At 37.9% G+C, this 62,500-nt stretch overlaps 1 protein-coding gene and 1 non-coding gene across 2 annotated transcripts; one reads left to right on the plus strand and one right to left on the minus strand.

Moving 5' to 3' along the window:
- The first annotated feature begins 25,303 nt into the window (after window positions 1–25,303).
- On the plus strand, window positions 25,304–37,802 carry LOC115221315 (heterogeneous nuclear ribonucleoprotein A1, A2/B1 homolog). Its single transcript, XM_029791476.2, has 2 exons — window positions 25,304–25,611; window positions 34,359–37,802. The coding sequence occupies exons 1-2, from the start codon at window positions 25,408–25,410 to the stop codon at window positions 35,151–35,153; spliced, it is 999 nt and encodes a 332-aa protein (XP_029647336.1). The 5' UTR covers window positions 25,304–25,407; the 3' UTR covers window positions 35,154–37,802.
- Window positions 37,803–46,019: 8,217 nt separating this feature from the next.
- Trnav-cac lies at window positions 46,020–46,092 on the minus strand. Its single transcript has one exon. It is a non-coding gene; the product is annotated as a tRNA-Val (tRNA).
- Between the last annotated feature and the right edge of the window lie 16,408 nt (window positions 46,093–62,500).

Here is a 62,500-nt window from a genome sequence, read left to right on the forward strand (position 1 = left end):
AGGATTCTAAGGGACAACCTGCTGAGAGCCACTGACCAGATCTGTGGCTGGTGCAAAGTCCCCTCTTGACCCAAAATAACGTGGTGGTGGAACAATGTTGTAGACAGGGCTATTAGAGAAAAGAGACAGGCTTGGAAGGAATGGAAGAATGGTGGTAGCAGGGAATTGTATCAGACTGCCAAAAGAGAAGCTAGGAGACAGGTTTCTTTAGCCAGAGGGGAAGCAGATAAGAAAAAATTTGCCAATGTTCTGCACCGTGAGGACCAAAGACTTGAGGTATTTCGCGTTGCAAGACAGTGTGTGAGAGAGAATCGTGATGTGGTAGGAGAGAAATGTGTTCGCATGGATGATGGTTCACTTGCGCTAAATGAGGATGCAAAGAGAGAGGTTTGGAGACGCCACTATGAAAGGTTGCTGAATAAAGAAAATGAATGGGATAAAGCGAGTCTGCCGAATGTCGACCCAACAGAGGGACCAGCTATCCAAGTTGACAGTTCCTTAGTAGTTAAGGCAATTAGAAGCATGGAGACAGGGAAAGCCCCAGGCCCATCAGGAATTACTGCAGAGACGCTCAAAATATCTAGTAGTGTCAGCTATAGCCTAGTCATCCGTATAGTTAACCAGGTGATACACGAAGGAGTCATTCCCAATGACTGGTGTAGCAGCATAATAGTCAACTGCTACAAAGGTAAAGGTGACACCCTAGATACAAATAATTACAGAGGTATCAAGCTGTTGGATCAGGTAATGAAGGTTACGGAGAGGGTCATAGCCCAACTAATTAGAGAAAGAGTTAGTTTAGATGAGATGCAGTTTGGGTTCGTGCCAGGGAAAAGCACCACTGATGCCATATTCCTGGTAAGACAGTTGCAGGAGAAATATCTAGCCAAAGATAAGCCCCTGTACCTGGCTTTCGTTGACATGGAGAAAGCCTTCAACAGGGCCCCCCCGATCTGGTGGTCAATGAGGAAACTAGGGATAGATGAATGGTTAGTGAGAGCTGTGCAAGCCATGTACAGGGACGCTGCTAGTAAGGTGAGGGTTGGCAATGAGTACAGTGAAGAATTTCGGGTAGAGGTTGGGGTCCACCAAGGTTCAGTCCTCAGCCCCCTCCTATTTATCATAGTCCTCCTGGCAATAACAGAGGAATTCAAGACAGGATGCCCCTGGGAGCTCCTCTATGCTGATGACCTTGCTCTAATTGCTGAGTCACTATCAGAACTGGAGGAGAAATTTCAGGTGTGGAAGCAAGGATTAGAATCGAAGGGCCTTAGAGTCAACCTAGCTAAAACCAAAGTCCTAATAAGTAGGAAGGTAGACAAGTCACAAACGCCTTCTGGTAGATAGCCTTGCTTGATCTGTAGAAAAGGCGTAGGTAGAAACTCTATAAGATGCACCAAGTGTAAGCTATGGACACATAAGAGGTGCAGCCATGTCAAGGGAAGGCTAACTAGGAAGATAGTTTTTGTATGTGGCAGATGCTCAGGAGCAATAAACAACTGAAAATGCGCAGAGAGCAACTTCCGCCACATTCCAGGGAGAAAAACTAGAAGTTGTTGATAGCTTCCGTTACCTAGGTGACCAAGTCAGTAGTGGGGGCGGGTGTGTTGAAAGTGTAACTGCTAGAGTAAGAATAGCCTGGGCAAAGTTCAGAGAGCTCTTACCTCTGCTAGGGAAAAAAGGCCTCTCGCTCAGAGTAAAAGGCAGACTGTATGACGCATGTGTACGAATAGCCATGCTACATGGCAGTGAAACATGGGTCGTGACAGCTGAGGATATGTGTAAGCTTGCAAGAAATGAAGCCAGTATGCTCCGATGGATGTGTAATGTCAGTGTTCATACTCGACAGAGTGTAAGTACCTTGAGAGAGAAGTTGGACCTAAGAAGCATCAGTTGTGGTGTGCAAGAGAGACGTTTGCGCTGGTATGGTCATGTGGCTAGAATGGATGAAGATAGTTGTGTGCAAAAGTGCCACACCCTAGTGGTTGAGGGAACCTGTGGAAGAGGTAGACCCAGGAAAACCAAGGATGAGGTGGTGAAGCACAACCTTCGAACTTTAGGTCTCACTGAGGAAATGACTAGAGACCGAGCTCTTTGGAAGTATGCTGTGTGTGAGAAGACCCGGCAGGACAAGTGAGACCCATAACCCATGGCCTCTACCTGGGATGTAGCTAGTCAACTTATGCATACCTTTCCTTCTTGGGACACAAAACTCTACTTGTGAAGACCTGTTGAGGCAAGTGAGAATCAGAATCAAAATCGAAATCGATCAACATCAATGGAAATTGTAGCTGTGATACCAGTGCCGGTGGCACGTAAGTGAACCATCTGAACATAGCCGTTGCCAGCCCCCCATGCCAGTGGCAATAAAAAGCACCAGCCGATCGTGGCCGTATGCCAGCCCCGTCTGGCACCTGTGCTGGTGGCACGTAAAAAGCATCCACTACACTTTTGGCATGGTTGGCATTAGGAAGGGCATCCAGCCGTAGAAACATTGCCAGATCAGACTGGGCCTGGTGCAGCCTTCTGGCCTCCCAGACCCCAGTTGAACCGTCTAACCCATGCTAGCATGGAAAGCGGATGCTAAATGATGATGATGATATCACCATGATCACCGTGACCGACCAGGCTATCAGATGTTGCTACACATCGCTGGTCACAATGTGCTTTCCATTGTTTTAGCCTTCAAATGACGCCACATCGCTGGCTAAGCAAGCAGGCTATATACATATATATATATACATATTTTTAGATATATATATACATATATATATATATATATATATATAATATATATATATATATATGCATATATATATATATATATATATATACATATATATATATAATATATATATATACATATATATATATACATATATATATATACATATATATATGCATATATATATATGCTTATATATATATATATATACATATATATATGTGCACATATATATATGCATATATATATATATGTATATATATATATATATATATATATTATATATATATATATATATATATATATATATATATGCATATATTTATATACATACATATATATACATATATATATATATATATACATATACACACACACACACACATGCACATCAAAAGGATCAAACGTCCATTCCAAGCCATAAGCTTATGAGATCAGTTTCCTGGATTCTGTGATGTATATATTCTTCCCCCACCCAACTGGATAGGACAGCAGTCCATTGCAGAATTCTTCCTCTTTAATAGCTGAGTGGACTGGAACAATGTGGAATGAAGTGTTTTGCTCAAGAACACAATGTATTACCCAATCTAGGAATTGAAACCATAATCTTATGATCATGAGTGCAACAGCCTAATCACTAAGCTATGCATCGCCATATAACTATATATATGTGCATGTATTGCATATGCATGTTGTGTGTATGTTCGTATATATGTATATATAATATATATGTGTGTGTGTGTGTACTTATGTGTATGTATATATATGTATACACACACGTATGCATGTGTGTGTGTGTGTATAAATGTATTTAATACATACATTTTACGAGTTTATGTAAGAAACTGCTATGCAAATACCATTATCTTCAGTTTTTAAAAGCAAAATACATTGGGTAGACCCAAATTACCCCTGTATATAGTCAATTGGAAAAAAAAAGTAACAGAAACCCATAGAAAAGAGAAATAGAAGTAGATAAAACAGAAAGACAAGAGAGACTATAATTTTATCAATATCCAAGGAAGAAGAGAAGCAATGAAAGATAATATAATGATGATAAATAAATTAATACATAAATACATTAGCTGCAACCATAGACAGTAAGTAAAGAACAAACTAAATTATACTACCAAATTGAAGCAAACTAAGATATACTGATAAAATCTCAAGGAGTGTTGCTTTTAAGCATCACTCTTTTTCTCACTGAGTCATAAAGCTATAAATTTAAAAAAGTACTTACTTATTAGGCCAATGCTCTATTATTATATTGAATTCGAAAGAAACATTTGTGTCTTTTGGATAAAATGTAGAATAATAAAAGGCAATAATACTGCTATGTCAATTAAAAGAATAAGTAATAACCATAGCTTTTAATTAATTCTAACAATAATGATATAAATATCAATGATAATATTGATTATACAACACCACTGCCGCTGTCACCACCAGCACCAGCAGCAACAACAACATCACCACCACCACTACTACTACTACTACTACTACTACTACTACTACTACTACTACTACTACTACTAACAACAACAACAACAACAATATTTTATAAAGATTGATGCAACTCTTCACGAAGGTGAATAAACAATAAGAAGAGTGTGATTGTAATAGATTGTTTATTGGTTTGAACGATACTAACCCAAATTCAAAATGTAAAATGAAGAAACATAAATTCAAAAATACGAACAAGGAAATCTCGCATTCCCACTTTGATAGAATGACATCATTAATCTTCAATTTTGCAACTGACAAAAAGAAAAAGAAGGGTAAAAGAAAAACATTGACCTCAGTGCTCAATTGGTACTTATTTTATCAACTCTGAAAGGATGAAAGGCATAAATGGCCCTTCATCTTGACTGTAGCTTCACTCAGTTGAAGGGAGTCCTTAGTTTGGCAACCTAACTAGTGCTGGTGCTAAAAAAAAAAAAAATTTGAATTCAGAACTTAAAGACAGATGAAATTCTGCTAAACATTTTGCTCAGCATGCTAATGATCCTGTCAGCTTGTACCTTCTATAATAACAACAACAACAACAACAATAATAATAATAATAATAATAATAAATGATCTTAACTGATTGGAAGTGTTATCATGTACATTGTTTTGTCTTGGTATAAAAGTTGGGCTACAGCAAATATTCTGCTCAATACCACAGATTTGCTTGTCAGTTGTTTGACCGTAACCAGTTGAGCATGTCCCTTAGCGGCTGACGATATGTGCATCTCTGATCACGAGCAGAAGTAGTGGGGGAGCATCATAGCCGTGTGTTGAGAGGGATTCTTTGGGGTTTGAATAATTCACCTCTGGAAACATCCTTAAACAACCCTTATTCAGGGACCTTTTGAGCGGGATGGGCTACTCAACCTGAAGAAAATTCTAACTGGGCCCCACCTGCAAGGTCATGTGCTGTTTATCTTGATATGAGATCACCATGTCGCGCACATATGGTTGTGATGCATGTGCCTGGTGTACCCTTATCAAACGGGTAGTCATGATGGGTATATTGGGCTTCGTATATTTTACCCCAGTATCACTTTGATGGCATGAACTGCTCTCTCACTCAATAATAATAATAACAATAATAATAATGATGATGATGATAATAATAATAATAATAATAATAATAATAACAAACTCTTTTATTTGCCACCAGGGTAAAAGCTGAGGAGTACAATGCAAGCATGGACATAAAATGCAGGGATTTATCAAGTATGCATGATATACAATATTAACCAAAGAAAAGTATACATGGAATACATCAGTAAAATAAAAAGAAAAAAAGATGGGAGTGATGTTATTTTCTTGATACTGGAGGATCTCTAGGGCTGATTAAGGGACCTCACCATCCAAGATTCCCTAAACATCAAGAGCAAGTACTTTCTTTAATTTTTGTTCTCCAACTCAAAAGTTTGTACACCAATGACAAACACCAACCCTTTCACTAACATTTTGGCCAAAATCTTAACCTTTGGGTTTAACAGTTATGGGCCCAAATTTCCTATTACATTCCATTTGACATTGTCCTTTTTCAGCAGCATTACTACTCCCAATTTGTGTTTTGTGCAACCACTCATCACCTTTCATATTTCAGCATGTGTTGTCAGCTTTTCACAGAACCTTATGTCTATTACCAAGAGCTGCAACAGGGCATCTGGGTATGAACTAAAGTCCACTACCATTGCTGACCTATTGATTTCTCCAAATAGTCATAGGAAGTGCTACTGAAAAGCTGCACTCATCTGCCCAGAACCTGGAATGATGTGATTAGGAAGCAAAGTTCTTACCATATAGCCACGCCTAGCATTTAGTAAACCCTCAGATGTCTTGGGAGTGTTTTTATTTTAGGACAAAATAAGTCTCAGAATCAGTCTATATAAGCAGTCTGTCAGAAAGTGTTTTCAGGAGGAGTACAACACATCTCTCCCTACTTGAAGTTGATAAAGAAAATATGAGCTTAGCATGTGACAGTCATGTTGTTGTTCCAGTGTTTGTTTTTGTGATTTCTTGTGAATTTGTGGTTGTGAATGTGCTTGTAAGAATTGGTTTTGTTGTTGTTTTGATGTTGCTGATATTTTTGGTGTATGATTTTGTGATGGTGCTGTTGTTCCAGAAATCCTTGAACCATGAAATTTGAGCAACCTTTCTGGACTTTACACCATCACAAAATCACACACACAAACAAATGCCCACATGCACGCATACACACACACACACACATACCATGCACACACACACACAAGTTCATTTTCAAGGCTTCGGTTGACCTGGTGTAGACAACACTTACCCAAGGTGCTGCGAGACTAAACCTGATACCACATCGTTGGGAAACATATCATCATCATCATCATCATCATCTTCAGCAGCAGCAGCATTATCATCTTCATCACCATTTAATATCCATGTCCCATGCTGGCATGAGATGGATGGTCAGATAGCATCCAAAGATTTCAAAGACTGCATTGTATTCCAATACCTGCTTCGGCATGGTTTCTATGGCTGGAAGTCCTTCCTAACATTTTACAGCATGTATTGGGTGCTTTTTTTTTTTTTAGCAACAGCACTAGTTAGGTTGCCAAACTAAGGACTCCCTTCAACTGAGTGAAGCTACAGTCAAGAGGAAGGGCCATTTACGCTACAAGAAGGATTAAAGTGTGAGAGAAAGGACTTAACAGTACAAACTTCTTGCTGTTGAGGAGCTACATGGCTATTCCCATGGCGTGGTCAGGATGGAGCAGAAAAAAGATAAAACTTGTGATGATGAGGTGGACCTTCAAGATATGAGGTTAGGATAAGTGATGATGAGGTGGACCTTCAAGATATGAGGTTAGGATAAGTGAGAAGGGACAGAAGAACAGGAAGTGTTGGTGGGTGAAGGTTACAAGAATGTGTGGGAGATGGTTAGAGATGGAGAATGAGTAAGAGGGTGAAATATAAGGAAGAACAAGTGCTGAGAGACGGTAAGTAGGAAAGAGTAGGTGACAACTGTAGAAATTGGTTAAGGTTGAGAAGTGGAAGTAGTGAATAGGGAATAATGGGTGAGGGTGACCAAGAATACATATGAGTTGGAGAAAGGTTGGTTGGAGAGAGGAGAAGAGATGACTGACAGTGCAGACAGTGGGAGTGAAGAACAACAGAATAGTAATAATGATATAGTAAACAAGGGAAGGATGAGTGAGAATGAGAGGAAGGTGTCAAGTGGTTAGGTAGGTTGTAAGAGAGCAAGGGGGAAAGATAGCATAATAAATAGGGAAGAGGGAGAGGTGTATTTAATTTAATTTTAATTTAATTTTAATTTAATTTTTAATTTAATTTAATTTTTTGGCTCAAAAAGCAAAAGCAAGGCCATGTAGGGGGACATGGAGTTATGTACAGGGAGGGTGTTCATACAAAGAGTTCAGGCCATTTCTGGTCAAGAGAGACTTTGAACCAAGCGGTCGTCGGCATCTTATTCCATGGATCCACAACCCGGACGGAGAAAGCCCCTCTCCTTCAATTGAGATGAAATCGTCGTTGATAGAGCTTTTTGGAGTGACCCTGCAGCCCACGCTCTGGAGCAGGAGTGAAGAACAGCTCTTTCAAGAGGTTACACTTTCTGCTTATGATGTTGTGAGCAAGAATGAGATCACCACAGCGGCGGCGTTTTTCTAGAGAATAAAGGTCGAGTGTCTTCAGCCTTTCTTCATAAGACAAATGCTTGAGACCAAGAACCATGTGGGTAGCCAGCTTCTGGACTCTTTCGAGATGATGTATGTCTTTGAGGAGATAAGGACAAGAGGCTTGAATCCCGTACTCCAATATGGGTCTCACCAGCATGACATAGAGCGGTAGGAATATGGCTGCTGTGAGCATTCCGAATGACCGTCGAATCTAAAACAGAACTCCGCGTGCTTTGTTGGCAGCATGGACGCATTGGGCCGAAGGTGAAAAGGAAGAATCCACCAAGAAACCCAGGTCCTTTACTTGGTCGGTCTTCTCCAGCAGCAGACGAACCTGAGTTGCAGGAGAGGAGCCAACAGGCAGATGACAACACTTTGACACGTTCAGACACAGGTCCCATTCGTTTGACCATCTCCAAACTTGGTGGAGGCATCGACGAAGATCATCTATATCACTGCGAGGAGCAACCAGTTTGACATCGTCGGCAAATAGAAGGATGTGTTGCATGAGGTCGTCGGGCAAGTCATTGATGAAGACTAAAAACAATAACAGCCCAAGCACTGAACCTTGAGGCATGCCACTGCTCACACTGGAGACGTCGGACAGCATACCATTAACTTGGACTTGGAAGGAGCGATCTGAGAGGAAGGCACCAATCCATTGTACAATATCTGGATGGAAACTATATGCTTGAAGCTTGACAAGTAATAGGCGGTGGTTAACCGAGTCAAAAGCTTTGGCAAAGTCCAATAAAATGATGTCAACAGCATCACCATCATCCAGTGTATGGTGATGGGGAGAGATAATTCGCTGGTTGAGGAAGGTGATCAATGTTAAGTATTGGTGGAGAAGACAGTACTAAAAATGATTGCAAGATATGAAGGGAAATATTTCTGGCTGATTAAAAAGATAGGTGGTGGTATCAGGAAAAGCTAGTGAAGTATGCAGTCCTGCTCACATTTAATTACAGCAGCAGGTTATTTCAGCTAGAGATGATGGGTGTTGGAGATGAAAACCAGATTTAGGCCCTGAGAGATCCAGGGCACTTCAAGTTTGGTGGGTTACTCATATATTGGTTTCAAATTTTGGTAGAAGGTCAGCAATTTTGGGGGAAGGGATAAGTTTCACCCCACATCTTTACTACTATATCCTACTACAATGCCTACAAAATGTCTTTTGTTCTACACTTGACATCTAAAAACATTTTTAATGATTTCCTCAAACTGTATCATCTTTAGAACTCTGTCCTCTTAATCCAAAAGGCACAGAGTACTTAATCTTTCAAACATCATTGTGACTCTCAGAAAATCCATCAGTCTCAATTTACTGAACAACTGGTGACCATCTAGCTCAAATACATCCTAAGAGCTTCAAGACTTGGAAAGGTATCAACAAGCCCTTCATGATGGATTAAAAGTGCCTATTGACATGGAGTGAGACATGACCTTAACTTACAAAAGGCTGAAAACTATACAATTTCTTTAATGAACACATAGCTAATATCACAGGGAAAGCAGTGATGAGTTTTCACAGCTTCAGATTTTATCTCAAGTAGACTGCTATACTCAAGAAGACCCACCCACCACAATAGAATTGAGATCCTAAAACCAAAGTGCCACATAAAATGCATTTGTGTCACATAAAAAGCACTGGTGTCACATAAAAAGCACTGGTGATGGCCCCACATAAAAAGCACCCAATACACACTGCAAAGTGGTTGGCATTAAGAAGGGTATTCAGCTGTGGAAACCAAGCAAAAGCTGACAATGGAACCTAGTGTAGCCCCTGGCCTTGTCAGTTCCTGTCAAGCTATCCAACCCATGCAAGTATGGAAACTGGACATTAAATTATGATGATGAGATGATGGTGGTGGTAGTGGTGGTGGTGGTGATGATGATGATGTAAACTACATAAGTTGACTGTGACTTTGAACTTTTGCACTGATTGGTAGGCTACCAATCAGTGCAAAAGTTCAAAGTCATAGTCAACTTATGTAGTTTATAAGCCTCATGCAAAGCACTGCACAGGGTTCCCTACAGACATAACCATCTCACAAACAGAAATAATGGTGGCGCCCCAGCATAGCTGCAAGCCATGCTGGGGCACCACTCCTGGGCTGAAACTAGAATCAGATTATAACTAAAAAATTTAAATTCTAAAATGACCAAAAACATAGAATATAAAATCTGTTCAGTTTTGCTCACAGATTTTTTAATTATATTTTTTTTAACTAAACAGTTTGAAACTTCGTATACTGGTGTATTTTCTCATGCTGAACACCGTTCACTTTCTACATTTTTGAAGAACTTCTGGGTCATCTCTCCTAAATGTCGCCACTCTGTTCTATTCATATGTCAAGTGAAGGGCAAAAAGAAACTGTTGCTCCTTCGTCATAGCTGACACAAAAGAGAAGCTTTCAGCTGCATGAAAGACAATGCCACCTTTATCCTTTCTTCCTTTCTAGTCAGCACTATGCATTCCTTACTCTTTCCCTCTCTACTGGCAGACAGCCACTTTTATACTATCAACTACCAACCAGTGAGCGAACTTGTTACTGCCACTACAATTACTGCTGTATCTCTAACTACATGTCAGACAAACTGATAAATATATGTAAATAATATTTCTTCTTTCTTGGTGTTGATTCTTTGATGTTTACTGGTTACTCTGATGCAAGAACCAAAAAAAAGTGTGTAATATGCAACACAAGCAGTAAACAAAAATAAGACAGAACAGAATGGTGACATTTAGTAGAGATGACCCAGAAGTTGTTCCTCTTCAATTACTATCACAAACAGCAGTAGTTTTCTTCAACTGAATACATATCGTTGATTGGTTAAAATCACCCAAATATGACAACTTTAACATGAAATAACTTCTAAAATATAAAATTTTGTCAAAGATGTTGAAAGTAAAACGTGTTCAGCATGAGAAATTACACCAGTATATGAAGTTTCAAACTGTTTAGCTACATAAAAATAATTTTTTAAAATCTGTGAATGAAATTGAACAGATCCAAATTTTCAAATCTTATTCAACTTCATTTAAGATTTCCCCTCTCTAGGATAGTTGCCAAAATGTTACAACTATTGGCCTATGAATGACATAAACAAACCATAGGATGCATGTTTCTGCATTGTTGCACATGGTCAGTTATAAAAAGTAAGCTGTCATTCAGAGCCACTAAAAATAGGTTGTTCTTATAGAAGAGCAAATAGGTTGTTCTTATAGAAGAGCAAATAGTATATTTGCTGATGAGCACAAAGCTTTGTCTAGCTGGAATTTATTTATTGGAGGTGCACTAAGCAGTATTGAATGAAATATATCATTTGTTATTCTGAGAGGGATAGGAGAATTTCATACGTATATATATATATATATATATATATATATATATATATATATGTATTTATTATGAATGTCGCACATGGTTACAGCAGATAATTTTATTGTGGTCAAAATGACAGAAAGTAAACATTTTTTATAGGAACTGGCAGGAATGAGTTACTACTTTCAGTATTCATTCAGCTAAACATCTGCTTTTTATGAAATCAGTAGGATATACAGTTTTGATTCAGGTTTGCTTAATCTGTGTAGGAAAAAAATACGTGTAAGCTGTGTCAGTTTGAATCAATCTGTCATATCAATGTCAAAAATGAACTGTATAGCTCAAAACAAGCTGTGCTCAAGTTCTCACATTAGCTTTGAACGTGAGTTGCATAATATGAAACAAGATATGGTCAGTTTGTTGTATCTTGGTCAGTTGTGAATTATACAGCTTAAAACCAGCTGTGTTTAAATTGTTGCATTAGAATCTAATGTGAGCTATGTAATTCATGAATGTTATTGTATCATGGGATAACTACAGAAATAAAGCTGGAGAAATTTGTCATATTGAGTGTGATAAATAAGCTGAAAACTGGAAATAATCTGTGTGCCTTCTCTACTCAATACGTGACTGGAGAGAAGCAAATCTGTAGTAGTAGTGCACAGCAAAGTTGTATAGTCCTGTAAAGTTGTAGGTTTCTGCTATAGTCAGATAAGGAAAACATTGGTGAAAGTTACTGAAGCAAGAGCAATGAAGGTGGGGCTCTATGTGATATAACCTGAAATACAATATTATCCAATTGTTCTATCAAGATGGAAGCCATGATTTTCTGTTGGGGTAAGGAGCATGTGGAAACAAAGTTTGCTGTTTTTTTCATAGTATTGTAGGCTTAGAACAGTCCATTGTCTGATCTAGTTCATTTCTTGTATAACTTTGACTACTATAGTATTAATATTAAGGGATATTCGATTCACTGGTGCTTCAAAGCTTGTGTTTTTGGACTATCAACAAATTATTTTAATTGAGAAGAATGCAGTTTTGGCTGCAGTAATCATGTGGATCTGAAGTTAACTTTTTAACCAAACAGCCATGCCTACACACACATAAATATGCAACAAAAATATTTTATGTTGGTGTTGATAGATAGAGGAATAAAAATTTATATGAAGTTCCAAATACAAAATATTTATTATCATTAACAAAACAATGTGTCATTGCGACAAACAACAGAAAAAAGATGTTTACACCAAGTGACGCAGTTCAGCAATTTGTGCAGGATATGTATCAGTACTGACAGTTTACAGTAACAGTGGTTGAATAGTGTAACTGAAGTTAAGTGACATAAGTTCATGCAGCCATAGGTCTTGGCTAGGCTGCAACCTCTGATGTTGTTGTCATATTCTGTAGCTGAGGTTGAGTGGTATAAGTTTGTGCAGCCATTGGTTTTGGTAGGGCTACAACCGCAGGCTAGTTGGCAGATAAACAAATCTATATATAGTCAAGGTCTGTCAAAGAAAAGGTACTAAAGACAAAATTGTTAATGACATACTGTTTCTGCCAGAGGTTTGAGTGATCAGTTGTTTGCTGATGTCATAAATCTTTGGCAGAATCTTATCTGTGTTGTTTAGTTATCATACATCTGAATAAAAATGATAGTTTGATTTCTTGGTAATGAGTTGGTGCTTGGGGTTCTCATGGTAAATATCACAGTATTCTGTGTTCTAACACAACATCCACTATCAAGCGGGGGTAAATATTACCTTTTCATGCATAAACACATATATGTATACATATATATGTGTGTGTGTGTGTGTGTGTGTGTGTTTGTGTGTAAATGTATATATGTGTGTATGTATGTGTATATATATATATATATATATATATATATATAAATATTTGTAAAAGACACCTGTACCAGTGACACCTAAAAGACTCCAAGTACACTCTATAAAGAGGCTGGCATTAAGAAGAGCATCCTGCTGTAGAAAACTAGCCAAAACAGATGACCATTTAAGTCATAGCAGCATGGTAAACGGACCTTAAAAGAGGATGATACAGACACACACACACAACTTTTAATTATTCTTTCTGCTATAGGCACAAGGCCTGAAATATTGGGAGAGGGGGCAAGTCAATGACATCAACCCCAGTGCCCAACTGGTACTTAATTTATAGAGCCCAAAAGAATGAAAGGCAGAGTCAACCTCAGCAGAATTTGAACTCAGAATGTAAAGACAGACAAAATACTGCTAAGCATTTTGCCTGGCATGCTAACATTTCTGCCAGCTTTCTACCTTAAACAAATGAAATATCATAGGTACAATGGGGTGCTTATATATGAACAAATCTTGAAATGAAGAAATTGAATAAAGAAGAATAAAGAAGGGTTTGTCTGAAGAAAATTGGTGCCACATGAAAGTAGTCATTCAAGTGCCAGGTAAAAGTGCCCATGCCAGTGGCACATAAAAGCACCTATCCCAGTGTCACTTAGAAGTGCCCATGCAGGTTATGTGGGTGTCAAATAAAAGTGCCTGTGCTAGTGTCATGTAAAAGTGCCTGAACAGGTGCCATGTAAAAGCATCCAGTACACCATAAAGTTTGGCATTAGGAAGGTCATCCAGATGTAGAAACCATGCCAAAGCAGACAAATTTCATTGCCTTTCATTTGTGTGTATGTGTATCTATGTGCATGCACAAGTGTGTATTAGTGTGCATGTGTGTGTGTGTGTCACTATTGAAGTCGTTCATGCAACTTGTTTGTGTGTATTGACTTAGTGGTATAGAATTTTTGGAAACTGTATATATGGTGCAAGTTTTGAGTACTTGTCAGTAACTTTTTCACATCGTTTTCTAATAGTAATTACCCAACTTTCTAGGCTTTTCTCACAGCTATCCTGCATTCAAAAATTATACAGGTATTTAAAAAAATTCTCATTCAATAAATAATGTTTTTACATTATGTATACATTGATAAAATAAACTGTCGGTTTTCCAAATAGTGAATTAAAACTTAAAAGACAAAGTGAGAGACTTTGCAAATGGAAATGGAATACTCTGCAGTGAATGCAATGAATATTTAAATTTGCTAGAAACTGGAGTTAAAAAAATTCAATAAACTTGAGAATTCAAAATTATAGGAAATTTCTTAGAATATTTCCAGATGGTCAACCCTTTAATAATTGCTTTCTTTTAGTAATTGTTTCATACCTAATTGATAAGCAGTATTCTCCATTATAATATTATATATATGTATGTATGTATTTATGTATGTAAGCATGCATGCCTGTACATATACAATTATGTGTTTGCTATTGATGAATGAAGAAATAAAATATCATATCATGCCTTTATGTGGAGTTTGGATATGGCTTGAAAAGGGCTACCTCTATTTTTAAGTATTTCAATTACTCATGTAACAAACAATTTGGTCAATGAACAGAGCTCTGAAACAGTTGCATTCATATATAGAGACCCTGCTGTATGTGTATATTCTTATAATGGCAAGAAAAAAAAACATCTAAGGGCAGTTTTTCAGCTAGTATCATATATTTTATTTTTTAGTTGTTTCAGTCCTTAGGCTGTACCCATGCTGGAGCACCATCTTGAAGAGTTTACTGACCCCAGTACTTATTATTTTTTGTAAAGCCTGGTACTTATTCTAACGGTTTCTTTTGCCAAAGCACTATGTTACTAGGATGAAAACACACCAACACCAGTTATCAAGCAGTGGTGGAGGACAAACACTGACACAGACACACACCCAAACAGATGTATGCATATGTATATATATATATTTATGTATACATATGACAGGCTTTTTTCAGTTTCTGTCTACCAAATCCACTTAAAAGGCTTTGGTCAGCCCAATGCTATTGTAGAAGACACTTCACCAAGGTGCCATGCAGTGTGACTGAACCAGAAACCATATGGTTGTGAAACAAACTTCTCACCACACAGCCACATTTGCATCTATGCATATGTAACATTTATCTGGTGGTCAATGAGGAAACTAGGGATAGATGAATGGTTATTGAGAGCTGTGCGAGCCATGTACAGAGACGCTGCAAGTAAGGTGAGGGTTAGCAACGAGTACAGTGAAGAATTCCGGGTAGAGGTTGGGGTCCACCAAGGTTCAGTCCTCAGTCCCCTCCTATTTATCATAGTCCTCCAGGCAATAACGGAGGAATTCAAGACAGGATGCCCCTGGGAGCTCCTCTATGCTAATGACCTTGCTCTAATTGCTGAGTCACTATCAGAACTGGAGGAGAAGTTTCAGGTGTGGAAGCAAGGATTAGAATTGAAGGGCCTTAAAATCAACCTAGCCAAAACCAAAGTCCTAATAAGTAGGAAGGTAGACCAATCACAAACGCCTTCAGGTAGATGGCCCTGCTCAATCTGTAGAAAAGGTGTAGGTAGAAACTCTATAAGGTGCACCAAGTGTAAGCTATGGACACATAAGAGGTGCAGCAATGTCAAAGGAAGGCTAACTAGGAAAATAGTTTTTGTCTGTGGCAGATGCTCAGGAGCAATAAACACTGAAAATGTGCAGAGACCAACTTCTACCATGTTCCAGGGAGAAAAACTAGAAGTAGGTGATAGCTTCCGCTACCTAGGTGACCAAGTCAGTAGTGGGGGTGGGGTACTGCTAGAGTAAGAATAGCCTGGGCAAAGTTCAGAGAGCTCTTACCTCTGCTGGTGACAAAAGGCCTCTCGCTCAGAGTAAAAGGCAGACTGTATGATGCATGTGTACGAATAGCCATGCTACATGGTAGTGAAACATGGGCTGTGACTGCTGAGGACATGCGTAAGCTCACAAGAAATGAAGCCAGTATGCTCCGATGGATGTGTAATGTCAGTGTTCATAATCGACAGAGTGTAAGTACCTTGGGAGAAAAGTTGGACCTAAGAAGCATCAGTTGTGGTGTGCAAGAGAGACGTTTGCGCTGGTATGGTCATGTCACGAGAATGGCTGAAGATAGTTGTGTGCAAAAGTGCCATACCCTAGCGGTTGAGAGAACCTGCGGAAGCGGTAGACCCAGGAAAACCTGGGACGAGTTGGTGAAGCATGACCTTCGAACTTTAGGTCTCACCAAGGAAATGACTAGAGACCGAGACCTATGGAAGTATGCTGTGCGTGAGAAGACCCGGCAAGACTAGTGAGACCATAACCCATGGCCTCTACCTGGTATGTAGCCAGTCGACTTATACATACCTTTCCTTCTTGGGACACAAAACTCCACTTGTGAAGACCCATTGAGGCAAGTGAAATCAAAATCAAAATCAAGATCAAACCAAATCAAATCAGATATCAGAAAGCAGAACCAAAATCAAAGTTGATCAACATCAATGGAAATTGCAGCTGTGATACCAGTGCCGGTGACAAGTAAGCGAACCATCCGATCGTGGCCGTTGCCAGCGCCGCCCCGATTGGCCTCCATGCCAGTGGCATGTAAAAAGCACCATCTGTCCGTGGCCGTTTGCCAGCTCCGTCTGGCACCTGTGCGGGTGGCATGTAAAAAGCACCCACTACACTCACGGAGTGGTTGGCGTTACGAAGGGCATCCAGCCGTAGAAACACTGCCAGATCAGACTGGGCCTGATGCAGCCTTCTGGCTTCACAGACCCCAGTTGAACCATCCAACCCATGCTAGCATGGAAAGCGGACGCTAAATGATGATGATGATGATGATATATATATATATATATATATATACTAGCAGTATCGCCCTGCGTTGCTTGGGTTTATTTCGACCCGCTGGAATTGGAATTTTGAAAAGTAAAAAATTTTGCATTATGTAGCTTGTTATTCTCTTGAAGTGAACATTTTTCTCGTTGAAATACACCGAAAAGTGGTGACACAGCAGTGAAAAAATCGTAAAAAATAGGAATTTTCATAGAAAAAAAGCACCTTTTTGATGTAAATAATTTTTGGTGTTAACATGGTCAGATTTGAATTTTATTTTCTACGGAAGGAAGAGCAACCCTTCTTCTATCATACTCTCAATTTTGGTCAACTTGTGCCGCAGGGTCTCGGAGGAGATAGTGTTAGTTGAAGGTTACCAAACCTGGCGCACACAGACAACTTCAGCTTTATATAGAGAGAGATAACACACATACATTAATACACATACACACACACACACACATGTATGTATGGATGTATGTATGTATATATGTACATCTGTCCACTTCTTGCCATATTTTTATCCTTCACTTCCTACACACACACCACACACACACACACACACACACACACACACACACACACACCTTCTTAGCTTACAATTTGTTTCTTTCAACAATTGACAACTGAAGTATGCTCGCAAATTAATACTACGAAAACTTAGCGACAGAAAGTAAATTAAAAACCAATTTTAATTTATAAAATATAGAATGGAATGTACTTCGAAAAATCATAGGTAAATTCCAATTGAAGAAATTGTGTGAGGAGTAAATTGTTATGTATTTATTTGTTTCTGTTTCCTGTGTATTTTTTTGAGTAGTGGTTGAAGGTACACTTGCAAAGAGAAAGTAGGAGAAAGTGTGGTAATAGAAGGAGTGAAGCAGTTGAAATTAGAGAGGCAAATCGTAAAATATTTAGTTTTCTCGAATTTTTGCTTAATTGGGGGGTCAAATTGAAAAAACTTTATATGCCATGACCCAATCGAATCTACTTCGAAAAATCATATGGAAATTCCAATTGAAGAAATTCTATATTGTACAATTGTATTAAAAACAAACTATGTGGGAGGCAGAGAAAATCTGCCTTTTATCATAAGAGATATATATATATAGGTGAGCTGGCAGAAACATTAGCATGCCGGGAGAAATGCGCAGCCGTATTTCGTCTGCCGTTACGTTCTGAGTTCAAATTCTGCCGAGGTCAACTTTGCTTTTCATCCTTTTGGGGTCGATAAATTAAGTACCAGTTACGCACTGGGGTCAATGTAATTGACTTAATCCGTTTGTCTGTCCTTGTTTGTCCCCTCTGTGTTTAGCCCCTTGTGGGTAGTAAAGAAATATATATATATATATATGTGGCATGCAGTAAGCACCATTCATGCACAGGACATTGCCAGTGCTGCCTGACTGGCTCCTCGTGCCAGTGGAATGTAAAAAGCACCATCCGAATGTGGTCGATGCCAGTCCCCTACCCTGACTGGCTCCTGTGCCAGTAGCACAAAAAAGCACCATCCGAACATGGCCAATGCCAGTGCTGCCTGACTGGCTCCCATGCTGGTGGTACGTAAAAAGCAGCCACTACATTTTGGAGTGGTTGGCGTTAGGAAGGGCATCCAGCTGTAGAAATATTGCCAGATCAGATCGGAGCCTGGTGCAACCTCCTGGCTTGCCAGTCCCCAGTCAAACTGTCCAAAATGACGAAATATCAATGTTTATTGCTCCTGAATGGGACTAGATGTGAGTTATCTCACTTGTCTATGACTTCCAGGTGATTTGACAACAGGCAAATTGATGAGAATATATTCTCTTATGTGGAGGCGTGTGGCTTACTGGTTAGGGTGACAATCGTAAGATTGTGGTTTCGATTCCTGGACTGGGTGACGCGTTGTGTTCTTGAGCAAAACACTTCATTTCATGTTACTCCAGTCCACTCAGCTGGCAAAAATGAGTAACGCTGCAATGGACTGGTGTCCCGTCCAGCTGGGGAACATATATGCCATTGAAACCAGGAAACTGGGCCCATGAGGCTGGCTAGGCTTTAAAAGGGTGCATTTATTTTTTCATTATATTCTCTTACACATATAAGTACAGCCTACCCACAAACTAGCAAAACCTTGTGTAAGTATGTTTGATGTTTATTTCCCTCAAGTTGCTTCTCATCATATTTGAACAATATATCATTGCTATTATGTTAAACTGTTGTCTGTTCAAATTTGGCCAAATGCATTTTTTAATATTTATTTTTGCTTGCAATAGCTGGTTCTTTTGGTCAAACTATCGTACCTCCAGTGCTTCAGATAAGATATCAAAGTGTAGTACAATGGTTTTGCTATAGAATGGCAAAACTATTTTTTTTGTTTTCCGAAAAAGCAACGTTTTGGACTTACGACACTTTTGCATAATAGCAACAATATAATATTTTACACACACACACACACATAATTACTAAATTTGTTAATATATGCTCCTAAAAGTATTAATAATAATTAAAATTACAAATTCTCTTATTAAGTTTGTGTAATAAAGAAGTTAGTATAATAGATTCTAAAGATAGAGTCCATTTTTGTAAACCCTTTACTCCCAACCTCTCTCCTTTACCACCACCATTTCTATTTAAACATACATGACTTGTTTTCTTCGGTATCTAATTATGTCCTCCACCTTGCCTGTTTGTATGAATATATTTTGGTGACACTCCTGCGATCGTATACTTGTATGCATGCAATGTTATGAGCGCTGATTACATCTAAGTGTGTTCCTCTGTGTGTGTGTGGACTATGTATTTTTCATTTATTGAATGCCATGCTTTTAAGAGTAAGTTTTTATACATTTTTTGCCGCTCTATCTTTCTTTCTTTTTTTCTCTCGCATCCTAATAGGCTTTTGTACCATCCCTACTTCCTCTCTCCCTCACTCTTGTCTTTCCACATTTAATTCAATAAACTTTCTCCCTTCCTTCCCCTGTTCTCTCATCCTCCTTCCCTTCTTATTTCTTTACTGCTCACTAGGGGCTACACAGAGGGGACAAATAAGGACAGACAAACGGATTAAGTTGATTACATCAACCCCAGTGCGTAACTGGTACTTATTTAATTGCCCCGAAAGGATTAAAAGGCAAAGTCAACCATGGCGGAATTTGAACTCAGAACGTAACGGCAGATGAAATACCGCTAAGTATTTCGCCCGGCGTGTTCTGCCAGCTCGCCACCTTACCCCACCTGTCGGATAGGTTGTACCTGTAAATAAAACATATAAAAGGTTTAGCTCTATCACAGAATATCACACTAATTTGACCTGAGAATTAACTTAAGTGGAGATGTATGGCTTAGTCGTTAAGGTGTTGGATTCATGATCATAAAATTGTGGTTTCGATTCCTGGACTGGGCAGAGTGTTGTGTTGTTGAGCAAAACACTTCATTTCATGTTGCTGCAGTCCACTCAGCTGGCAAGCGATGGACTGGCATCCCGTCTAGGGATGGGGTGGGAAGTATATATGCCATAGAAACCAGAAAACTGGCCCTATGAGAGTCTGTGTGGCTTGTAAGAAGCTTAGACGTATCTCTGGAATACTCAACCCTTAATCGTTTGACAGAATATGTAATGGTTGGAAATTGTTTTCGGTTCCTATGTAGTCCATGAATATATTGAGTTGTCCAGAAAGTTTGTGTCAATTTATAGTAGCTTACCTTTTGACTTAATTTCGAACATGGTTGAGTCCATAAAATAGGATTTGACTACACCTCCATTTAGAGCACAGTTTAAGCTATCTTTTCGTGGAAGATTTATGTTCCTATAACCTGTGTTAATTCTCTATCCTTTTAAAATGGAAGATAGAAAGTTCATTTTCGGCACTTGATGCTTTGGGAACAAGACAAAAATTGCTGCAACTCGACTGGGATGTGTTACCCAAACCTCCATATTCACCAGATATTGCTCCTTCGGATTTCCACTTATTCAGGTCTCTGCAGGATAGTCTTAATGGTAAAAATTTCAATTCTTTGGATGACGTAAAAAGATACCTTGATGAATTCTTTGCCATGAAACCACCTCAATTCTGGGAAGAGGGTATTTTCAAGTTAAAGGAAAGATGAAGACGCATTATGCAACAAAATGGTAAATATTTGGTTGATTAAAAATGTAATGGCAAGTATTTATTGACCTTTTGCATTCCTTTAAAAATTGGCATGAACTTTCCGGACAACCCAATACATAAACCCCCTCTGGGTCATTCCATCCATGACTTGGCGGGACATCGCAGATGTAACAGCCAGGTGGTGGGAGGCTGCACTGGCTGAGAAAACTTGAGCAATGTGAAATCATGTACTTTGTTTAAAGGATGTGTTGCCTGGTCTAGGTATCGAACACACAAATTGTATGATTCTAAGCCCAATATTCTCATCACTGCTGTATATAAATATATAGGTTTGGTAATGTATGTCTTTACACATATCTGTGATGCTTTATTTGGGTTAATGTTGACATCATAATCAGGAAACGAGATTGAAAAAAATAATGCAACGGGTGTTAAAAAAAGTGTAGGAAATGAATATGAAAACAAAAATGCCTGGAAGCAACAGGGGTGGGGAGTGGTCTTCGGAAAATTCACAAGGTCCGATGTTTTTCCCCGCATAACTTTTAGGAAAATAGGTTTCTTTAATGAAATTTTATATAAACACCTTTCAAATAGTATAGATTATGATTATAAAGAAATTTGTGGGGAAAAGTTTTTCCGAGGGGGTGAAGAGAGGACTTTGGAAAATTCCCAAGATCTGATGTTTTTCCCTCATAACTTTGAGGAAAATATAATCCTCTTGAAATCACAAATTAGGCTTTTCCTCAGGAACTTGGATGCTAAACATCCCTTTAAAGAGTTCGGGTCCTCACTTCTACTATATATATATATATATATATAATGTTTTATTTTAAAAACCAAAGGAAATAACCCTTTTGCTCTTGGAAGGGATCCTTATATATAGCCAAGGGAAATTACTCATTCATTTTCCAAAATTATTTGGTAAAAATGAAATTGAATATGCTTATTTCTTAGTATTTAAATGGTTAGTGTTATTTTTGCAATTTATCCAGTACAACCCTTAAACAAGTAAATAGTAATTTTCTAAACAATAGATCCACTTATTTCGGTTAGTGACATATTCACGAATATACCAACACTAGTGCCCCCGAGGGTAATATTCTCTGAGAACACACAAAAGCTCTTTTCAGAGTTATTTACTTTGAGTTGTTATTATCTCATATCTGATTAGCCTGTTATGACATAATATGCTTCATGATTTTAGTATACATACCTTATTAGTATTTCCTCTTATGTTCTATATACTCTGGGAACGCATTAAAGCCCTTTTTGAGGCTACTTTATTTGAATTCTTGCTATCAGGTAACTAATTTCATGTTATTACACAACTAACTTCACAATTTGTGCATTCATAACTTATTGGGAATTCCAGAAAACAAGATCCTGTGTAAGACAGTTCAGTATTCTCTGTAAATGCCCAAAAATCGTTTTTTGTTGTTATTGGATTAGTGAAACAATTATGAGAACGGAACCAAGGGATAAGCCCCACTTTCCCAAGAATTACTGGGTACGTCAGCTAGTATATATATATGCACACACACATATATATGAAATCACTCACTCGCTACACAAAGTATATTACATGAAAGATGTGTCTCTCTCTCCCTCTCTCCACACAAAATTGAAATGTATTAGTTTACCCGATTAAAATTTTGGCATGAAAAATTGCTAAAAGAAAGTGAAAACATTGGATACCATTTGAAAACTAGTAATTTTTAAGGGGTATGTAAAAGATATTTTGTTTTGTTATAATACTTTGTTTCACACACACACACAAACACTAACATGGTTTTTATAAGGATTTTGTATCTCTCTCCCCTGTCCAGACTTTGTTACCACTAATTTTTATAAAGGTGCACTTGTAAAAATTTAATGAAATTTTAAAGAAAGAAACAACCCCCATTTTCCAGACAAAAGTGTTTTGTGGAATATTAGGTCACTGTAATTCATTCATCGGAAAAAGAAAAATATTTTCCAATAATTTTAGCCCCCCCCCCCACTTTTCCCAAAGAAAAATAAGTGGTTTGCAGCACATTAGACATCCATAATGCATGCCCTTTAAAAGGTATTTATATACAATTTCATTAATTGTATATCCATTTTCCTGAAAGTTATGAGGGAAAAACTTAGATCTTGAGAATCTTGTGAATTTTCTGAAGTCCTCTCCCCACTCCGTTGCTTTCGTTTTCAACGTGGGTGTGAAGTAGAAAGATATCCGTTTTCCTCAAAGTTACGAAGGAAAAACGTCGGATCTTGTGAATTTTCCGAAATCTTCTCCCCACAAATTTATTCATAATTATAATCTATACCGTTTGAAAGGTATTTATATAAAATTTTATCGAAAAAGGAACATTTTCCTAAAAGTTATGCTGGGAAAAACATCGGATCTTGTGAATTTTCCGAAGGCCTCTCCCCATCCCCCTTTGCTTTCCGGGCATTTTTGTTTTCATATTCATTTCCTACACCTTTTTTTTTCTTTTACACCCGTTGCATTATTTTTTTTCGATTTCGTTTCCGGGTAATAATGTCAACATTAACCTTTGTTTTAATTGTTCTTCCATAGACATGTTTTATAGCCGTATGCATTCACAAATACATGCATGCGTGGATACTTCAGTGTTTATCTGCCCATGATTTCGTATCAGAATAAGCGTTTCACTGTTCCTATCTCTTCCTCTCATCAAATTTGAAATCGGTTAGCGTTCCCTTTATTTTTCCCGTCTCTCTGGTCGTTGCCATTTCCTCCTCCTATATCTCCCATTCTCTCCGGCTGTTGCCACTTCCTCCGACTATACCTGCCATTCCTTCTCTCTCTCTATATCCCCCAGTTTGTATATATATTTTGTACACCTTTTGACATTTCTTTGCGATGAATACTTTTGTCCCGAAATTAATAGACTTTTCTTCGTCCTCGCGACATAAAATGTATTTCACTCTGTGAATTATTTCTTTTAAAAAGACTGAGTCAAAAGTGAAAAATAAAACATGTATAAAAGAAAGGGAGTACACGGCAGAACACGAGTGAACGATATTGAGTGTGGAAGAGGAGAAAGTAATAAAGGGAATTTTTTTGTTTTTTAAATTTCATGCAAAATACTATCTCCAATTACAAAGAAATCGATAGCTCGAAACATTTGGTAAATACCGAAGAGCTAAAAAAAGCGCGGACGTTTATTTTCAAACACGAAATCTTAAAAATTCGTAATTCTTTACATTGGCAGCATTGCCTCATATAATAATGGCGAGTGGAATTTTTTTTACACAGATCCATGTGTTCTTGCAAAATTTTTACTATTATTCTAGTCTCGCTTTGAGTGGATAGTTTATTTGAAAAATAGGTAATTTACGGGGATTTTGTAGACTGATTCGTTCTAAGTACATTAAAAACTCTTGGGAAAAAATACATTTCACCTTCGAAAAGAGACGTGTGAAATAGAAATTTACATTGGTTAAGGAGGAGGAGGAAAGTGCGACCAATGTCTCCCATAAGAATTCCATTCAAATTTAGGATATACAGGAGTATTAAATTGATTCCTGTTCTTGACTGAAATTTTATTTTATCAACTCAGGTGGAAAGTTGACCTGGGTAGAATCTGAATTTAGGAAGTAAAGATCCAAGGCCGTAACCGAATACCGTAAGATTTTGTCCAACGATTTAACAATTCTGTCAATCCAGGTCCTCTGTGGTAATCATTTCTATCAAATTCTCATTTATTTCGACCATAACAGATTATAATACATTAAGCTGTATAAACAGAGAAAACAGAAATTAAAACATTTATAGTTGTGGGTAGGTGGAAAATGCCAGAAATTGGCATTGGTTCTTACAGCTGAAACATCGGCAGATTAATAATTTAATAAATAAATCAAATAGAAAACATTTCATGCCGTGAAGAAGAAATAGTCTACCGTTTCGAGCAGAACTCTTGCACGGAGAAAGACGAAATGTTAATTGGTGTTAAAGGAGAGTGGAGACGAGAACTACGTAAGATCTAAAATCGGAATAGCGAGCAAATAAGGAAAGAAATTTAATAAAACCTAGACAGGAGAATGAGCGAAGAATGGATGAGTAGAACTCAGAGTTGGAGTGAGGAAAAGGAAGAGGTTATGAGTATGAGTAGCGTTTGTGCAAGAAGGGTATAACATAAAATCTAGAGAAGGAATACAAATAAGGTGGAGGTAAAAAAAGAAATCTTGAGTAAGAATAAGGGTGTGTGAGGAGTAGATAAAGTTAAATTGAGGCGTAGAAGTAGTGTGAGTGTGAGGAGAAGGCGAATTGAAATGTATAGTAGGAATAGAGAGGAAGTGAAGGGGAGGTGAAGAAAGGGAGTGAAGTATAGAAAAGTGGGAGGCTGTATGCAGTGATATTTTTGTTGTTTGTCGTGAGAGAAAATATCGCGTCGTCGCCATCATGTCACGGGGAAGGTTCCGGGAGAATGATACGGAGAAGTTCTGTAAGCTATTTATTGGCGGCCTTCATTATGTTACGGATGAAGAAAGCCTCAAGAAATATTTCAGCCAGTGGGGTGAAGTAATCGACTGTATCGTCATGAGAGACCCTAATTCTAAGAAATCTCGCGGCTTCGGATTTATCACCTATAAGACGGCCGAACAGGTAAGAATGAAAACCGGATGGTTAAGTTGTACTTTTAAATGTTGAAATTTAATGCTTGTAATTAAACGCATAAACTATCAGAATACTCTACAATAGATTTATTTATGATTGTTTGTATTTTACATAATATTCCCTATAAGATGTAAGAATCGTCCATTTCTCTGTATGTGTGTGTATATATATAATATATATATATATGTGTGTGTCTTCATGCCTATAGTTTTTCACAGTTCAAATGCAAGATAACTCATCTTCCGGTCTCATCCCTCCATCAATTATTTTCTGCCTGAGACATGTCTAGCTAAAACCATAATTATTGTAATATTTCTTCTGTCAGTGGTCCACCATCGACGATGGAGGTAAATATATGTAATGTGTGTAATTGCTTTTTACAGATGTTCGTTAATCTCAGCTATTTTACCATGTCTTTATCTAGGCTGGAATTCACTCCATTTAAAATACGCACACACAGACATAAATCTCAGCTATCCGTGTACGTATGTGTGTGGGTGGTTAATGTCATGTTTGTTGATGAATTCTGATTTGAGAACTTTATCCTATACTCCATCCAGTCTTAAACATGCACATGTTAGTAATATAATTTTTTGGCTCACCGATTTAAATATACATTCCTCACTTTGGCAATTCATAAGTGTGGAAATGAGATTGTGTAGACGTGCAATGTCTTTCTCAAGGGCATTAGTAACTGACAGTAAATCGGGTAAATTGTTAAACAACGACGAAACTGGTCAGTTCGATCCCCGTTTTAAATTGTTGCAAAGATCCTCGTGGTCCTAATTTCACTGCTAGATTTAAATGCATTGTACACACGTGTGTATGTGTGTGTGGTATGTAAACCGCATCCCTCTTCTTCCCTTCCCAATTCATGTCGACTTCAAACCAGCCATGATTGAACATCAAAAGCCATGTGGTGTGTTCAGTTGAAAATAATTTAAGCATAGGTTAAAAAATATACATACTTGTGTGTGTGTGTGTATATATATATATAGCACACGTATACCACTACTTTTTATCTATGAACTCACTGAACCCATTCACAATTAGTAAGCTTCATACTACGTCTCTTAGTGTCTCTTCCGCCCAGACACCACCAGCCATAAATCACCTGAGCCATGTGCCATTCTTTATATAAAATTTGTATTGTGATGTCTTTTGTATTCAGTTTTAAGTTAAAATAATGAACCTCGAAACGAGCTTCTGATACAATAGACATTCAAAAAGAACATTTAAACGATGCTTTGAGTTAAAATTAGATAGATTTACGTTATAACAAAGAATTATCTAGACTAGACATGATGAGAATACATATTTTTAGTTAACGCTTTCTCCATGTTCTTAAATTTTAGAGATATCTAAGAACAGGATAACGCAAAATTTATATTCACTAGGATAGTCTTGTTATATTGTAAATTTTATTCAATACAGCATTTGTGTTCATTGAGTATTTAAGTTTAGACATTAATTCACCGTAAACTACTATGAGTTTCCCCGTTTCAATATATTTTTAATTCGGTTTTAGTCATGTGTGTATGATGAATTCTTTGTAAATTTCTATGTCAGCTTACATACACCAAATAAATATCAATGTTTTGTGACTATTCATAGCAATTGAAATCATGATTTTACGTTATCGTTTTAAGTGTGGAAAGGGTAATCCGACGCTCAAATGTCCATATTGTTGATCTATGTAGCATGGAGATTTAGGAATCATCATCTAAAGATTTTGTACTGGCATATAGTTGTGATACCCGTTTTTAACACTTTTGGAAGTTAGAGCGGATTAGGTTTATTCGGGATCGATTTAATATTTCATTGTTCCAGGGATAAAGTAAATTACGAGTCAAGTAATAGATGTTTGGAAATCTGTATCTTTGTATACTATAGTAGAATCTCCACTTGTTTAGAAAGGGCACTGGTGATAGAGCGGGAAACAAAATGCCATACATTTCGTTGTATTTCTCTATTTTCTTATTTCGAATCCCGCCAAAATCAGGACTGTACCTCCTATGCTCTGATTGTCAAATACTGATGTCGGTATAACCGACAATAGCTGTCTTCCATAAATGCTCGATTTTGTACTGTCTTGTTAGAAATCGATATGAATGAAAATATAATCCTGCAACATTTGTACAAAATTTAATATGCCTTCTAAAATATTTTCATCGATGTCTCCCCATGTCTCACTTCCTCCACCCTCTTGAGTGTGCACAAAAACTACTCAAACTGAAAATAGTTACGTAGTCTGTTTATTGGGAAGCTGAAATTTCAAATGTTCGATTCTCACCTTCGGACGTGTATGTATGTACACACACACACACATATACACGTACACGAGGAAGTGATGGGGAGATAGTTGTCTGTCTGTATGTTATATACACACACGCGCACAACATTCATATTCACTTTTTTTACAGCTTGAGAAAAGCATTTTCATTCAATAAAATATGCGAATAATTAACTTGGATATATTTAGAACCAAAGAATTTTTAGTCTTGACAGGGTTATTTAGGCGCAAATTTCTCTGCGGACATCTCACAACAGAAGCAACCTTAGGTAACGGAAGGAAACCAATTTCTTTGGACAAACCGCTAAAAATTCAAGACTTATAAAAGAGTTTATTGGTTATAGTCTACCAGCTATTCTAACTATTCTCTCACATTAATCATCTCCATATTGGCAATGTGAAACCACCACGTGACCTGACATATTAATTGTCTCTCTTGAATCACCTGCTTCTTTCTCCTTCCTCCTACCATTTTCTACACCTTTATTGTTCTTACTTTCTCCCCCTCCAATCAAATTATTATCTCCCACCTTGAATCTTGCTACTCCAATCATATTCTTTACTGTCACCACATCCACTCACTGTACTCAATTTCGTCTTCCTCTTAACAAAAGCCATCATCACTAGAAGAACCAGCTTCCATATGGTGATGAATTGGTCTTAATGATCTGATTTCATCTAATTTAAAATCACTTCCAAGTTTCAGCTTTGATTTTATTCAGTGCAGCCCCATTCGTAATAATTCCAGTGATATTGATCAAGATGTAGCAAATTTTCTGTAAATTCAGCTTGCGATGCGGTTTCAATCCTTCTGTATGCCTAACGACACTTCAGATGCCCACCACCTCTCTTCTATAGTATTTTGACTTCAGTTTTTATTCTTGCAGAAGAGAAAAGTTCTCAAATCCCATGGCTGTTTTTAAAAGTAACAACTGCTGTAATTGTTTATGATTTAATGCGACCGATAACAAGCATGAACATCAAAACATCTTATTTCTCCATGTGGCTCGTTTTGGTTCTTTATTGAAATGGTTTATAATTTTTTTTTTATTGTAGTATAGAGAAGCTACGTTAATTTTCCTTTGTTTAACAATTTTCTCATATCTAATAAACCCCTTTTTTTAGTATTGCTTCTCATCGAAACTCTTCTTGCCCGCATTTTCCCTATAGACACGTTAATTACATCAAGGTCACAAGCTAACGTGAGCGCCTCTTTGGTCGGTTGCTCGATTTACTGGTAGTAGTTTCGCATCTCATCTCATGGGTTTTTGTTTCACATTCGGCTATTTCTCTTTGTTATATTCCCGCTCCACCAGTTTCCTTCGCTTTATGCGCAGCCACATAGCTCCCGCAGTCGCTCGACCTGTTAGAAATAGCTGCAGATCCCCTCAATGCTAAAGATGAAGTCTATACCTTTTTTATATACACTTTTTCAGTTCCACGTTTAATAATTTTGGAGGGAAAGTCCCCAGAATGAAAGAACACCTGAGTGTTAAACATAGTATAAGGGAAGAATTTACCAGTTCTGACCTTTGGAACGAGATATCTAATTTTCGTATGGTATTGTACAAATATATTGAAATCCTGAAGCAAATACTGGCGAGTGTCGGATTGTCTGCAATACTTCTTAGTGTCGTCGTATTTTAATGTGCCCTTGTAAAAGTTAAGGCATGAAAAGTGTTAACTCAATAAAATGTATTTTCTGTATATGTACGCTGTCTCAAAAAGTATTATGTTTAAATTTTTTTTACAAAAGTGGGCACTGTTAAATGTAATGGAAATTACGGATCGAATATATATTGAAATGATTACAATTTTACAGGAAATTTGATTTGCAAAATAAATAAATAAAATAAATTTAGCTCTACGTCTGTTGAGGCATATACGAGAATAAACTATTGCCTGTCCTACATTGCTATCATAATTTTGGGGCTAATGCAGTTTATACAGATGGAACTTAAAATTTCGGTTTTTTTTACCTTGTCCTTGTTTTACTTTCGTTTCACTCGAAACTTGAATGAAGTACGGGACTACTATATCCTTCCTTTGATAGGGGTATATATATGGATGTGGTAGGGAGAATTTATTACCATCGTCGTTTTGTTGGATCCTCCCAAAGTTTATAAGAAATATGGTCTAGCCGTATGTGGTATGATGTTAGAATTACAGTTCTGTTAGCTACTTTTGTGATTGGCCCAAATAACAAGCCACCTGATCTGCTCCATTTTTTTATTATCAATGTTAGAATGGGTAGTAAGGCGGTGAGCTGCTGGCAGAATTGTTAGTACGCCGGGCAAAATACTTGGCTCTCGGGGTCGATGAATTCGCCTTAATCTCTCCACCGAAATTGCTGGCCTTGTGCCAAAATTTGAAGCCAATATTAGAATGGTTAGTGTACGACAGAGTGCCAGCTAAAATACATAGCGGTATTTATGTCTCGCATATGGTTCTAGGCTCAATTCCTAGACGTCGACGGTGTCGTTCATCCTTTAGTCAACACAATACTAGTCATGTATTGGATTGATTTGATCAACTGTACTCTACCCACAAATTTGGAACTATCTGCTAGAAATAATTATTTAACGGCAATTAATAGGTCAGTGATAGACGAAAAATATCTTACGGTATTTTGTTCTCGGTATCCTGAGTTCAGGTCTTGTTTAAATTAAGTTGTCATTCAGTACAATTTATGCACTACGACTATCTTTCTATCGTAAATTTGTTAACAGTAAAGTTATCATTCACGTTGGACTATTCCTGATTATGAAATTAAAAACGAGAGACTTCAACCATCTCGACCCGTCTTACATATGGTAAGATTCCAAATGTTGGTTGAGTTCCTGCAGTTCTTGGTTGTTTTCAGGAAGGTATATGAGGAAACACTACGAGAGGCTAATAAAATCTTCGTTGATTATGCGATGTTGCTGCTAAGCTTGGACTTTTAAAGAAAAGCGTTTCTTGCTGTTGTCACTGTTTTGGTGACAAGATTTTAACCGGGGGCTTTGTATCAACTTTATTCTATCACTTGTGTTATTTATGGTAACTTGAGAGAAGTGATGGTCGTGTCGGGTATATGGTCAATTTAAGCACTTCCCTTTTAAAGTATCAAAAATTTACTTTGGAGGATCGAAGTTTGTCAGTCTAACCCGTTATTGCTTGATTATCATCTCCCACGCTCCACTGCAGTTGGATATCGCCTTATCGGAAAGGAGTTGTGGCACCTTTTTGTAGGTGCAGTGTAGTAGAATAGGTGAAATAGTGAAGCAAAAGATCGAATCTGGAGCATAGGCTTCTTTCGCTGGAAACTTTTTCATAGCTGCCATCTCTGTAACAGTGGCATAAAAAGCATAAATGAGGGTTACTTGAGTATGTGGTGGCAATGTATGGTATTGGTGCAGGGATCAAAATATCCCGTTCGTAATTATAACAGATCTTATCGTTTATCTCCCTTCGCAACAGTTTCTGTGGCCAATGAGTGTTGACCTGCTAGAAATATTAACTGATTTCTCTCATCTTGACATTTTAAGATGGAGACAACATGTTGGTTCTGGATAGTGATTCAAAATTATAACTTTATAAGACACTTGTAAGTCTGTTTGATCAGAAGCTAAAGTTACATCTGAGAAATGTTAAATGTATATTTTGATATACCTATCTACAAGGTTTGGTTGGTTTTCCTATCTCACCAATCAGAATCACCAATGGTTGTGATGAGACAGTCCACTAACCAGAGGCCGGAGACAAATAATATTAGGGTTTTTGCTTTAAATATATTACAGGTTCCATTTGTTTTACTTACTCGCTTTTATTTAACAAGGTCCACTTTTATCGGATTCTTTCAACTTCACACTCACTTCTCATATGGTGAGTACCAATCAGCACTCAAGTTGTAAGTCTAAAATCATTCCTGAAGCAACACAACTAATACCATACTTTTTTTTTTGTACATACTGGACTACATTCAATGTTCATGCAAGTCCTGTCAGAGTGGTTTATACATGTACTGTCATGTTAGTGAGGAGACAATGTACAGATAGGTCATGTCAGTGTGGTAGTAGTCATGACAATTGTATTCTAGATGTTGTATTTCAGACAACATAGTCTACTACCTTTAAGAAGTAGGGTGTAGTTTGTGAAATATTTTGATATGGTCAGTAAAATGAACAACTATGTACTGTGTTCCCTGTTAGCTTAAGCTTTAGTTATCAACGAATTATTTTAAGCCTCTCTCTTTTCTTTAAACAAATATAATAATAGTAAAGTAGACAGTTGATGCTGTGTGGTTTAAATGTTTGCTTTGCAATCATAAGGTTTTGGGATTTAATACAGCTTGTCCAAGTGTCTTCTGTAACTCTAGCCCAGTCAAAGCCTTGTGAATGGATTTTGTTGGCAGAAACTGAGAGAACCCTGTCATATGTTTGTCTCCATTCTAGACATGGGCTAATTCTAAATAAATGTTACTGTTATACATGCAGTGTCCATTTGTTTGCAATTTTCAGTGAAAACACCCAGCCACTGTGCTATCCGTGTTTGAAGGACTAGAGAAAATATTAACTTGTTAGAAAACCTGAGTTAGTAATAGAAAGAGCATCTAGTAATAGGAAATCTACCTTATTGAACTTTGCCTGACCCATTACAAACATGGAAAAGTTTATCAAAGCAATGGTTCAGTCAACCATGATGTTCAACTCTTTTTGATTCCAATCCTTAAGGCCGTTCTGTTTTTATGATAATGTTTTTCTCTCGTTTCAATCACATAATGAGAATGTTATTCAAAACACCCAAAATCACGTTTGTCTTTAAAAAGAATACATTGAACAATACAATCCTAGATATCCAAAATTGCAGGATGATCATAATTGACTTGGGGGTGGGGGTTTAACAAACAATTGTTATAGAGCTATCTGAAACAATTGATTTTTTTTATGAACAAGAGTATTTCAGTTAAAGATCTAATGTATTCTTTTTTAAGGTACTAAGATGGATGTGATCTGAATGAAGTCGAGTGACCATGTAGAGGTTCTCTCATTGACTCTAAAACTGGTTGCGAGGTAGACTAGGAGATGGTCAGGTTTCAAGGTTAGTGTATTGAATCCTGATCTAAGTCTTAAAACTCTGCTTAATCCAGTTTGCTTTACTGTTATAAAACCAAGCTGCTTCTCTACTTAAAATTGAGTAGTTAATTGTAACAAGGAAATCATCCGTATACAATATATACAAGCATAGGAAAATGTCTACAAAATGTAAATAGCAGTGCTATATGGCTGTGACTATAGAGGACATGGAAAAGCTTGAGAAAGAAATAAAGCCAATATGTTCTACTGGATTGGTAATGTCAGTGTGCATGTACAGCAGTGTAAATGGTTTAGAGAAAAAACGGCTATAAGAAAATGCAAGAGAGAAGGCTGTACTGGTATTGTCATGTGATGCGTATGGATGAAGACTGCTGCATAAGGAAATACCAATCTCTAATCGTAGAGAGGACCTGTGGAAGGGGTAGACCCAGGAAGACCAAAGTGGTGAGAAATGATTGCTAGATGCTGAGCCTCACAGAGGAGATAAAGGGACTATAACATCGGGCAATTTGCTCTATGTCAAGCTGAGTAAAATAATGGTCACACATATAGGCATGTCCTCTATGACCATGCCCACCCCCAAATCTGTCAAAGCACCCCTACAACCCATCTTCCCAACATCACTGTTCATCTCACTATCTATGGTCACCCATTGTAGGCCCCTCCACTCCTCCTCATGTGCCTCTACACTCCATACTGTAACATGTCTATCATACCAATCCATTTTCTCTCACCATCACTCACTGGTTATGGCTTCCCTGTCTTGAAACATCTCCCCCCTCACACTAATGGAACATCCCTCTCTATCTTCTTTATTACATATGCTCCCCCAACTGTTCACTGTAGATATGCCTCCAGGACATCTCCAACACCATCTATTTTTCTTTCTCTGACTGTCTCTGTTTAGCTCTTTTTCCACTTCCTAAGACCACTATCTCTGTCCTGCTATTATACACTAACTGCTTATTTCCCTCTCAGTTCAGAGGTCTTTGTCTTAGCAACCCTGCTGGTGCCATGTAAAAAAAGCACCCAGTACACTGTGAAGTGGTTGGTGTTAGGAAGGGCATCTAGTTGTAGAAACCATACCAAAACAATTGGAGCCTGGTGTAGCTCTTTGGCTTGTCAGCTCCTGTTAAATCATCCAACCATTGATGATGCAATAACAGTAATTATTACCATAGGGGTGGAGCATAACTAATTATTAGGGCATTGGATAACATACTTTGTAATATTTAGTTGTAGCCATTTTTGTTAGACCTTGCATAGGTTAACATTTTCCATTTTGTGTTTGAAATTACTATTTTTATTGTATAATCTTAGGCAAAAATTGAATTTACATGTAATTGACTGTTGTTTTTCTTTTGTAGGTTGATGAAGCCCAGAAACATCGACCACACTGCATTGACAGTAAAGAGGTGGAGACAAAACGTGCCATGCCACGCAATGAGGTTGAGTCACAACCGACAGTTAAGAAGCTATTTGTGGGTGGCATCAAGGAAGAAATGACAGAAGAGGACCTACGAGAGCTGTTTGGTCCCTTTGGTGAGGTGAAGACGGTCGATATGGTCATTGATAAGAACACGCAAAAGAAAAAGGGTTTCTGCTTTGTGACGTTTGAAGATTACGACACAGTAGACAAACTGGTATTGACCAAGTTCTTTGAGTCAAAGGGTAAAAAAATTGAAGTGAAGAAAGCTCTGTCCCGTGAGGAAATGAACAAGGTCCGTAGTGGAGGCGGATCTGGTATGGGTATGGGACCTGGAGGAGCAATGGGTTATGGAATGGGAGGTGGGGACTTACCAATGCGTGGTGGCGGTGGTGGTGGCATTCGTGGAGGTCGTGGCGGCATGCCACTTGGTCGTGGACGCATGAACAACTGGGGACCCCAGGGAGGTTTCTGTGACGACGGTTATGGTGGCAGTGACGGTTATGGTGGCGGTGGCGGGTGGAATCAGGGCGGAGGTGGGCAGTTTAGTGGTAACGGTTATGGTGGAGGTTGGGGCAGTGGTGGAGGGGGTGGTGGAAACTTTGGCTCAAACTATGGCAGTGACTACGGAGGTGGGCCAATGAAACGGGGCGGCTACTCCCAGCGAGGTGCAGGTCCCTACGGCAACTTCAGCGGTGGCGGAGGAAACAGTGGTGGTGGTGGCTATAGACGTTGAGTGAGTATCTCTGCATCAGGCTTATCTCTCAAACCCTACTACTACTACTACAAGATGCTACACAGTATAAGGCCAGCATGGCAATCTTCTACAGTAAATCTACTTCTACTATTACTACTATTACGATAAAAATGATTTCAGTACTACTACTACAAGATGCTACAGTAATAAGGCCAGCATGGCAAGTACCACAGTAAAATATCACAATTATTACCATAAATATATGCATATGTGTATGTATGTATATATGTGCGTGTGTGTATGTATGTATATATATACACACATACATACACACACAATACAGTAATGCTGCTATTATTTCCCAACTGAATGAAAGAAGACATTCTAGATACAGATATAAGGTAGTCAGCCCATTATCATTGACTTTCCTACACCCCAAATAAGTGGCATTATATACAACTTCGCTGCTAGCATACTTACTATAATCTTAAATTTTATGCCATCTCTCCATCTATACTTCTACATCTCACACACACATATATATATGTATGTATATATGCTGTAATACTACTATATTTTGTGTCTTAATTTTTATCTACTCTATGAAGAAACTACGGAACAATTTACGTAAGGACTCTAAGGCAGCTGGATGTTATAAAAAACTACAAACCTTTTCACTAATACAACTGAACATCTTTTGAGAATTCCTTTAAGACTTTCATTGACTTCAAAAGAAAAGGAGGAATATATTGTTGTATGTATATGTACATACATACATTCATTTAAAAAAAAAAAATCTATATCTTATAACAGTAAGAAACGAAAATGGAAAATAGAAATCAGGAAAGAAGAGAGGTAGAGAGAAGAAGAAAAGACAAGTTCTTTAGCATCTTTTAAGAAATAAGGATTTAAAATGAGAAACGAGATACATTGCAACAACACCTCTCTACATCAGTCTATGTATATTGTATATCTATATTATATATATATATTTATATATATATATAGAACTCTATAAAATTTAAGTGGGAAGAGAAACTTTTGTATGTAGGTGGAGAGATAAAGTTACACACTTAAAAAAAAAACCTGTCAGACATATTTCCAACATAAACTGTATTTAATTCTAAATCTACTTCATTTAACTCCTTTATTTAGGTAAGGACACATCTGTTATTAATATCATTAATATTATAATTATTATCATCATCATTGTTTGACACAATGTCAAATGGAGGACATGCTGGAGTTGTTTCTCCTCAGTTTGCACTCGTCAGTAAGCGTTATGTCCTTAAACAAAGACAGTCAACTTAACTCGTTTAAGGCATCATGCCAAATTAAGAAATCATAAAAATTATTATTTCTTAAAGTAATTATGCCCTCATAAAAAAATTCTATTATTTATTATGACTACTACTATTACAATTATTATTACTATCCTAATAGTACATTTTGTTTCTTTCCATAATTCATGAAATATCTACTAGTAAGTTCTGAATTTCCATTGTATATTTTTACTTTCTTTTATCCTCTCTAGTTTTCCATCATCAGTGAATAAAAAGTATTTGTTTGAAACCTTAAGTAGTTCTAAGTTACTCAGTATTGTTTGTTGATGTTTTACCCCCAACTTCATCTCTATGCCACACCCTTTTCCTCTTTCTACAGAATACCCAGATAAATAGCAAGTGGTTGAATGATAGAGCATTTCTTTGCTTGTGTGTACAAGACACAGGATTTGAATCTATTGTAGCTATGGAAGATATTTATCTGCATGCATGTGTGTATCTAGACTGGGCAAATGTAATTATGTTTTTGTATGGGATAGTTCTGGTGGATAGATGTAGAGGTGTTTGTGTGTGACCTGGATGGATGTACTGGGATGTGTGTGAGTGGATTTGTTCAGGGCAGGTATGTGTGTGATATATGTATACTTGTGAGTGTAATTTAAAATATTTAAAAAAAAGTAGCTGGATGTCAGTAAAGGCTTTACTAAGCTGACTTTGTAGACAAGAAGTCTAACATGATATCTCAATTGTTTGTCATGGTGGATATGTATCATTGCTGCCTTCTGATTGCCCAAGTGTGTGAAAGTGGTGTAAGCTGCTTTCTTAGTACTCTCTTAAGGGCTTTACTATTAAAATAGCCGTCAACCAATAGATGCGAGTAAAATGGCTCCGGCTAATGAGTGTTTCAAGTTCATGACATTAAGTAGATGAATGCTAATATTGCTTTTGGACAAGGCAACAATCTGCTGCAGATGACCTATCAATTTTATTACTGAAACGTTTTATGCAAGGATGCAATGAAGGGCTGCTGTGAGTTTGATCTTCAAACCTGAACTGCTCAAGGAATTATTACATTATTTATAAAGGATGGAGGATTAATTTTTATTATTAATTTTAAACTATAACTTTCAGTTGTTAGTTGGCCTATGGTCAATGGGTTTTTTTGTTGGCTGAGGCTTTAATGAATATTGTGTCTGTTTTCTGTACCACAAGTCTTTATATTTAAGGTTACCTGAGGTAAACCTTTGTTAGTGTGATAGCACAGACTTCCCTTCTTTTCCATGCTACTTCCAGCTAAGCTACATACATACATACATACATACATACATACATACACACACATATGCACAACCTGTCTGTACTGTATAGTTATACTTGTTGTTTATATAAATATTTTATATATAAATGTGTGTGTTTTTATTTCACTACCATTTTCATTTTTCTAGTGCCATTGCAGAGATTGCCAGTATAGAATCAGGCAAGTGTGTTCACTCCTTCTTGGAGCTGCTTTTATAAACTTTCTCTTACATGCACCATCTTCCATATCACAGTTTTCTACTTCAGATTTTCTTTCTTTCTCCCCACAATTTTGCATCACTCAATCTCTCTGAGTTTCTCTATCAATATAAATGATAAAAAATAGCCTTTTCAAATTGCTTTCCATTTCCTCTTTCTCTCTTGACGTAAGCTATCGTCTTCCAGTTGTGATTGAAGTTAAGATACTATAACACCAAAGCTCAATCCAAATCATATGCTTTAGAAAGTCAACTGCATAGTTATCCCCCTTAGTTGTAACATAACTTCACTATCTGATGGCAAAATCAGAATGTAAGGAAGAAAATGATTTTCTGTTGTAAAGTATAAATTCCACATCCTATTAACTATGATATCATTAGTATCTTGCTCATTTTGAAGCCAACCAGCCATTTATAGCGTACTAAAACAAGTCTAGACAGTTTAGTTGCAATGAATAATTAGTAGTTTGCTATTCCAAAAGTAAGTTCTAACATCAGGGCCAAATTGATGTATGATGAGATATTTACAAATGTAAATCTTTTTTAATCATGTTTACCTGAGAATCCCTATCTTTCCTAGAAATATGATTATATTTCAGTCAGGAGTCTTAGTAACTTGGTAGTGTGATGCCTGTACGAGAAATGTATATGGTGTGAGAATGAAATTTATGTTATTTAACTTTTAAATGCTGCATAACTTTTGGTTCAAAATTATTGAAAATAATTTTAACTTACTCTTAACCTTCTGGCATTCAGATAATTTTGTCATGCAATGCTTATTTATTCACATTTTGTATTAATCATGTATTATCTAAAAGATTTTGATGATGTGGTTATTTATTTTTAGAATAACATTGTAGGATGAGGCTAGATCTGGTCAGTTTGAACATAAAAACAGGTAGAATATTGGGGCCAGATATGGTCAGTTTAAATGCTAAAGGGTTGAAAGGTTTGCTTCTGAATTAAATGGTTTCAAGTTCAGTCCCATTGTGATATCTTGGACCAGTGTCTTCTATAATCCCAGGATGATCAGTGTTCTGTGAGTGGATTTGGTAGATAACTGTTGGAAGCCTGATGTTAACATTCCATGTGTTCATTTAAGCAAAATGGGTCCTGCACTTTTGAAAACCTGTGAAATGGTAATGGTACCTTGCTAAACAGGTAAGGGTTGACAGAGAAAAGCCATCTGGCTGTAATATATGGTTAAAATTTTATCTCCATACTGGTATTGGACACTGGATATTAAATGAGCAAAGTTCAGATGCAGAAAATCATGGCCAACCAAGACATAAAGTGGTCTTGTAGTATATTGAGGTATCTGTTGAGAATAGTGAGGTTTGAACTATTATTTATCTGAGTAAGCCATTGTTAGATTGGATAAGTTTCTGTATTCATAAAAGCTTGTTACATGGGACCTATTATGTATTGCGCTTATAGTACTTTAATTGGATTAAACCATCCCTGTATAATAGTAGTTTACTTACATGGCTCAAGTTGAGGCCATACTTCATTGGTTTTTAACGTATGGATATTGATTTTTAACATGGGTTTGTGTTGAAAGGAAGACCGGCATGAATTATCTCCCTTGCATCATTAAGCGAACATTTTGTTTTCCATCATGCAGGCGTTCATTGGATATGTGCAGTTAGTTTTTTTTAATTCAACCTCACGTCCTTGATCGAGCAGATCCCCTTTGAAAGACATTCATCCCCACATTTAATGTACTTTAAACAACACTGAAATATTTTGTATATTTCTATTTGATTGTGATATACACCAGAATCTTTTAGGCAAGTCACTAGTGTAAGATAGGATGCTGGTGTGTAATTTAGAATTTGGTTGCTATTTTGAATGACCACATTGACATTTCATTGGCTAGTCATCTTTTTAGTTGTGTATGCAGTGAGTTGGAAAATAAACCTTAGAAATTAGCTGTTGGGTAGGTGTAGATTAATTAGTAATTGTAAACTACTAATTCATGTGAAATATGAAGACTTACACATGTTCTATATGCATAAATTCTACAAATCAAATCAAAATCTTTCCTAGTTTCAGTTGTTGCATTTGGCTTACTTCACTAGTATTTTTCTGTCATTTGTTTTCCTTTCCCTGACATTCAGATGCAATGTCTATGTAAGAGATTAACAAATGGAAGTTTGTCAATGAATCAAACACTGTTGGATGTGCTAATTGTAAACCGTAATTCTGTCACTGATTCCATTATGCTCAGTGGCCTTATTAACCATTCATGAGATTCTACTTCCATATTAATGGTACTGGTTGGTAGAGCAGTTGGCCAAATATGTATAGCTCTAGTTCATAGAGCTTAGTAAAATCCCTATTCTTTCAGCAGATTAAATGAATTATAAAATATTTGGGATGGAGTTTGATCTTTTCACTGTTCCCTTCTCAAATATAAAATATCTTTGGAAACTAAATCTCATTTTTCTGTTCTCATTTTTTAAAAATGCATTTCTTTCAGTGAGATATGTAGCATTCTTTCATCATCATCATCATCATCATTAGTTGATTAATAATTGATGTTTTTTCTCATTTGTTTTGATAATGATTCATTTTAAGCTTTCAGACCAGTCAGTTTTTAATAAAATAAAAATAAAATTCAATTAAAATAAATGCAATCTTAAATCCTTTTATTTACTGAATAAACCTCACTTCACTAAAAACATGACTTGCTTTTCTTCACTTTGGATATTTTATTATTTGGCAGAATCAGCAAGGGATTTTTAATGCCTTGTGATTTTTAGTTATATATCTTTACACTGCTTGTTTGGTTGAGGTTAACTGTCATTCATCTTTCTGGGAGAGGGACAGATGGTGAATAACTGAGTCAATGTAATCTGTTTTACCCTTCCTCTACTGAAAGATTATAAGCGTGTCTCTTTTATTTTTCTTTCTACTTCTCACTTCACTTTTTTATTATTATTTCAACTTTTGACTTGCATTATCCTAGTATGGAGACTCACCAATAATATTGGGTGGAGTAGGTACTATTAAGAATTTAATGGATCTGTTTAGAAAATTAGTTTTTCCAAAAGTTGTGAGGGGATCACTTTATTGGCTGAGTTTGGGCTTTTTATGAAATGCCTGGTAGTGTTTGATCTGTTTCTTTGTTTTGAGTGTTAAGGCAGATACAACAAATTTGTATCTAAGCAACATGTTTTGTCTTGTAACGGTGAGGTGAAAGTAACAAAATTTTTTTTCTTGTGAAAAATCAGCAGCAATTAGACACTTTAAAAGGAAGGATGACATCTGTGGGTTGGGGTCTGGATGTTGAGACCATATACCCTATCTTGATTATTGGATGGAGTGCTGTTCAAACACATTAACTCTGATTTGATAGAAGCACACTTATTTGGGCTGGTGGTGTGTGAATGTTGGAAAACCTTTATGGTATTTTTACTCTTTAATCTCATGTCAGCCCTGATAGAACTGATCTCTTCATTGGCACTTCCTCTCTTTTTTTATTTTTAAATCTTTTCCTCCTTGGCTGGTAAAAATACCACTCTAGTAATGGGGTAAATGAAATTGACCAATTCCTTCCCTCAAAATTACTATGCTTGTACTTTAATGAGAAACCTTTATTCAGGTGGTGAGCTGGGGTTGATGGTTGACATGTAGACAAAATTCTTATTAGTATTCTAGTTTTTATGTTTAGTCCAAATTTTGCTGCAGGAAAGCTGGCCTATTTATCTTTGGAGGTTGACGTAATAAAATAGTCAGGTGCTGGAGTTGATACAATTGACTTTACCCTTCCTTTTAAAATAGCTAATCTTGTTCCAAAATATGAATTAAGGTGGTGAGCTGTCTGACTCTTGCACGTTAGACCAACTGCTTAGCAGTATTTAAAAAAATATTTTTTTTACCCGGACATTCAAGTTCAATTATGCTTTTCATCCTTTCAAGTACTAGTCAAGCACTGAAAGTGCTGTAATCTACCAATTCCATGCCTTGTGCCGAAAATGTGAAACTTATTTTTGCAGGCATCACGAATCCAATTGGTTATCAAATGTATTACCTAGTTTAAATGTCTGTGATTTAAGGGATTTCTAGCAGTCCAAATGACTAGATGAGTTTTCCACCTGCTTATCTGCCATTTTGATTGTGGTCACTTGGTGGTTGGTAGTGTTCTGTAGTTTAGCAGTTAATGTATAGTAAATATTTCATTTTGTACCTGTCTTTTTAGGTGTTAATTATGAGGTACATTCAATTGCTGCTTGTAGTGTCAAACAACCTCTAACAAGTTAATCTGTGAAGGGAGTCGGATTAAACTCAGACATGTGCAACAATTGGTCGAGTGAGAAGATTCTAAGTGGTACTGGACGGAATTTGGTAGAGAGTATGCAGCTATCCCCAAAGTAGATGCTGTGATTGTGAGGGAAGAAATCACTTAAGTTCATTAGTGTTGTGAGTTTATATTGCTATTGAATAGCAGTATAATTTAGTCGTTTTTTTTTTTTTTTTCTTTTCCTCAACGAATGTTATATCTGAAACTTAAGAGCAATTTAGATTTTTTTTTTTTTGTAATTTCATTAGCCACTCGTCGCCGGTGGTTAATGATGCGAGAGTGATTTCCCTTGCAATATCTTTCTTTCCGAAGTGGTATTCCGAACCTACTGAAAAGGAACACCAGTGCAACGAAGTTATTTCAGCTTTTGGCATGAAGAAATTAAAAACGTATATTGATAGCTATTACCTCGATTTCATGAATTATGCAGGTTTTCGAGATCGTGATCCTTTCCATTGACATATTTTAAAAAATCAAATGCACTGAGAATTACTGTACTATTTAGGTTGCTCAGTCTGCTAAAAGCAACAGCTAAATCACACCTCGTTTTGAAAGAAGAAGCATACATTGGATAATGTTGTTCAAGGTACACATTCCTGGAAAAGAGACGGACGACGTTGGCTGAACTGCCTGATCATAATTCAGCATGGGTTAATGTATTAAATCCTTTTGAAACAATCCTCTCACTGACCCAGTCTATTAAGTTGTAAATAGGTGTAATGTACAGCTACACTCAGTGTATCTAGTAGCAACTGAAGAAAGTCATTGGTGTTTGCTGTATTGTTAATGTTCGTTCTAATTCAGCCATTGAACATCAACTAAATCAATTTCCTAGGTTCAGGTCAGTCAGTGACAGCCATTCGGTATGCTCCTTCCACTCTCAAACGAAGATTAATATTATTCCTACTAGAAATAGCAGTGAAATTATTCGTATATAACATTGTATTGTTTTCAAGAGGGATAGGATACATTGGATAACGAACACTTGGATTAACTATTACTGAAATTAAACGTCTTACTGCTAAAAGGCATGTTATCGTAGGTTCATTCATATGGAGCTAAACAGCAAAGATTGAGCCTCTCTACTTTGAAATCTTTTAACCCACAAGAAAAGATTCTCTGCTGTGTGATATTGTTAAACTAATATTACATGCTTTGGGAATTTCGTATTTCTATTGTTTTATACTGTTTGAAACTAAGATGGTTCGAGGTAACAGTTCGGCAATTTGGTTGGATATATACAAAAAGGATCATCTGCGATTGGGGATTCATTTGTTTAAATAATGTACTATGCAACCTTTTCGTCTCTATATAACGAATTTCCAGTTGATCTAAATATGAGATGTTTTCCCGTTACAAGACAAAGGAGCATTAATAAAAGCAAACAACCGATTCGTTTATAACATAAAGTAGGCTGTGTTGTAAGCAGGGCCTCTCGCTTCACACGCGAGAGACCCTGGGTTCCGGGTTCAGTGCCACGGAAACTGAAAAGCCCGTCGTATGTGTATATATATATATATATATATATATATATATATGTGTGTGTGTGTGTCTGTCATTCGAAATATTTCTGAAACTGTGAAACCCTTGGAATTTGGAGATCTGCGATAGTGTCATCAATTCGTTTCAAAAAGGAATTGATACTTGCGAAGAGATTCTTATCACACGAAAATCGAATTAAATCAATTCAAAGTTATTCGTTGAGATAATGCAATCCAGCTCGTTGGAACTTTCGAACAGGACGCAGAAGATGTATAAAAGCATTAGAATATATCGGATCAAGCGATCCGAAGCTTCATGCATGCATTGAACTCATTCAACAGTTTTGATTCTGGATGATATAGAGGCATGTCCATAGGTTTACCTCCGATCTTACCTAGCTATTTACCCAAGACATTATAACGCGCTGACAATATATTCTGCAAACGTCAATTAGTTGTATGATGTGGACATTATAAAGGAAATATTACGTGTGGTGGCTGGACACTCAGCTTGGAGAGCGGTGAACGGAATAATATGCTTATGAAATTAACGGGAAAGTGGCTGAGCACTCCATAGACGCGCGTACCTTTAACGTAGTTCTCAAGGAAGTTCAGCGTGACAATGTGACGAAGCTGGCCCATTGAACTATTAAGTTCTATCACGTGTAAACTGTTGAAATAATACAGGGAGCGTCAGACTGTATGATATGGAAGTATGGTGTGCAGTAAACTGACAGATAGTCGAAAAATTCGAGAAGTTGTGGTACGTGTAGAAAATATGGTAGGCGGAATATGGAGGAAATATTAGGACGGTAGTGTGGAAAAAATGTGGTTGAATCATTTTTGTATGGCGAGATAAATGAGAAAACAAAATATATGGGAAAACTCGTGAGGAGATATGAGATTCAGGGCGGGGAAATATTCATTGTGTATTGTTGAAAAAATATGTTGTTTAACCTCCTCACATCATCCTGTCTTTAAATCCATAACCATCCTGTGGTTTTATAGGCGTCTAAGATTGCACTGTCTAACGTCATTTTCCTTGTTTAAGAATGCGTTGTAGCACGATGGATATTTACATATGCATTAATATGCAGGCATGCACCGGCACGTGTTTGTGTGTGTGCGTGTTGCTGTTGTTATTATTTCCGTTTTTGAGCCCCAGCAAACCTATGGTTAAAGCACTCTAAACGTTACCATCCTATAGATTACATTTTCAGCCATTTTAAAAATCATAAATGGAAGCGGAAAATTATCGTAGGCAATCGGCATTAACTTTTTTTGAAATTATGAACAAACTTATTTTCAAAATCGTTATCTCCGTGCTTTTAAATTTGGGTCCCCAAAAGCAATTTATGAAATGCTAAAAACACAAAATAGAAAAAGAAATGGGGGCTTGTTGGATTAAAATTAGTAATTTGAAAAGTTTTATTTATTTATTTTTGTAAAATAATCTCCGTAGTTGAAATTTTTTTTTGGGGGGGGGGCAAAGAAACGAAGAGTATGGGGTTTTCCGCCTGAGTAACGTTAAAATTTCCATTTTCAGTTTGTGTTCTCAAGTCCATTTTATATATCCATTTCATCTTTTAAGACGGTCGGGTGTGATTTTGAGGGCATTTTGCTGCTATTTCAAGCATACTGAATGACCAAGTAGAGCCTTACATTATAATTGTGTTCAATGATATTAGATTGGTGGCCGTGAGAGCAACAGTGATGTTAGAAAGAAATGTGGTTCAAGTCTGCGTTCGAATCTTTCTTATTTCTGTTACATCAAAATGCTTGCATGACAAAAAATAATCAAACTGAATTCAATAAGTTGATGACTGTCCTCTCGTCAATAAAAGAAGACGTAAATGTTATGCATATCTCAAAAGCGTTAGTGACTTAAGAAAGTTGACCGAATCGTTTCACCGATAAAAGAAACCGGTGTAACAACCTTAAACTACTCCATTTTAAGTTACTTCCCGGTAATCTGAAATTCTTCTTCTTGTAGTAGTAGTAGTAGTAGTATAAAATATTCTAAAATCATATTGGGTGGGGTGAAATTTCTTTCCAGGTACCACCCAAAAGTAATTTGAAATCGTTATGAAGTTACCAGGAGAAACAAACTGGTGAAATTCGAACTAAAGAACCTTTACGTTCTTCTTAGACATGTTAACAGCCCAAACTCACTGAAATCACGACCGACTGTCTTAATAAAAGACTTTGAATTATGGGGTTTCGAGTTCCTGTGCATAAATGGTTTGCAGTCAGAATGACATTAATTACATTTAGGAGCAGAACACTTACAAATATACTGAAATAAAAAAAAAGTAAACCACTGGTTCCGCTGGGGATCGAACCCAGGGCCTCTCGCGTGTGAAGCGAGCGTGATAACCACTACACTACGGAACCTGATTGGATACCGTGGCGAAATTTATAGTATATATACTATATCTCATCAGTGTTGTGCGTATTAGCAAAAAATATAATTATTTTTATTGTAGAATTACATTTTACTTCTTTTAATATTTTTGCCCCAGCTGCGTAATTAGATATATATGTGTGTATGTACAAAAATCTATGTGTAGCCGTGTTCTTTTTGTTTTTCCGTCCAGGCGCACGCAGCGCGTGATGTCAGGTGGCCACGTGATCGAGCAACATCCGTCAGGGGTTGGCTGGTGCAGCGTGACGTCGTTCCCCGCACTCGCTTACACATATAAACATACCAACACTTACTTACACATACACACATTCACTCCTAACTGTCTCTCATACACACACGTAAATTTATGTACACACACACACATATATATACGTACATACATACATATATGCACACATGCTAATTTGCGCGCACGCACATGCATATGCAAACTGATGTGGAAGTACACGCATACAGCCAGTGTAGAAGTAGCAGCAGTAACTGCACTCTGATTGGCTAATTCAGCCCCCGTTCCTTCTTGACCGTTATCATCTGCAAGTCACGTGTCATTCTTCACAACATTATTTTGTTGATGTTTTGTATTGCATTCCTTTTTGTATTTTCATTCATTCCATATAAAACAACGGCGCATTCGATGCTCTCCTCTCTCTCTCTCTTTGTCTCTTTCCCTCTCCTCTCTATTGCTTTCATCTTTCATCACCATCAAACAAAAGAGAACGACAGAAAAATAAATGTATGGTTTTATATTCAGAAAATATTTCGCACACATATATACATATATGTATATATACACATACATACATATATATATCGTCTATTTGAATGTTTTGCGTTCTTGTCCCATTTTATATATTTTTACACACACACACACACACCATATATATATATATATATATACACATATATATGTATATGTGTGTGTGTGTGTGTATAAAGGTATACATATATGCATATATACATACATATATGTACATACATACATATATATGTATGTATGTATGTATACATGCATATATGGGTACAGGACATAAAAAAACGTGGGCAGAATGAGAAACGAGTACATAAAAAACAAAAACATAGAAAACGAACTTTTTTCGAACAACGAAAAAACAAACAAATAGAGAAATGAGACATGCAAGAAAAAGAATATTCCCTTCATCAGTTGTCCCCTGTTCTATCTACTCCGCGTTTATACATACACACACAGAGAAAATTTATTGTATGATTCCTTTTGAATTAAGGTATTTTAACATCCAGGACACCAGAAAAGGGTTGAGTTTAGCACATACGTGTATATACCACATACAAACATATCCGTATATACATGTGCATATACGAACATATCCACACACACACACACATGTACATGCACACATATATAGTCACATACATATAAATATACACATACATACTTACAAATGCACACACGCATGTTAGTTCATGTTCCAATGCAAGTTCCAGATTCAAAATAGGGCAGGTTCCAGGAATGGTTCTTGCATAAAATAAGAACACATGTGTTAAAGGTTCACTACAGCTGTTTTAGACGCATTTTTATTGATGGTTATTTCGCTCACATCATGAAAAAAACATTCTCTTCAATGATACCTCACAGAGAGATCAATACACATCTTGGGGTATTTTTTCTCCTGATCAAAATTTTAATCACGTGCAGAAAACGGTTTTTTCAAAGTGTAATCAAACGTTTCATCAATAGGAAATGCGTCTGAAACAGCTGTAGTGAACCTTTAACCCATTCATGCTCTGGACGGAAAAACGAAAAGAACACAGCTACACATACATTTTTGTACATACACACGTATATATTTTTGTATACACGCGCGCGTAAGAAACCATTGGTAACTCTATGTCCAAGATATAAAATTTTTGTTTGTGCTGCAAGATTCCTGATGCGAAATCGTGTGTTGGAACAGATACTGTTGTATTTCGGGACGGTCATTCTTTTTTTGCCAAATAAACACACACACTATATATTTTCTTCACTCGTTTATTACTGTTTTTATTTTAGGAATAAGTGGAGCAAGAATACACACGAAAACGAAATATGTCGCTGAAGAGGTCACAGATGTGTGACGAAAAATTTTCGGACAATGGACAGGAGTTAAAATAAGAACAGTAATAAACGAGTAAAGTGCGTGTGTTTATTTGAAAAAAAAAAAAGATCGCCCCGAAATACAATAATATATATATATATATATATATATATATATATGTATATATGTGTGTGTGTGTGTGTAAGGTTAAGTCTATCTATTTTTAGGTGTCTGTATACACACACTCACATATATACAGATACACCATACTACACATAAACATACACACACGAGAGAGAGAGAGAGCGGGCCAATGGTTAAGAAGTTCGCTTTGCAGCTACGAACTCCACTTCATTGCATCTTTCCATAGATTAGAGTTAACCTATACCTTACAAATTAATTCGGGTAGACGGAAACTGTATAGAAAGAATACAGTCCGGTATTTGAAAAGATAGAGTAATCACTCTGATTCTGCCTGAGAATTATACTAAAGATGCACCTGCCTGTGCATTGTCCACCCATTTATAGGAGATCGAAGAATTGTATCCTCTTGGTCGAACGACGGAGATCCATCATTACAACGCGCGATGCAAACACACACACAGCTTTCCGTCACATCTTGGATGTATCGTAGAAATTTTAAACCTGGAAGTTATCCAAAACTTTATTTTATCGACCACAACCAGCTGAAAGGCGGTGTTGGTTATGTGTGTGTGTGTAAGAGTGAAAGGGGTAACGAAATCTCAGTTCCCAATAAATGGATATGTGTATACATGCAAGTACATTTCTGTAGAGGCAGAAGTTCAGTTTTTAGATGTGAAGTTGATGAAATTGCTTAAGATTAAAAAGCCACTATAGTCAAGGGAAGTAACTCTCGCATCATTCTGCCGCTATGGCCGTGTTGTATCTATTAAGTGAACCAGTACGGTTATGTATGATGCTGGGGTGGTGAGTGATTGTTGTGCTTTAGTCAGGTCAGCCTTAAACAGCAGATCTATAATCAAAGGATCCAAGTCGTGATTATCATTCTTAAATCATTGTATAATGTGTTCTTCCTATTTCCAAACACTAAATTGATAAAAGTGAATTTCGCTGCTTTTTCTAGCAGGTTGAATAACTGCATAGGGACTTTCTTTGTTGACTAACTTTAGTTTAGATATAGTTGAACAGTCGTTTTTAACATTGGGATAAGGCTTCCGTAAGACGAAGGTGGGGAAGTTGAATCCACACCAGTGTATGTCCTTGAAAAGCGAAACACGAAAATCAATAATGGTTGCGGTTTCCATCTTAAAATTGTCGTTGGATGCAACTAAATGATGTCAGGCATTTAAGAGTTGCAAGGCCAGAAATGTGTGAGAGGATATAGTTGATGAACAAATTTACCTTAGTTATCTTATTAATACCGCCTGATGCTTATCGTATAAAAGGAAAGAAAATCTAGCCGAAGTCGGCAGGATTTGAACTCGGAACGTACATGATGAAAATTAAGCATTTTGTATGGTCGAGGCCCAGAAGTGGGATTGTGTATGTGCGACAAGGTAGAAACAATGTAGAGGAGATATGTTAACGTCGGTGTGCGCGCGCGCTTGTGTTAGCAGCAGGTAGCAGTCAGGTGCTGCCACCTATCAGAGCAGTACAACATTACTCATGCTTTTTCTTGTCTGCAATCTGGGGAGAGAAAGGTAGAGAGAGAAAACTGAAGACAGTGAGAGACAAAAACAAAGAGGCGATAGAAGCAGAGAAAGAGAAAGGAGACAGAGGAAAAGAAAAACAGGCAGATAAACAAACGGATAAAGAAACTGAATGATAGATTTAGAGAACGGGAGTATATATATCTGTAAAGAGAGAGAAGTTAGATCGATCAGTGAGTTTGATTGGTTGCAAATCTGGTTACATCTTTCTAGGTCAGCTTAGTGAAAAACAACATGGGTTGCTATACAATGATGTGGTGTAGTGGTTGTGTGGCGTGCTGTATTGTTTGTAGTGTGGTTAGAATTGTGGTTGTATGCATCGTTGTGATGTGAAGTAGTGTGGTGTGGTGTATAAGTACTATGACGTAGTGACTATTTGGTGAGATGAGGGGCGACGTGACTGTCTGGCGTTGTGTTTAGCCCGTGGTTTGCCTTGCTTGAGCAAACCTTAGATCAAAGTGGTTCCAGCGGTGGCTATCGTATTTTGTTTAAAGTATAACGTATCCAGAACATAAATATGTCTCCTTCCCTTTTTAAAGACGGCAGAAGTCTGTTTTGATGGAGATTTGGCTGTGAGGTGTCGTGTGACGTGTCGTGGCTATATGACCGGGAATATTGAGGTGCTATGTAATTTTGTTTATAAAGTTAGTGAAAGGACGAGGAGGCAGTGTCTGTAACCATGCACTGTTTATAACAAGTCAATGTCTATAGCCAGTTGTGTTTGTTTATGATCATGCAGTGTCTAAAACTTGGAAGTGTTTATAACCAGACTATTTATAATCAGGCAGACTATAACTAGACAGTCTCTATAATCAGGCTGTGCTTGCTCATAACCAGGTGATGTTTATAACCTGGACAAGTGTATATAATCAGGAAATGTTTATAAACGGGAACTGTAATTATGACCAAGCAATATCTATAACCAGAAAACGTCTGTAACCAGCTCTTGACTATAACATAGACGACTAATGTCTATAGCATTGCAGTGTATATAACCGTGCAGTGCACATAGCCAGACAGTGTCTATAACCAGTGCCTTTACCTTTGACAGTGTTTATAACAAGATAGTGTTTATAAGCAGGTAGAGTCTATAATCTTATCCAATGTCTCTATTGAGAGAGTGCTTTTAATCAGTATCAGTATGGTCTAAGTTATTGGCATTCTTTGAACATCTGGTCGCATGCCTGATGGCTAAGCGTGAACAGAGAAGCAATTACAGAGGGCAAAATTTCTATGGGAAAATCATCGGGAGTAGGGTTTCTAGTAGAGTCTGAGAGGTAAGACAGTATAGGTGCTGATAGACAGAGAGGCGTGTGGAACTGAGCAGGGGGATAGTTCAGTTAAGGAAAACCATTATAATAGCGAGAGGTAATTCTTAAAGTTAGTTGAGTGGCCTTTTGCATGTGGACTCAGATATTTGTGTATAAAGAAAACATTTTCATTTGCTGTGTCATGGCACACCTCGTCCTAGTTTTTATAGTACCTTTGATAGTTCTTTTAATCGTGTGTTTATTGTAAATGAATATTTGTACTGTTGAATGAGTCAAGGGTGTCATACCTTCAGTGAAGGGTACTGTCAAGATCTCTGTTCATGCTGTGAAATTTTTGTTGATATTTTGTCCTGGGTTCTCTTTGATCAAGTAAACCTACGGTCAAAATGTATTCTAGCCGTGACCGCCCTGTATATTTCTGTTTATTTTTCAGGTGTAGTGTATTTAAAAACACATTGTCCATTGTGTTCTTTTTAAAAGAGTAGAGTTGTGATTCGCGGGAGATTTGGTTGCTATTGTCGGGCGACCACGTCGTAGAAGGCATCCTCATTGATGCCTTCTACGTGGAAGATAGAGAAAGAGTGAAGTGTAGTATCATTTCTATAAAAGCACGTGTTGTTAGAAGAGACAAGTCTGGTCGGGTGCCTGGCGGCTAAACGTAGACACAAACGATTATAGAGGGCAAATTTTCTATGGGAAAATCATCGGGAGTAGGTTTTCTAGTAGAGTCTGAGAGGTAGGACAGTATAAGTGCTGATAGACAGAGAGGCGTGTGGAACTGAGCAGGGAGATAGTTCAGTTAAGGAAAACCATTATAATAGCGATAGGAGAGGTCAAGAGGAATAACAAGCCTGGGAATTCTTAAGTTGAAGGGCCTTTTGTATGTGGACTCAGAAATTTGTGTATAAAGCAAACGTTTTCAGTTGTTGTGTCATGGCATACTTAGTCTTCAGCTGTCACACACATTTTTGAGGCGTGTCGAAAAATTCCAGGACATTTAGAAAACTTGAGTGTATTTTTTTAAATATACCACAGAGCAGAAATGTACAGAAATATTGATGATGTAGACATTATTACTGATCCCTGAAGTACGAGCGCCAAAGACACTGTGTCTTAAGGCATAACAGAGTTGGGCAGAATCTGGGTCGGGGGAGGCTTCGTCAATACCCGCTGCAATGCTACTAAGGTATGACAGAAAGCTTATGATCCAGGAAATAAGAGATGGTTGAGGGTAACTTAAGAGAAAGTGTGTGTGACAGAGAGACAAGGAAAAGGAGTGTGTGTGAGAGAGAGAGAGAGAGGTTTGGCAAAGCTACAATCTCGTCATGACGCATAGTGAAAGTGAAGAGGCTGATCTTGTCACAGATTGTCTTCTGAAATGATCGGTGCAGTATTCGCAGTTAGCGACTAAGAGTATGTGGCGATGATCTGGAGACAAAGAGAAAGTTTTGGGGTAATTTTATTGAGTATGTGCCATGTTGAATTGCAAGTGGGGTGATGGATTCTCACTGTGCTACTGATTGGTGGCGGTTCTTTTCGCGAGGAATCTCAGGGTCCCCTTGATAATTTGGTAAGTGGGAAAGCTTGTCGCATATGACATGTACAAATATATCTTTTGAATTTTTGATTATAGTCTAGTAGGTGCTGTGATAGTCGGTAAAATTTTACTCTATTAGTGGGTGACATCTAGAAATATAGGCGGTATTCTTTGCCTATACTGTAATGAGCAAACAATTTGGTGGTTTTTTATTGTGAGCTTTGGTGGTGGCAGAAGTGTGATGGGCACTGGATATTAAGTTCTATGTTAAAAATTTATTGGCATATATTAATGCATGTTTATGCTCCGAGCAAGATACGACAGGTAACCATGCATTTATTTATCTGTCTGTCTGTCTGTCTGTCTGACTGTCTGCCTATCTATCTATCTATCTATCTATCTATCTATCTATCTATCTATCTATCTATCTATCTATCTATCTATCTATCTATCTATCTATCTATCTATCTGTCTGTCTGTCTGTCTATCTATCTATCTATCTATCTATCTATCTATCTATCTATTTATCTATCTATCTATCTATCTATCTATCTATCTATCTATCTATCTATTTATCTATCTATCTATCTATCTCTCTATCTATCTATCTATCTATCTATCTATCTATCTATCTATCTATCTATCTATCTATCTATCTATCTATCTATCTATCCATACATACATATGTATATACATATATGCATGTGACCTCGTGTGTACCGTTGACGATTTTTTTCCCTCTGTCTTCCCTTCTCTGGATCTTTCCTTCTCCTATGTTTCCGACGAAGAGCTCCGCTCGAAACGTTAAACCCTCCTTCTTTCCTTCTTTCCTGAGCGTCCAATAATACTATATTTGTTCCACGTCCTCGCGTTGTTGTGTTTTTTTGTGCTTTCTTGTTTGGATTAACTATATATATATATATATATATATATATCTACACACATACATACATACATACATACATGTATATATATATATATATATATATATATATATATATATATATATATATATATATATATATATATATATATATATATATATATATATATATACATATAAGTAATTGAGATTCAAGTGAATTCTAATGAATCTCGGTACAATTGTTTCGTACGAGGACATCTTTAATAAGCTACAAAAAATGCAATAAATACAGATGGCTCCTACTCGTCAGCCGAAAAAACATCAAAGAATTCCCAAACATCAAAAGGGGTAGATTCAAATGAGGGTGTAAGATTAACTGCATTGAAGAAAGTTCGATTCCTGGAGATCCGATGAAAGGTCTTAAACTTACAGAATTTGTGCATGTCTATATATAGCTCATATTGAATTGTTAATCAAGTTATGTGAAGAAATATCGGATCTCCAGGAATCGAACTTATCTGTGATTCTTGTAAATTTCAATAACAATCTGTTCCTCTACACGATATGACAGTCACTTTGCTTCTTACTCGGATTTTCCTCTACACGATATGACAGTCACTTTGCTTCTTACTCGGATTTTCAGAAATTTCGCATGACTGTATCCGAAATTTCTTCACATAACTTGATTAACAATTCAATATGAGCTATATATAGACATGCACAAATTCTGTAAGTTTAAGACCTTTCATCGGATCTCCAGGAATCGAACTTTCTTCAATGCAGTTAATCTTACACCCTCATTTGTATCTACCCCTTTTGATGTTTGGGAATTCTCTGATGTTTTTTCGGCTGACGAGTACGAGCCATCTGTATTTACTGCATTTTTTGTAGCTTATTAAAGATGTCCTCGTACGAAACAATTGTACCGAGATTTTAATCCATTCTTGTTGCTTTTCCCCTATATATACATATATAATATATAAAGGCGCGGTCAGGTGTGAGTGTGTGGTAAGAAATCTGCTTTCCAACCGCATGCTTCCTAACCATTGCGTGACACCTTGGGCAAGTGACTTCCACTATAGCTTCGGGCTGACCAAACCCCTGTGAGTAGATCTCGCAGAAGAAAATTGAAAGAAACCCGTCGTTTATATATATATGAATCTTAATTATATATATATATATATATATATATATATATATATATATATATATATATATATATATATATATATATATATATATATATATAATTAAGATTCAGTTGAATTAGGTACTTAAGTTGAGGCATCAAGTCAGTCCGGTATCGCTGCATTGGATCTTTTGATTGTGATAAGGATAAAGAGGAATGTAGCCATATTACCACTACTCTTTCTTGACCTTCATTGTTATTTTCTTCTGCTCCTCTAAATTATAGTAGACTTTAAGTATTTTCTCCCTGAGTTCATTCTGCTACAATAATAGCAGTAAGCAATGTCATTCTTTTATTCTCTAGTTCTGAGGAAAAGTCTGCTAAAAAATTATAATGAAATATCCTATATGCCGAAAACTTATATATGGTCTTATGCTTCCGAGGAGAGCGGGTTATTTCAAATTGATGATGTAATGCTTGCATTGATCGATTGAATGGAGCCGCTTGAAATGGCCATAATGTACTAATACCTGAACATCCTTGTTACTTATTTGCTTTATATAAATATATATTAGAAGGTTTGGAGATGATGTACAGGTATTTTATATTAGAAGAAATGAGGTACTCAGAAATTCGGATGGTTTTATATTTACAGATATTTATTTGTATATTACATGTTTTTATACATCATATATTAGCGCTTTCGTCCATTCTGGTGGATTTTTCAAATTGAACTAAGTTCCTGTGGAAAAAGTTTTTGACCATTTTATAGTATTATTGAGTGTGTAGTGGTGGGGAGGGATATAAGATAGTACAAGAGGGTGATGAATGGGGAGAAAGTGAGAGAGAGAGCATGTGTGTGTGTGTGCGTGTGTGTATTTTTGTATCTGAAAATGGTGTTAGAGAAAAAGAAGGGAAGGAAGAAAAGGGAGAGAAAGAAGACCATAAATTATATTTCCTTTTTATCATTGTCTTGTGTGTTAAGGAGGAATGGTCAAGTTGTTAAGAGTAATCAGTGCCACTTCTGTTTTTATTTTTTTTTTGCAACTGTAAATGGCTTTTGGTTTTTAGAAATTGGCCATTTCAAAAAAGAATCGTCTGGAATTCTTTTTATTATTGTTTTGTGAAGGTGTGTGTGTGTGTGTGTGCGTGCGTGCGTGTGTGTGTGTGTGTGGGGGGGTGCCTGTGAATCTGGAAGGGGTGCCGTTGGAGAAGGGAAGAAAGAAGAAAAAGATGAAGAAGAAATAATTGTATTGATATTTATACCACTATTCAGTTCTTTCAATCCAATGTTTGATTCCTGTGCTTACATGGGATGGAAAATCTGGATTACAAAAACAGGTTTGTTTTATTCCCATTTTAAAAGTCAATTTGCTTTGGTGATCAGCAAGAATATAGAATAATATACAGTGTACTAAGTGCTACACTATGTTTGTTAAATTATAAATTGAAAGATTTGTCCTTCAATGTATGATGAGCAAAATTTCATAAGGTCCATACTTGAAAAAGAGACTTTCTTGTGTTGAAGTTACAGATGACAGAATACAAACCGACAACAACTGAGTCTGTTGTCTGATCTTCAATTGATTTAGTCTAATATCTCACTGATTGACAGCTAAATAAATATTAAGTTTTATCATACAGAAGCAACTGGTTCCACAAATTAAAGTAAAATGGTTTCATTCAAATATTAGAATATCATTTGTTCAATGTTGTATTTTCGAAAACCAAAACATATGTGTAGAACTCTGTGTGTGTGTGTGTGTGTGTGTGTGTGTGTGTGTGTGTGTGTGTGTGTGTGTGTGTGTTTAATACAATTTATTTTGCAAATCTGGTCCTTCATCTGGTACAGCTTATTATAGAGATATTTTCAGCCATTCAATTTGGGGGAGAACTTAGTTATGAAGTATTTTTCCATAATCCTCCTGAAGGAGGTGTCATTCTTTGGACATTTGTAGAAGGGAAAGATCTTAAATTTTCTTTCTCCACATGTATCTAGGTGTTTACTCAGTGGTATCTTGCGCAGTTCTTCCCGTCGGACATGTTGTCGGTGAATCCTGGCTCGTTGGCATAAAGAATTTCCAGTTTCACCTATGTAATCCTCCTTGCACGTGGGGCAAGTTATGCAGTATATTACATTCTGCGTCTTGCAGTTCATATCTGCATTTATTTTGAATATGTGACCACTTTTAAATTTCATTTCTTTGTCTCCCTCTATGTATTTGTAGGAGGGGGCTACTGCAGATCCCACATCTACCATCTCCGCACTCTTTTACAAAGAATTCAGTTTTAGTTTCTGATGAGAATTTCGCTCTTGTTAGTTGTTTCTTCAGGTTTTTGTCTTGTCGTCTACTGTTTTTTATGCAATATTTGTTTAGTATGTCTTCCATTTTGGGGCTTTGTAAGACTATTGGTAGGTTTGAATGTATGATTTGAAACATGTTGGTAACTCCAGGGTTGTGTGTGTTTATGAAAGGGATAATGTTTTCTTTGTTTTTTCTTTTGGATGTCCTGAGTTGTGTGATGTCTAGTTTCATTGCTCTTGAGATTCCATTTTTTATTAGTTTAAGGGGGTAGTTTTTGTTCTAGTAGGAAGTTTTTAAGTTCATGTAGTCTTATCAGGCGTGTTTGTGAGTCAGTTACTATGCTGCATATGCGTCTTGCCATACTATATGGGATGTTTCTTTTTAAGTGGGATGGGTGGCAGGAGTAGAAATTTAAATATTGGTGTGTGTCGGTATTTTTGTTGTGGATGTCTGTTGTGATGATGGAGTTGTGTATCTTGATGTTGATGTCTAGGAAGGGAAGTTCGTTGTGGCTGGTATCTATTGTGAAGTTGATAGATGGGTGCAGTGTGTTGAGGATGTTGTGGAATGTTCGTATGTCTTCTGATCTGTTCCAAAAGATGAAGCAGTCATCGAGGTAGCGTTTCCACTTTTTCTTGATGTCTTCTCTGAAGTCGTGTTCTTTTTCTCCAACACTACTTTCAGATACAAAAACACACACACGCACACACGCGCGCACACATACATACACATGCTCTCTCTCTCACTTTCTCCCCATTCATCACACTCTTGTACTATCTTATATCCCTCCCCACCACTACACACTCAATAATACTATAAAATGATCAAAAACTTTTTCCACAGGAACTTAGTTCAATTTGAAAAATCCACCAGAATGGACGCAATTTGAAAAATCTAAATATATACATATATATGTAATAATGGAAGTCTGTTGGGGTTCGCCAATGACGTCAGTAATGCCAGAGGTGGGAGCGTAACCCAAAGGCAGACGCGGCCATAAGTTGGGCCCGTAGCAGCAGTAGGGTTGGGGATCCTCTCTTTTCGGGCTTGTCGTTTCTGGTCCAGGCTCTTGAGACGCTTTTCCTCAAACAGCCTAACACCCTTTTGGACAGCTGGACGCCAGGCGCCGCGGTCAGAGGCAATCGATTCCCAGCCACTGGCTGAAATGCCGCAGGCCTCAAGGGAAGTATTCAGGCTGTCCTTGTATCGCCTCAGTGGCTTTCCATGGTTTCTTGCTCCAGAAGCCAGCTTAGAGAAGATCATCTTTGGTAGACGTGCATCATCCATTTGGACTACATGTTCGACCCACCCGAGCTGGGCCTTTATGATGAGGGCTTCGATCTCGAGCATTTCGGCTCTGCGAAGCACCTCAGTGTTGGAGGCTCTGTCCTCCCAGGAAATTCCCATGATTCGTCGCAAGTAACAGAAGTGGAACTGGTCAAGCACTCGCATTTGCCTCTCCTACAGCATCCACGTCCCACAGCCGTAGAGCAGAGAGGTGATGACGACTGACCTATAGACTGTCAGCTTGGTGGAAAGTCTGATGCCTCATTCGGCCCACACACGTGTCCAAAGTCTGCCAAACGAAGCTCCTGCTTTTGCAAGCATCATAGAGACATCTTTGTCCATGTTTGAGGACAGGCAGCTTCCCAGGTATGTAAAGCTCTCCACGTTGTTCAGAGTTGTACCCTCAATCTCAATCTGAGGCTCAGGAGGTGTCAGGCTAGGTGCAGGCTGAAGCATCACTTCAGTTTTTCGCAGGTTAATGGTCAATCCGAAGGCTTTTGCTGCTTCTGCGAGACAAGTGGCAAGTTCCTGCAGGTCTGGTTCATTCAATGCTGTAAGCGCACAATCGTCTGCAAACTGGAAGTTTCTCACTAGGGCGTCCAGGACTTTGGGCTTTTGTCTTCAGACGTCTGAAGTCAAAGAATCGGCCGTCACATTTGTTGCGAATAGTGACACCAGCATCAGACTTTGACAGGGCGCGGAAGAGCATGGTGGCAAAGATGAGGATGAGTGTGGGAGCCATCACGCAGCCTTGCTTCACGCCATTGGAGACCGGGAATGGATCAGAGATATCTCCGTTTTCCACGATGCGAGCCATCATGCAATCACGAAATGACTGGATGATCCATGCAATCATGAAATGACAAGATATCCCACAGGCCCTTTCGGGGGATATCATGTCAAAAACCTTCGTCAGGTCCATGAAGAGGATGTAGAGGTTCTGGTTTTGTTCTTGGCACTTCTCTTTTATCTGCCGTACTGCAAAGACCATGTCTATTATCCCCTGTTGTTCCTAAATCCACACTGGCTCTCTGAGACCACGTCATCAAGCAAGTGGTGTGTGATGCGGTTCAGAAAAACACGGGCCATGATCTTTCCACCTCTGTGGTTGTCACATGAAGCTCTGTCCCCCTTGTTCTTATACAGATGCACGATGTTGGCATCCTTGAAGTCCTGCGGCACTGACCCTTCATCCCAGAACTGCTGTATCAGCTCAGTCAACTTGATGGCAACAACTTCACCTCCCTCTTTGAAGATCTTTGGGGGTATTCCGTCAGGACTAGGTGCTTTCTCCACATGTAGTTGCTTGATGGCCTTCTGGATTTCTGCCAATGTTGGGTCATCAAGCGACACCAGGGCTGGGCGCTGTGGAATGTCTTGGATGGCCTGCTGGTCAATCTGGGAAGGTCTGTTTAGCAGCTGACTGAAGTGTTCACTCCAGTGCTGTTTGATGTCGCTCTTCTCAGTAAAGGTTCCATCGGCAGAGCGCACATGTGCCATTGCATTTAGCGTGGGGCCATACACGTCTTTCAGGCCGGCAAAGAACTTCTTGGAATTGTGCTCGTCTGCATACTGCTGTAGTTCTGCAGCCTTGTTTTCCCACCACTTGTCTTTCATCTGTCGCAGCTCAGTCTGCACCTTTCCTCTGATGTTCTTGAGGCGGTCGTGCTTGACTTGGGAGTCTTTGTCATTGAGCCAGGCTGTGAAGGCTTCTTTCTTCTCCTGGAGGAGGGTGGTGATCTCCTTGTTGTTGTCAAACCAATCTTGTTGTTTCCGTTTTGTGTGGCTTAGAGTAAGGCTGGCACAGTCATACATTGCATCCCGGAAGTTGGCCCAGGCCTTCTCAAGGTTTCCCTCTGCTGGCAGATGTTCAAGCTGGTTCGCAAGGTTGTCAACGAGGGTCTCTTTTGTTTTTGGTTCATTGAGTTTCTGGACGTCTAGTTTCTTTTTAACATCAGCTTTCTGGCGTCTATGTCTGCTGACGATGGAAAAGGACAGTCTGCACCTCAACAGCAGGTGATCTGTCCATCAGTCAGCTCCCCTCATTGCCCTAGTGATGGGAACATCCTGGATGTCACGGTGCCTGGTGATCACATAGTCAATCAGGTGCCAATGCTTGGACCTTGGGTGCATCCAGGTAGCCTTGTGGATGTCAGGCAGTTGGTACAGGGTACTGGTGGTGGTGAGTCTCTGTTCAGCGCAGAAGGTGAGTATCAGTTGACCGTTGGTATTCTCATGTCCGATGCCATGTGGACCGATGGTATCAGGCCAAGACTGGGCATCTTTGCCTACACGCATTGAAGTCCCCGAGTATCAGCTGCTTGTCGTCTTTAGGAAATGGCCGTAGCACTTTGGTGAGGTTCTGATTGAACAGCTCTCTCTGCTCCAGAGTGTAAGCACTGATGAGTGTCAGGTGCATCTTGCCTTGGAGAGGAATTCTCATCACCATCAGGCGGTCGCTGATTCCTCTTGGGAGTGACTCCAGGTTCGAATGATAAAGCCAACTCCTGCTTCCCTGCGTTCATCCGGTGCCTCCCCTAACCAAAAGAAAGCGTATCCAGCTCTAGCCTCGGTGATCTCCCCCGTGGCGGCAAGGCGTGTCTCGCTGAGGGCCGCAACATCAATGCTGTATCTCTGCAGTTCACGACCCACAAGCGCTGTTCGACGTTCTGGCCTGTCACAGTTTTGGTTGTCTATGAGTGTCCTGATGTTCCAGGCTCTAACACATAAAGTGATTTTCCGGTGGGAGGATTTTGGGTTCTTCTTTCGTATTTCTTTCATGTTTCGACCGCGCGGTAGATGACTAGTCAGCTGTGGTATGCTGACAGGATGAGATGAGGCAAGCTTTCTTTAGGTCACCTTCCCCCTAAGGAGGGGAGCAGCGCTATCCCTAAAGAGGGCTGCTCCGTCTTCAGAGTGGCTGCCGAACTATGCCTTTGCCCCGGTAGGCTGCAGAACGACCATCCTGCCCTGACCGCCCGAGTGCAGGTCCACGGCTAGCAGCTCCTAGCGCCATCCTGCACCTGCCACCGTCAGCACTCGCCCATCGCCTCAGGATTTGGAAGAAGAAGTAGAGGGAGTTGAGTCACTGAATCCTGGACAAGAGAACTGTGGAGGTCTTAGGTTGCTCAAGCCCAGGAAGCCCCTCTTGGTCCAGCCGATCTAGCCAGGAGGGACGCAGAACGACACATCCTAGCCATGACTGGACTGCAGGCGCTGCCGGAGAGATGATGGACTTCACCACCTAACCGCCTTAGGGGCTCCACTCCGGATTTGGATACGGTTTACTCCTTAGCTTTTGATTAACCAAAAAAACTTACCCGCAAGGCAGCGGGAAACCCTTGGAGGGCGGGGACGTCTCACTACCCGTACAGGACCAGAAAGACCAGCCCACTGCCCATACGATATATAAAATTTTATAATAAAAAAAATAAAAAAAAAACAAAACACACTATATACAATACACGCACACACAGAGTCCAAAATGCAACATACACAATACACACACACACAAACACTCCACAAACACACATAGTTGAATGGTCGTTGACTACATTGTAGCACTTCCGCTCTTTGAAAGGTCTTAATTTTTGTCCCGCAGGGTGTTCAACAAGCACCCACCTCACCAAGCAAGCCTCGTGGGGTTGCCAGTTTAGTCGCCGACGACCCGACTATAAAACAGGTTGTACTGGGCTACATGGTACTAGTAGCACTCGAGAGCGACCTGACATAATACGTACATACATACATACACACACAGACACACACACACACACACACACACACACACACACATATATATATATAACAAGATTTAGTTGAATAAGGTACTTAAGGGTAATGCACCTAAATTTTTTTTAATGTCCTTGATTGTTAAATTCATGTATTCATCTGAAGAAAAGGTTTTTTTTAATAATGATATAATGTTTTCATTGATCAATTAAAAAATTCGTTAGAAACGGCTTTAATGAACTGACACCTATCCATCAATTGTTAGTTATTTATATTTATATATTTGTGCATGTATGTGTGAGTGTGTGTGTGTGTGTGTGTGCGCGCGCGCGCCTTTGTTTATGTGTTTGTCCCTACCACTGCTTGCCAACCGGTATTGGTTTGTTTACTTCTCCGTAACTTAGGGGTTTAGGGGTTCGGCAGAAGTGATCAATGGAATAAGTCCCAGGATTTTGAAAGAAATGAATTCTAGGGTTTTGAAAGAAACGAATACAAGGCAGTGACCCCA

Source organism: Octopus sinensis, linkage group LG18, assembly GCF_006345805.1.
Source record: "Octopus sinensis linkage group LG18, ASM634580v1, whole genome shotgun sequence".
Classification (NCBI taxonomy): Eukaryota; Metazoa; Mollusca; class Cephalopoda; order Octopoda; family Octopodidae; genus Octopus; species Octopus sinensis.

Excerpts from the sequence above, each read along its gene's own strand:
- LOC115221315 (XM_029791476.2), top strand. The coding sequence starts at position 25,408 with ATGTCACGGGGAAGGTTCCGGGAGAATGATACGGAGAAGTTCTGTAAG. Across the intron at positions 25,612-34,358 it reads CCTATAAGACGGCCGAACAG|GTTGATGAAGCCCAGAAACA; the intron begins GTAAGAATGAAA and ends TTTCTTTTGTAG.